The sequence below is a fragment of the Cynocephalus volans genome, chromosome 9 (genome assembly GCF_027409185.1).
Source record: "Cynocephalus volans isolate mCynVol1 chromosome 9, mCynVol1.pri, whole genome shotgun sequence".
Lineage (NCBI taxonomy): Eukaryota > Metazoa > Chordata > Mammalia > Dermoptera > Cynocephalidae > Cynocephalus > Cynocephalus volans.
In genome coordinates, this window is record NC_084468.1 from 137358147 (window position 1) to 137430235 (window position 72089).

General features: G+C 35.5%; 1 protein-coding gene across 1 annotated transcript; it reads right to left on the minus strand.

Annotated features, from left to right (window-relative positions):
• Positions 1-4635: 4635 nt before the first annotated feature.
• MAP9 (microtubule associated protein 9) lies at positions 4636-32985 on the minus strand. Its single transcript, XM_063107493.1, has 13 exons — positions 32863-32985; positions 31884-31968; positions 30004-30324; positions 24636-24868; positions 20926-21019; positions 18799-19046; positions 17046-17116; positions 15693-15861; positions 14869-14958; positions 13012-13173; positions 12743-12888; positions 12428-12560; positions 4636-4758 (listed from the first exon to the last, which is right to left on the minus strand). Exons 1-13 carry the CDS (start codon positions 32935-32937, stop codon positions 4636-4638), a joined length of 1950 nt encoding a protein of 649 aa, XP_062963563.1. The 5' UTR covers positions 32938-32985.
• Between the last annotated feature and the right edge of the window lie 39104 nt (positions 32986-72089).

Below are 72089 nucleotides of genomic sequence, written 5' to 3' on the forward strand. Positions count from 1 at the left end.
AATAATCAACATCTGGTAGTATTTGTGGAGATCACAATCACAAGCTGTAAAAGTATAACTCTGGACTCTAGATATAGTAATAAGATAAAGGTAGACAGGCAGCAACCACACAATCTATTTGCCAGGGATGAGGCATCACTGCAAAGTCTGGCTTTAGCATCCACACATGGGCATATCTGAATTTCAGCTCTAGTAAAAAGATAATTCTACCTAGGGTTTATCCTTTAGACTGAGAGCCACTGAGTCCTGGGCTTACTACTTTTTTGTTTTGTTTTGTTTTGTTTTAATACTGCCACAGGAAGAAGGACACAAAGGAAGAAAAGAGTTCTCTGGATAGGGCTCAATCCATTTAATTGTAAATATTAGAATACATACGAGCTTATTTTCTTTCCCAACTTAATGCAATAGTACACACACAAATACAAACAAACACTCCCTTTGTTTTCTATTTTTAGATATTTTGTTTTTGTTGGGACTGAAAAAACAATGTAATATTTAACAATAAAATTTCAAACTATTTGTAATAGTTGTTACATATACATAATTTGTAATGTCATTTTAATACTTATGAAATTTTTATAATTTCATTAAATAGAGCCATTATATATATATACATATATATATACACACACACAATATATATATATTTTCATTACAAACACTTATGAACTATTTAATATTCTATTTTTAACTTGCTATTCTATCAGCCAAGGAATATTTATACAGAGCCCACTGATAAACTAGAAATGTTAAGACATATAAAGTATAGCTCCTGTTTCATAAAGCTCTCAGAGTGGGAAACAGATACATATACTTACAAAGATGAGGCCTTCAATAAGTTATTTAAGCTAAATCTCTAGTTTAGCATTTACACAGTATTTTTTTATTTCAACAGCCACTGTAACTAGGAACTAGAAAAATTAATCTTTATTTTGTGTAGAATGGAAGCATATGGGCTTAAATACCTATTAATACAGCACTATTAAAATCAGAGCCAAGATTAAACTAGAGAAATCAAAGTTTTCTGTACTAGTTTATTCTTAGGAATGATTTTCACTAACATGCAATTTCCTCCATTTTGTGAAATTCCTTTTCTCTACTGTATCTTAGCCCATGACTTAGGATTTAAGAAACTTCATTCTTTTTCCACATTTGGAATTGTAGTGTAGGTACCCCAAAAGCTTTGATCTGGTGGATAGTTATGAAGAAGGCAGTGGAGGAATAAAGAAAAAGATGAGAGGACAAAAATTAACTAAATTAACACAAAGGTTAGTGTGAAAATATTATCAGATTATCACAATTGTGGAAGGGTCAGCAGAATAAAACCAGTAAACCTGATAGCTGAGTTATAACTCTAGTTGGCCTGTAGTTACTTGTGTGACATTGGGCAAGTCAAAGTCTTTGGAAATCAGTTTCATCAACTTAGAAATAAAGTGTTTGGACTAAGTTTATTAAATTATTAAAATGCATATAACTATGCATTTCAGATGCATAGTTATATCACTCTAAAAAACAAACAACTGTGCACACCTAACTAATATCAGGTACTGCTTTGGCAACAGTGAAAAACATTAATTTCAATACAGTTTAAAACAATGGATGAACTAACATTTTCAGAGTGTGGTACAAATACAAACCACTGGAATATTGTTATCCCATGAATAGTTATTTTCTGTCATTAGGAAAACTTTAACCTCCTTCTGATTTAAAATATCATATTGTTTCTTTTTATTTATGTAACATTACCATTTTTTGTTTTTATTATGAAACTTAAATTCTGTATGTTTATTTTTTAGTATTAACATTCAAATTTCTCTACAAATATGTTTTCTGAGGAAAATTATTTTCAGTAATGTTTTAAAATATTCATAAAATTCCTATTTTCTTTACTTTGAAATATGAGCATTCTTCAAGTAATCAATACAATTTATGAAACTGGAAGTTTAATATGAAAGTTTGTAGGCTTTTAATGTCCTTAATTTGAAGTAAACATTCCCTCACATTATAAATTAATGAAAACTTAATGAATAAATACCTACCTATATTGATACTTGGTACTTTCTAAAGAAATACGGGAAAATCATACCTTTTAAATAGATAAATATATTCAAGAAAATATTACCAGGCTTGATGTTCCACTTTTGGATCTTAGAAAGTAAACAGTAGTCCTGTACTTTCACCCACCTCCCAAAACTCAGCTTTATTTCTGCTACAGAAAAAGTGATTTCATTCAACTAGATAATTTCAGCACAGAGTGCTATAAACAGAATTATTAATAATATATTAATTAGTAAGACAAAAGTCTCCATTCACATTTGAGGGAAATGACTTGGTGGGTCTTTGCAAACACCTCAATTTCTTATTTCAGCCTACCTCAGAAGCAACCCTAAGAAATTAGTACTCAGTTTCCTTTTTAGGAGGGCCCTAACACAAGGCATCGCTATATTCTTTGCTATATTCTTTTTTGAGCAGTACAAATTAGACTGGCTAGGAAGGTAGAGATTTCTTCCTATATGCTAAAATTGTGTAATGTCGAATAAACACTATCAACTCATCTATGTTAACCTTCTCACTTTCCTGAAGTGGGAAAATGTAGGGCTCATGGTAGTAAATAAATCATGATAACAATAAACATTTATTAAGTCTTTATGTACCAAATACTTTACACTGACTAGTTAATTTTATTCAACTCTCACCAAAATCTGTGAGATAATAGTAGTACACCACTAAATCAAATAATGTAGGAGAAAACAATCAGGAAGTTTAAGCAAATATTTAATGTGAAATCTATAACACACACATTTATGATCTCGCATACCCAAAAGTAACTGTACTTATTTATCCTTTTACTTTCCTCGAATTTGCAAGTATCTTTTTAGCTCTGAATAGCTATTTCAGTATAGTAAACACTTAATATATTCTGGTAGGCACTGTGCTTGGTATTATGGGAGACACACAGATGAGTAAGACAGGTCCTAAATCCCATGTTGATAATACATATTGCTTGTTATCATTTCAATTTCATGAAGTTTACTCCTAGTTCTGGCAGTATAAAAGGTTTCTAGTTTTATCTATGAAATTTATCTTGTCTGTAGCATTGATATATCCTTACAAAGTGATCCGTGACATCTTTCTTATCTTGCACATACACTGCAGCAAGGTTGATGCTCGGTGTGTGAAACCTCCTGGGTTACTATCTCAAAGTCTATGTTACGTAACCTGCAGAGTTTTCTGACATTCTAATACTAGATACAAGATGTTTGAGTAACTCCTTAAATCTTACGAATTCTTACTTCACTTTATAGATTTAATGGCGTTCACCATCTCTAATAACAAGCAGATATTTCTGCAGAAAAAGATAATCTCTGGATAACAATACATGTGCTTGCAAGGTTGATATAATACAAGACAAGATAAAAATTCTCTGAGTCTACATGAGACTGTGAAAAAGAGCACAGTGATTCTGGAGGAAGGCAGAGTCAATCAAGCAATCAGTTCTGATCCCAACACAGTCAAACTCTGGATGTATGGCAAGTTATCTGGTTTCTCTGAGCCTCAGTATTTTTATCTACAAAAATGAAGCTAGTAACACCTACCCTGAATAGTTGTAAAGATGAGAATTACATTTATAAAGATCCAGCAGAGATGCTATAATAGGTGCTCAATAAATGGTAACTCTTTATTCTCATCCGTCATCTCTGCATTGCATAATTGACTAAAGCAGCATTTCAACTCCAAGAGTAGACACTTGGTCTGTCTTAAACTAGACAGGTCAAGTATGAGGCCAATTAATACAAGGATATGCAGAAATCAAATAAATAAAGGTCCTTTGGACATTTTCTAAAAATTTACCTGCCCACACAGCTGTCTTCTAAATAAAAGCTATAAAACTCTGGATTAACTAAAAAGACAACTGCCTTAATCACCTTTATGGCTTTAGTCTGGAAAACGGCTATAGTGATAATGACCTTGAACTTCTGTGGAATTTCCACAACTAATGTGTAAGTACATCACTATTATAAAATTGATGTCTTTTGGTATCACTGAAATAATAAACAAAATAAGATGGAGTTTAGAAAAAAATTCAGAGGTGGGCTCATTATTGTCACGTAAGACTGGAACAATTAATGTACAACTGCTTTGAGCTAAAGTTGAGTTTTAGAAGAAATAATATATGCATATTTACCAGTGACTATTCATTTAAAAAACTGAATCGAGATACACAACCATCTACAAATTCAATTATTTCTATGATTATGGTACCTAGATTCTTTCCTTTTTATTATTGGGATTAAAGATACTTAATGTGCAGAACTTAGTGAAAGTAATCATTTATTAAAGTAATCACGTATCATTCCACTGCAAGAATTGTCAGGACATGATAAAGCTTTGTGTATTTTAATGTTAAGAACAATCTGATTATAAGCTTCTCATTCAAGGTAGCTTATCTACAGTTCCAAAAGTGCTTTCACTGATTAAATTTGAAAAGTATCTGTTTTATTGTCAGCAGAAGTGTCTGGCATTTAATTAAAATAGATTCTTCTAACTATAAATAACTGAATAAATAATTTTAAACCTATGACTAAAATAGGTGAATAGATAAATAATACCTAAATAATGCAAGAACTAGAATTATCAACACACTTTTGAGAGCACAGTTCTGCTTGGAGGGCTCCACGGAGGAAGTGCCTCATTTTCAAGAAAAGAATGACGTTTCTTTTGTTTTCGTTCAATTCTTTCCTGCCTTTCTTTATTTTCCTAAAGAGAAAGCAGAAAACTATAAATTTACGTAAATATATGAACATTATTTTCAAATCAAGTTGCTTGCTGAAGAAAAAAATAATCTATTATAAGATATTCATATATCATTTCCTAGTTTAATTGGTTTATAAAGGAATAGCAACTAGGGAATATTACTAATTTATAAGTATACTATCAATAGGTGTTAATGTCACTTAAATACTGAGATAATATTTAAAAACATGTGTAAAATAGGAAAAAAAAGACCTACAATTCTATATCTCAAAGATAATAATTATTAGAAATAGTTGATGACTTTCTGAAAACCATTTCTTAGAAGTAAATTTACTGGGTACAGAGTTTAAATATACCAGGGTAGCATGAAACACTTCAAATGTTTTACAAACAGCTGAAAATTCGGCCTTATATTTCTTTACTTATTATTGAGCTTGAGCACATTTTTAAACATTTCTTTAGCCCTTTTGTGAATTTTCTTTTCAATTATTTGGCCCACTTAGGTAAATGAGTGTCAGTGCTATTAATTTTTTGCAATTTGCATACTTTCATATAATATATATTATCTTTGCATCAAACATTTTATCTACATTACCTTGTCGAGTCCTTAATTTTACAAAAAATAAAAATGTATTAAGAAATATTTCAGCCATAGAAAACTGCTTAGAGTAATATAATAAAAACCTGAGCACCCACCATCTGCCTTATGAAATAAAACATGACCAACACTTTTGAAGTTGCCCGTGTGCACTTCCCTCATCACATCCTCCTCCTCCCCCACCTCAGCGAAGTAACCATGACTCTGAACTTGATGCTTATCATTGTGCATCTCTTAATACTTTTATCACACATGTATTTGTCCTCAAACAACGAATAATTTTGTTTCACAGGTTTTTAGAATTTATAATAAAAGGTACCATACTATATATTCTTTTGCAACTTCCTTTTTTTGGTTCATCATAGTATTTCTAAGATCCATCTATATGGAGCTGTTGTCCTAGTTCATTCACGTATAGAATTCCAGCATAGGAACATATCACAACTTATTCATCTATCTTTTGTTGAAGACATGTATGATGATCCCATTTTCCCCCACTCATAAATAATGCTGCTAAACATCCTTGTCTGTCTCCCTGTGCCAACAAGCCAAGTGTTTCTATGTATAAGCCTAGGAGTGAAATTGCTGTTTTGTAAGGTATGCACATGCTCAACTTTACTGGACAATCTCAATTTATTCTTCAAAGAGGCTGTAGGAATTTACCCTCCAATAGCACCTACATTGACTTTTTATTTTGATGTACTAATGATTTTAAATTTAAAAGCTGTCATCTTTTCCTTTATGATTTCTTACAGTATTTCTAAGTTTAGAAATGTATGTCTATTCCCATGAGATCTGATAAATACTAAGTTCTACTTTCTTTTGGTTCTCCTATTGTTTGGCATTTTATATTTAACACTTCAGTTCTTTTGAAGTTTCTTCTGCCATAAGGCAAAGCTTTGAAGTGATTTTTATGTCCAAATGTCACACAAATCATCTCAGTAGCTACTTCCTTGCTTCCATTAATTCGTGATACTTTATCATATATCACATTCTTATATGTGGTGGGTTCTGAGGGTCTATTTCCTACTGGTACTATGTGATAGGTCCTCTAGGTCTATTATCCTACTAATACTATGCTGCTTCAATTTCTGTTTATTCATTTGATTGTTAAATACTGAAATCCTACTGAGTCAAGAAGTATACTAGTTGCTAGGCATAAAGTGATTATAAAATGCAAACACACAGATATAACCTCTGTCCTCCAGGAAACTTTCAAAGTGGACAAACAGTAAGCAAGTAAAGAAACAACTGATAATTCCAAATTGTGTGAATTCCTATGATAGATATACAAAAAACCGAGATAAAGTATAAAATGCTGCAAACTTCTTATTTATTTTCAAAGAAAAGTAGATTCAGGGAACGTCACTTTAAAGTGAGCCATGATGGATAAGAGAAGCCACCTGTGATATGTATTGGGGAGACCATTGCAAGCAGAGAAAACAGGGCTCTGACAAGTGGGAGAAAACTTGGGATGTGGGAGAAAACAAGAGAGTCAGTGTGACTAATGCTTGGTGGGAGATGGGCTAAAGCTTGGTGGGAAATTCTCATGGATGAGAATAAAGAGGTAGATGAGTAAGATCACATGGGACCTCACAGGCCATGTTAACCATTAGAACTTAGATAAAACAATTCAGTAAGAGACACAGAGAAGGAAGGCACAGAGGTAAGAGGAAAACTGGGGGTGCGTGACAGCTGAGTTATGTTTAACTTGGAAGGAGACAGTTGCAAGAAGAGGAAACCAACTGTGCAGAATGCTGAGCGGTCTAGCAAATGGGGACAGAAATACATAACGTTAGATATGCTAGATGGACTAGCAAACCCGTAACTTTCAAAGTGTAGTTTCAGTGTAGTGATGGGGACAGACACAAGAATGGAGTGGGTTGACCATGAAAAGGATATTGGGGAACTATGGAAGTATAGTATAGGCCAAACCTTCTAGAAGTTTAGCTATAAAGAAAAACAGGAAAATGTAGGACCACAGCTGGAGGGGAACGCTGAGTTAAGAGAGTTTCATTTTCATTTAAGATTACATATCCTGGAACATGATGGGAATAAGTAAGGCGAGTAGAAAGAATGCTGATTCACAGAAAAATGGAAAAGTAAATTTACATTTTATTGCTTGATAGGAATAGTTCTGCTTCATATAATTTTAAAAATAATATCTTCCATATTTTTACATTTTTCTTATACCAGATGAATTTTAGAACCATTTCATTTCTCTGCACATACTCCCTTCAAAGAAATGACTGACAATCTGGGGACTAGTGTGAAATCTAAACATTTATCTCGGTATACTTGAAATGCCAATAGCACTTGGTCTTTCCATCCTACAACTTGGATTGTCCTTCCATTTCCTTAAGTCTCTGCTAACACTATAAAGTTTGGTGGTTTCCTCGTATGGGTGACTTCCTCACATTCCTCAAAGAGCAGCAATATCAGGAAAACTCTTGGACAACCCTACCTCTGCAGGCTGATGGCTTGGGAGGAGAGACATTGTGGTAAATTATTAGGTGTCTATGCATCTTTCATCAGTACATATATGGATTGATAAATGTCAAAAGAATATGATAATACCAGGTTTCCATTTGCATATAATTAATCACATATAAGCAAAGAAGTAAAGAGAGGTATGAGTTTTTTTCTTAAAATCTATGTCCTTGCTCTACGTCATGAGAATGTTTGCGTGCTTGCTATTTCTATTAAATCAAAGAGGGAACTTCCTTTCAGAATCTTAATTGAGAAAAGAAAAGCTGTAATTACATTATTGTCAATCATTTTAGTATTTTAGAGAGAGGCAGACCATTCAGCTAGGTGATGGAAAAACAGTGACCAGGCCGTGTCCACAGAAATTGACTAAAAAGCTTCTTTTTGTCCATTCTACTTAACATGAGGAAAGAGACAGAAATTGAAACAAGTTTGATCTTACTAGCAGAGTGCTGAAAAACAAGGACAGGAACTAGGCAATTAAACTTAATATTAAATAATAGGAATCAATAATGTTATCTTGATAATAATTAAAAGAACCTTGTTGAAAAGTCCTTCTGACTGTCATCTGTGGGAAACTGAACCTCTTGTTCATTTTCATATTAAATGTAACTATAAATTAATCTGGGAACTGGCACGAAGAAGGGAGTCTTACCTGATCTTTGGCTATAACTTTTCCCTAAAACAATTACACATCAAATGCGTACTACCCAAGCTAGGTTGTATATCAAAATTCTGAAATGTTATTTTACATGAAAATTAAAGTCATTAGACTTCCATAAAGAGGTATTTTTACATTCTATTTGCAAGCAAATTTCAATTCGAACTTGGTAAGACAGAGAGCAGACCTGTAATATGTTGTATATTTATGTTTTTATAGGTAGCACTTTATTTGTAGAAGTTTTACTACATATTATTTTACATATTTTACACATTTACTACATATTATAGTTTTACTACGTGTTATTTTGTTTTAGGTCTTTGATGAATTTTTGTCCTCCAGAGGACTGATGAGAATGAGAAAGTGACTAAATACTATAACTAATGTACCTAACTGTGACTTAATCATTCAGGAACTTCTATTCTCTCTCCAAGAAAATATGGAAATAAAACTGAAAACTCAAAGATTTACATTTAATTACCCTAAGTGATAATAGCAATTAGTATACATCTTCTCAATATAAGACTTTTAACTTTTTTTAAACACAAAGCATTATTTAAAGAGTTTAAGAATATCATGATGAAACATTATCTTCCCCATTTAAACATGGAGCCAGTGTTGATCACCTTATTTAACTACTATATCTCTGAATGGAATTAGTATACAGCAGTACTAAAGTCAACATATAACTATAAATCCTGTTGCCTTTTTTATTAGGATTGCATTAAGTCACCTCAGAAAGAGCTGACATCTTCATATCACTATTATAAGGTAAAGTGTTTCTGTCCCAGAGTAGTTTTGTTCCTTTTTCTAAGTCTTCATTTCTGCCCTTCAGGAGAGTTCTAAAGTTTTCTTCGTATTGGTTTTACACATTTTAAAGTTTATTCCTAAGTGATTTATCTTTTTATCCAATCTTTAAAGAGATCACTTTGGTCCCATGTGCCACTCTAGCTACTATTGATTCTAAAGTTTATGTGAAAAAAAATAAACAAGAATAGTCAGAAACACAGTAAAAGAAAAACTATGAAGGGAGATTAACTCAGGTATTTAGATATGGAAAGCCTAATAATGAAATAGTGTGGTACTGGAATACATATAATGTGATTGACCAATGCAGTGGATTGAATTGTGCCCCCCACAAAGTTTAATGTGTTGGAGGCTTGTGACAGCATTAAGAGGGTGGGAAATCCTTTTATGGTAATTGAAAGGTGGGACCTTGAAGAGGTGATTAAGTAAGTGGTTTAATGGTGTCATGGGCATGGTTCTGAGGGCTTTAAAAGCAGTGTCTCTTTCTCTCTCTCAACATCTCCATTTTCTGCCATGTGAGACCCATGCATTTGCTGTAAAGCTACCGCTAAAGAAGACCCTCTCCAGGTGTGTTCCCTTTACTTTAGACTTCCCAGCTTCCAAAACTGTAAACAATAAATTTCATTTTCTTACAAATTACCCAGTTCTGTGTATTTTGTTATAAGCAACAGAAAAGGACTAATATAACCAACATAACAAAAAGTTAAGAAACAGACTCAAAAATATGGAATGGATCATACAAGAAAGGCAGCATCTCAGATCAGTGGGTATAAGATTGGCTATTGTTTAAAAGATGCATTTGGAAAAATTAAGATGGAATTATATTTTTCATCATACATGAAAGTATATTCTAAGTAGAACAAATGTTAAAACATTAAAATATTAAAGTCATAAAGTTATTAGAAGAAAAATGAGAGAACTTCCTTTAACCTCAAATTGTGGAAAAGGTTTTTTAATTAGGCATGAATATAAAAGAAAAGACTGATAATGAAAAGATTGATAGGGCCAGCCTGTGGCTCACTTGGGAGAGTGTGGTGCTGACAACACCTAGTCAAGGGTTAAGATCCCCTTACTGGTCATCTTTTTTTAAAAAAAGGAAAAGATTAAAAACTGGGCAAAGGAGCTAAATAGGCATTTCTCTTAGGAAGATATACGAATGGCCAACAGACATATGAAAAAATGCTCAACATCACTCAGCATTCGGGAAATACAAATCAAAACCACAATGAGAAAATCAAAACCATCTCACTCCAGTTAGGATGGCTAAAATCCAAAAGACTCTGAACGATAAATGCTGGCGAGGTTGCGGAGAAAAAGGAACTCTCATACATTGTTGGTGGGACTGCAAAATGGTGCAGCCTCTATGGAAAATGGTATGGAGGTTCCTCAAACAATTGCAGATAGATCTACCATATGACCCAGCTATCCCACTGCTGGGAATATACCCAGAGGAATGGAAATCATCAAGTCGAAGGTGTACCTGTTCCCCAATGTTCATCGTGGCACTCTTTACAATAGCCAAGAGTTGGAATCAGCCCAAATGTCCATCATCAGACGAGTGGATACGGAAAATGTGGTATATCTATGCAATGGAATACTACTCAGCTATAAAAAGGAATGGAATACTGCCATTTGCAACAACATGGATGGACCTAGAGAAAATTATATTGAGTGAAACAAGGCAGGCACTGAAAGAGAAATATCACATGTTCTCACTTATTTGTGGGAGCTAAAAATAAACAAACACACAAACACACACACACACACACACACAAAAGAAAAAAACGGGTGGGGGGAAGAAGACACAACAATTACAATTCCTTGAAGTTGATACGACAAACAAACAGAAAGGACACTGTTGGGGTAGGGAGAGGGGAGCAGGAGGGAGGTTTCGGCAATGAGCCACAATAATCAACCACATTGCATATCGACAAAGTAAAATTAAAAAAAAAAAAAAAAGGAAAAGATTGATATTAAAAATAAAATGAAAACTCTTCATAGCATAAAGTACTATAATCAAAGTTGGGAAACCAATAATACAGTGGAATAAAAATTGCCATTCATATCAGAAATGATAGGCTAATTTCCCTAGTACATAAAAAAACTTCTGGAAATTAATAAGAAAAAGACTAACAATCTAATAGCAAATTGTGCAAAAGTCTATGAATTAACAGTTTACACACACACAAAAAATACATGTATAAATGGCCCTCGTACAAATGAAAAGATGCTCAATCTCAATCCTAACCAGAAAAATGCAAGTCAAAAATACCCTGGATGATATTTTTTACCTAGCAGATTGGCATGAATTCAAAAAAAGTTTGGTAAGAAATTACATGGGATAGGCTATGAAGAAATTTTACACTTTTTGATTGCTGAATCATGTGAATGTGTTAATTACTCATATTAATGTGTTATCTACTCATGCAGAGTAACTATTCTAAGAATGTTTTACTTATTCAAAAATTAATAAAAATGCATATTTATATTGATATTTTAAAATGAAAAACAGTATTTTGCTTGACATAACAAAAAATAACTTTTATAAACATGAGTAATCTGAAACCAAATATATATTCATATATGTGGTAAATTCCAGCTAGATATTGCTCCTTTCAAACTTCAAATTTGCTCTTCCATTGAAAAAGAGCCAAGTAAGACCTTCTCTGAGGTCATCAGAACTATCAAGAGAATTAAAAAATGGAATAACTTTCTCACCATTAAATTCAATGTTTCTGTATGTCATGACCAAGTTCCACCTAAAATAATCTGGCATACCCTCAGTAGTATACTTTTCTGCTTTCTATGATTTTAGATGCGAGGATAACTGCAAAGGAAGAATGGGCATGAATAGTAAATGAATGTGGGGATGCAGATAAGGAAGAACATTATAACTGAAATATTAAGCGTGGGTGCTTGAAGGAATAGTAGAAGCATTAGTAGAAATGAATAAATAAAAAACAATGACATACATATGCAAGCAGAGAGAATGAATTCAACAAAGCAGCATTCAGGTAGAAATGGTCATAGGCATGGACAAGTTGAACTGGAGGTAAGGACAGAAAAGGCACAACAAAGAACACTGAAAGGACCCAAGTGCATTAACAGATAATACCTACCAGCCATTTTTCATATTCATCAATAGCTTGTTTATCTTTATATTCTTTCTCAGCTTTTTTCAGTTCTTCCTTTCTTTTCTCATTTATTTTCTCTTTCTCCTTTTGCTTGAAAAAAGCTTCCTTTTTTTCATTCCTGTGTAGAATAGCATAAAACATTGAAAAGTTAAAGGAGAATATATATATATAAAGATTCCCTAATACATCTTTGGCAATAATGAGCTTTAGATATGTGAGTAAATTTCAAGTAAATAAATTTTAGAAAAGCCTCATGTTCTTAATTTAAAATTTATAAACATATTTATTATTTTGGATTACCATTTTTCAACAGCTGTTAAGTTATCTTTCTTTTTCTCAGCAACAGTTTCCTCCTCTTTCTGTTTCTTTGCTCTTTCACATTCTTTCTCCTTTTTATTTTTCTCTTTAAGATATTCCATTTTTTTCTCTTTCCATTTTTCAAAAGCCTGAAAAAGTTCAGAGTGATTCTCTCGTTTACTGTGAATATTATAAAAAAAGTAAATACAGCGTTATCATTAATTTCAAATAGTTATAAATAATTAAGAAAGACATTCAAAGTTCTTGAATACCTGTAGTGCTTCTCCTTTTCTCACAGAATTTTCTTCTTCAGTTTTCTTCTTGTTTTTTTCCTCAAGCTTCTTTTTTGCAGCTATTTTCTTTGCCTCCTTTTCTTTCATAGCCTTCCAGGCCTCAAATGATGCTAATGCTTCTTCTTTCTTAGCAGCTCTTTTCTATTTTGGAAAAAACAATAGATATATATGTATGTATAAACAGATAGACAAACATAAATAGATGTAGATATACACATATGAATTTATCTTTAATCCCCTGATATTCATCATATATATAAATTTCAAAGCAGATCACTTATTTAGAGTGGTTCAGAAAAGTTATTTTATAAAAACTGTTATCTGAATTCTTCATTGCATTTTAACATGTCTTTTCTAAAAGTAGTTATCAGGTATTAACCTACTATTCATGAGAAGGAAGTTAACTATTATTTTTGCAAGAGTGCTAAACAAATCTTATCAAAATAAACTAATAGACTGCGTGGTGCTGCAAAATGTTCATAATAAAATATTTCAGTAAAAAAATATATATACCAGAAAAGATATAGGCTTATAAAGTAAGTTAGAGTAAGATTAAATGTCTAAGCCACAGTTAGGCACAGATTTTTGGTCTGAACCCAAGTTTTGAATGCATTACGCAAAGTATAATGTTCTTACTATAGAAACATATCCCAAATGTTGAAAATATGTGCCAGGCTGGAAAATATGTAGGTGATGACTGTATAGCAAGGATGTTATTATTTTACTGGCTTCAATGTAATCCTGTAATATTCTGTGTTTGCCTTATAACATTGTTTAACACTAAATGACTTGCGGAGGAACCTCACTATGGAGGTAATGTAATTTAGTAGTAAAGTACTTCCCACCTCATAGTGTTGGGAAGATCAGATGAGAAGCTGTAAGGCACTGACCACAGCAGTAAAATGCTACACACGTGGTAACAGGTATACAGAAACACCCTATGGAGGACAGCTCCATAAGGAACTGATTCATTACAGTGCTGCTCATTTTGAAAATGTTTCTTTATAAATCTATCTTACTATTGAACATCATAACAGAGGCATTTTTTCAGGGCTTTTATTTTAGAAGGTAGAAAAGAACTGAGCATGTTATAGGCTATCACGCAGGAGTTAGAGCAAGAGCATAGGAGAGACTAAACAAGAGTCAAGCTCTAATCGGTGGGAAAGAGTATGGGTCAAGAGCTCAGGGAGAGGTTGGTCTTGTATATATAAAATTCAAGAGAGAAAAGAGAAAACTGAAGGCTGATGTCTACTGACCCTTTATATTCTTGGCTAAGTTCTAAATGAAGTCAATTTTTAAGGTTGAATTAGGTGATCACAAGCATTAATAAATTCATAACCAAACTGGTAAAGGGACACAAAAATCAACTACATTGTATATTGATAAATTAGGATAAAATAAAATAAAATAAAGTCAACCTAAAAAAATAAAAATGAACTCAGTATTCTCTGTCTACTCCAAACCTTTTCCTCCTCCACTGTTTTTTTTAAGAAAAGCTCATAATCAGTCATTCCAAAGCTGTAAATATAAAAAATAAAATGAAAAATACAAATCTCTGTGTGTCTGTTTTCATGTAAAATGGTTATATTTATATCAAAGTAAAAATGTATAAATTACAAATTTGTCAGCTGGACACTATGGGGAACCGAACCCTTGACTTGTGGTGTTAGAGGCTATGCTCTAATCAACGGAGCTAACCGGCCAGCCAGAAGTCAATCCTTTCATAAACAAGCTATTTCTCCATTTAAAAAACCACTGAATTAGAAATGTTAAACATCCAGAGATATTTCTGATATAAAAATCCAGAACGTTTTTGACTTCTATATTTCACAATACCTGTTCATTTTGGATCCTTAAGTTTTCACTTTCAATCCTTTTTACTCTGTGCATTTCATGTAAATATGCATTTTTCTTTTCTAACCACTCCTGTAAATACAAAAAGAGGCTATATAATATTTAAATTTCACAAATGAATTAGAATTTTTATCTATTTCTGAGGTATTTTGTTAAAACTTTAAAAAGAAAAGCAAAACTTATAACTTTTATATAAAGTTGTATCTTTCTCTTTCTGATAGTATTATAATATATAAAGATAATACTAATTAAGATAAGTATCTGTATGTTATTCTTCTTAGTATTAACAATAGACTTCAAAGACTGAATACAATGGATAAATATATCAACATTTTTCTCTGAAATTCATATGTAAAATTTTCTAAAGTATACTATTCTGTATAACAAACAAGACAAAAAAAACTTTTTTAAAGCTGTGAAAAAATTAGTAAAATCTTTTTCTGTGTAATCCTAACAAAGTCGCAGGAAAAAAAAAATTAAAAACTCTTTTTGTTCATAGTTATATAAAATTTAAGGAGAAAAAGCATTAAAAACATAAATAGGCCTTACAACATTTTGGCTTTTGCTTTTTGGTATATTTCTATAAATTGTAATGGCATATTCTCTTTTTTAAAAAAAAATCTATGATCAGTTAAGCAAAGTGTGAATGAAAATAATTTAGTAAAATAGCTTTGGATCATTCACGTATTATAAAGGAAAATCTTTCCCAATAAAATTAAGTATTAAATCATCATTTCTGACAGGGCCATTTTATTCTTTCTTACGGAAGTGATTAATTCTTCTTTTAAAAATATTTTCCTTTTTACCTGATAAACAGCTGCCCTTATGTTATCTGCTCTATCAGGTTCTACGCTCTGCTTCTGTGAAGGCTTTTGGTCCAAGACTTTCAAAGTCCCTAAATAGTGAGAAGAGGTAGTTGTCGATGGAGTTCTTCTTATAGAACTAGATTTCTTTAAAAACTCAGAGGTCATTAATCTGAAAAGATCCAAATGAATCAAGATAAACTATTACAATTGCATTTGGTAGAAGAGAGATCTGTTAGAATATGTAACTACTGCATTTAAAAACATTAAATTTAACTTAATTATAATTACTTTGAAAATGATGTAGGCAAAATGTATAGTCATTTCTTAGTATACTCAGAGCCCCACTCAATACAATTTAAATTTTATAACTTTATACTTTTTAAGAAACATGAACCATATGTCCAGTCATATGGAAAACAAATATTAATATGCTGGGTTTTAATCACTCTTTTAATACTTACTTGCATTATTTTGTCACATGAAACATTCTAAGTCTAAAGTTAGAAAGAATAGTGTCTTCTATTTCAGGGGTTGGTGGGAAAATCTGGCCTATCATCTGTTTTGATAAATAAAGTTTATTGTACCACAGCTATATTCATTCATTTACATATTATCTATGGCTGCTTTCCTGCTACAATAGTAGAACTTAGTAGTTACAACATGGACTGTATTGCCTATAAAGACTAAAATATGTACTTACTAGCGATTTACAGGAAAAGCTTGCTGGCCCTCTCTTTGATTAATGATCATTTGATTAATGAAGACTTAAAAGATTCAGAAGGTTTCGATTAGTACTTATGTGAGTTAGGCATTCATTATGATCAGCATGGATAAAGTTATACAGATTCTTGTCATTTTAATAAGCCCACTTAGGCCATGGAACCTGAAGGCTTTAAAGAACAATTTTTCATGTGCTAGACAAAGATCCTTAACAGAGAAGTAAAATGCTGGACTTCAACTTTATTATCACTTTTTATGTACTGTCTCAGGAAAAACACAAGAAAGAAGCTCTATCTCAGGAGTAGTGTTGACTATGAAGAATCCCTAATCATTGACATTAGGAAAAAAGAAAAATGGTCCCAGAGAGAAGACCTTGGAGACCAAAGGTACTGTGTAAACATTTCAGACATTAAAGCATCCAATAATAGACTTAATCACTTTACTCATTACTTTTTATAAAAGAATATAATCAACTGAGCGGTTTTATAATGAAGTAACTACTCTATTTTCCCCACAAGATGGAAATTAAGATAATCAAGTAACACCAAATGAAATTTACTTTACAAAGTTAAATTTAAGCCCCCTTTGTTAAAATACAAATCCATAAATGAGGAACACTGATAACTTTATTACCTGCCAGATGCACTGGATGCTCTATTATTTGTTGACTTTTTATTCTTCATATTTCTATCTTCAATTGTTTTCTATTAAACAGAAAATGCCACAGATGGATTACTTAACTATCACAGTCAGGCTTAGAGGCCAAACTGCCAGTAAATCAATATTTTTTAAGCATCTCCTATGTGTCAAGCACAGTAGGTACTGGGAACAAATCAGGGAATAAAATGCCCTCAAGGGTATTACATTTTAGAGAGAGTTGACTGACAATAAACACATAATCCGAAGGAGAAAAAATTGGGTACAGTGACTGAGAGTGACTAAAATGGGCTTGAGGGCTGTTTTAATAAAGCTGATCTGGGAAGGCCTTCCTGACTGCTTGACATCAGAGCTGAAAATGGTAAGAGGAAAGGGCCCACATGAAGGTCTAGGAAAGGAAAAAAAACCAAAAAACAAAAAAACTAAGTTCTAAGAGTCTGAATAGGGAAGGAGGTTGATATGTTTGAAAAACAGAAAAAGGTCAATGGTGCCGACACATGTTGAATGGCAGGAAGGGCAGAGTGCTATGTGGTCAGAGAAAAATCATACGAGGTCACTAGGTGGCGGTAAGGAGTTTGCATTTTATTCTCATGATGAGAAACCAACAAACAGACTTTAACAGGGGAATGATTAGATTCATCCTTAAGAAAAATCACTCATTAGAGAATAAGAATAAAGCCAAGGATTCAGTCAAAAGATATATGCTATGATCTCATTTGTTATGTGCAAACTGCAGTTCTAATTTAGAATTACCTCTATTAGACATTTTAAAAATCCTGTCTATAAACTGCAAAATATCCTTCTTTCTTTTAAGGAATAACTTTTCTACTTTACACAGATGGGTGGGTGGGTGCTAGCAATAAAGAGAGAGTACAGGTGTAAACTCATCCCTGACTTGACAAGAGCGTTTTTTCCTAAGGAAAGTCACTAAGGATGACATACCTGGAACGTGGCTTAATGAACCTTCTCCATAAATTTTAATAAAAAGCTAATATTTTGTACTATAAAAACCCTGCTCAACCACAAGTTTTTAGCTAGCACTGGTTTCTTCCCCTAATAATGAATACCTATCACTGCTAGCTAATTGCAGCTATAAGAGATAAGGAGTAAATTCTGGAGGAATAATGACTAAAAATGCTATACCATAAATTTTAAAAGTTTGGTACTTTGGCACAATTTAGTATAGGGACAAGTAATCCTACATACCACAAATATGTTTCTGAAGGTTATGTTTCTTAAGGTTAAGTAGTATTCCCGATGACAACCCTGCCCATCTATTTAAAAAAGCATCCACACTGATAAACATTTCTTAAAGATTTTCATTAAAACTGTTAACATGTTTTAAAATGATATCCAAAGAAATAACTTTCACTAATTCAAAACCTCAGAAACTGTTCCTGATAGTTGCATTTTTTAAATATTAAGACCTATAGAAATCTATACACATATGGGTATGTATTTACAAAACATTTAAAAGTATATTATGATCATATACCTCTGATAATTTTTAATGAAACACTGGGTTTCATTATATTCATTTCAAAACTTCCTTGAAGTTAAACTTCAATTGACAATACCACTATCAAAAGATGAATTTTCTACAGGTAACTATAAAACATAGAACTGTATAACCTACTGTAACTAGTATATAACATAGAAGATAAAATATGTTAAAGTTCTCTTTCAGGTTTTAAGCTGTAGTATAAGAGGTTGAAATTTATATAAATACCTTTGCAGATTCAGTTGTATTGGTGGATATTAAGATACTCTGAGATTTAAATAGTTGTAGATCAGCTGTTAAGTCACCATCCATAATCTGTTCCGCTTTCCCTTTTTCTTCTTCAAGGTCATCAGCAGTCACTTGACTTTCCTTAGATTTCTCAAGGGCAGTAGGCATGACTTCTATTGAAAATGAATTCTCTTTAATTTCATTTGATTTGAAGGAATTATAGTTTTCAGTGAATTCTTCATTTTGATCTATTTTGACACAGAATAACAGCAGTAAAACCCCCTTCTGAATAAATAAGGTGGATAACAGATTCATTTGCTTTCCTTTAAATGAGGGCTGTCTATAATGTCTTTTTTTCTTGCAAAATAAAATACAAAAAAACCCAATCATATTAAACTTGAATAAATCTTTTCTCAAAAGTGATCTACAAAACCAAAAATGACTACTCTTCACCTAATGAAGCACTTAACATGTGTAACACTTAGAATAATAGCATATTAATAAATGGAATGGAATAACTACCCCCAAACAAAGAAATACCAAAAAACTTGCTGATGTTTAAACCAAATAAGCGAGATGGCAATATCTGTTCAATTCTAAAGTCTTGTATTTCTTAGCTGGAACAACAGGTTATGTAAGTAGAAGGCACACATCTCTATGCTACGACGATTACTAGTAGTACAACTATTGAACTGTATACATGCAGACAGAACCAAGAATCAATGCAATAATACACAGAAAAGAAAGCCAGTGTCTAGTGAGCTTCATCCCCACTGAGATGCAATATTGTCACTGACACCAAAAAGGGCACTAAAGACAGGCCTATATTACTTATCCTCTCAGTGCTTCAAGGAACAGGTTCAATCTCTGACACAAGAAGATTCCATTTTGCTTTTACAGAATTGTTTCTATTATTTTGATTCCAACACATTTTAGAATGCTCAGCAGAAAGAAATCAGGGCTTTCCGTGGGGATCACCAATTCTCAGTTCTACTAGGATCTCTACCTCCTGGACAAACTTGTATCTTCACTGTCAAAAGTCTTAAATCTCTTATTTGCACTATGGCCATTTTTTTGAAACTTGTGAGGTAAGATGGACTTAAAATCACATTATTATTAAAGCTATACATTCATATTTGGGAAAGCACCCGTGACTCAATTCATTAGTGGATTCTTTGAAGCTGTTAATCTATTCAGTGAGTAGAACAAGGATTTTGGAGCTGAAGATTCTAACTATGGTTCCATCAATGATCTTGGGTATGTTTCCCAGTATCTATCGCTTCAATTTTTCTCTTCTGTAAAATGACAAAAATTCTACTACATAGTAAGCACTTAACAGATGTTAGTTACACATCCCAGTCCTAGAAACAGCCATGCCTTTTAGCTCTCATTAAGCTACATGTGATAGCACTGAGAAAAAAGGTTAACAATTCATACCTCACACTTACTATATACTAACTATGGTGTTGTTTTAAATGCTTTACATGTATTATTAATTCATTTAATTCTTTCAATGACCCTACTAGGTAGATTACTCTTATTATCTCCATTTTAAAGATCAACATACAGGACCAGAGAAGTTAGTTATTCTGCTCATGTAGTTGTGCCTGAATTCAAACCTAGCTTAGTCTCATTCTAAAATTCTACCTAGCCATTGTGTTGTACTGCAGACTACTGCAGCAACATATACATAATAATAGTACACCCTTCATGATCACTCCACTCGATCCACGAACTAGGTTAGTGGCTAAAATGCACTAAATCACTTAGTTTTCAAAACACCCTTCTGAGACAGGTAATATTATAACTTGGGGAAACTGAGGCACTGAGAGATTAAGTTCTGCATTTCAAATCACATAGTTAAGGGCCAGCCCATGGCTCACTTGGGAGAGCGTCGTGCTGACAACACCAAGTCAAGAGTTAAGATCCCCTGACCAGTCATCTTTTTAAAAAATAAAAATAAATAAATAAAATCACAGTTAGTAAAATCCATAGTCTAGATTAAAACCCAAGCAAATACAAACATACATTCTCCCTGTAACTATGCAAAGTATGGCTTCTCTTAGAGACAGGATTCTAAGCAATAGTTCATAAATAAAATAAGATACGATAACCAGATACAACCACCTTTTATGGATGGTTTTTCCCCAGATCCTGGTGAAAAGGAATCTCCAAGACTTTCTTTAAGGGATGATGATGACTGACTTGTTAACCATGGATCCTGTTTTTTGAAAAAAAAAAAACCATATATTTACCACCTTAGTTTAATTCTCAAGATTTGTGGAAACAACAGCATTATTAAAATGATCTCATAACTCTGAAATCTGCATTATAAGGAGTTTGCTGCTGAAACACCAAAAGCACTAAGTCAATGGAGGCTCATATGCTCTACTTTCAGCCTTGATGCCTTGGTCATTAAAAGGGATCACTAAAATAGTTACTCTAGTTCTTCATCTAACTGCCACCTCTCTGCTTATAGCAATTTTCAAAACTCCTGGGGCTTTAAAATCAAATCTCTTATAAATATTTAAGGCAAAGATTTGATTTTGATAGCTCTTTCTATAATTCTCCCTTCAAGGATATTATAAAGAAATCAATAGATAAAAATCTTTAGCTTCAAACAAATACTGCTAGTTGTCCAAATGACAGCAATTTGTAAAGCCAAGCAGATAGCTATTTACAAATATTTCAGATAGTAAAAGTACAGAGATTTCATGAACTTGAGTTTTCCTCAAAATGCGGAAAATCATATGTTAAATAAAATAATTATATTTCTGTGTCTAAAGGAAACACCTCTTTATAGAATAACCTAGCCTAAAGCAATCATATTATAATGTAAAAAGTTTAATTTTGTTGCATAATATATTTTATTTTCTTTCTCACAATATTTTATGCATACAAAGGAAATTATATGTCAAAAGCAATAAATAAAAACCACTTGGGGAAATCACAGAAGAGCTGAAACAGTAGAGTCTACCTTTAAAGACAAAGCTTCACTTGAGGAGATTTGCAAATTAGAAGCTTTTTGCATGAAAACATTCCCCAATCTGTACAGCTCAAGTGGTAGAAGGCTACAACATTACTGGATGGGCTTCAGGAGACAGAGATTAAGAGTTTAGGAGCAGAAAATCAGCCAATAAAATGGGAAGCAGTAGCAAAGGGTAGTGACCACCAAAACCAGCATATGAAATTCACCTAAATCCTTGTCTCACGTATAAGTGGCTTAAGAGAGACTTCAGAGGATGCTCTAGAGATTGAAAGAACTAAGCAGAGGTTTCAGCTGATATACATTGTGGGAGAGATGGAGTTGAGACTTTGCATCCAGCCATGAAATCTGCTTGCTAAAAAATATGTTTGGAGGGTCATAATAGAATCCAGAATCTCTGTAACATATACATAATATCCAGTATTCAATCAAAAGTCAACTAGTTGATAAAGAAACAGAAAATGGTTATACATACTCATAAAAGAAAATATGAGGGATAATATAAAAGATATATAAAATACAAAAAATTACCAATGGAAAATCTGGAACTGAACATTAGAATACCTGAAATTAAAAAATCACTGGATAAGAACAGATCAGAGCTGGCATAAAAGGTCAATCACACACATACACACATGCCACACATGTGCAAGCACTTATACAGAAAGGAAAGGTGGGAGATGAGGATGTAGTGAGAAAGCAAACGTAGCTCACCCTTTCAATATCTGACAGTGACACCTGCGGGACTGTAAGGCAGCAGCGGGAGAGGAGCAGTGTCATGTGCAAGTGTGCACAAAGTTAAAAAGGCTTGAGCAAGGCTGAATGTGAATGGAAATAGACCAGTGAGCCAAAGGTTATAGACACAGGAGAGAAAAGGCTTGAACAAAAAATAGATGGGAAATCCCTGAGAAAGTGAATTTAAAAAAGATTCACAGCACAGTTGGAAAGACTTTTGTAATGACGAAAATAAAAATTTAGATTGTTAAAAATAAAAGTATCCAATATACTCAATAATAAGATGTTAGTTTTATGTTATGGGATATGTTACAGTCATTAATATGAATGTGGTCTCAAGATCACCTAGCAACATGAAAATACTTTATGATCTAATGCTGAGACAAACAAAAAGAATGATACAAATGCTATGAATGCTAAGGTAGCAAATATGCTAAAACAAATGCAGTATAGGAAAGCAGCCAAGAATGGAATAGGAAGAATGCCATTAGGTGGTAGGATTATGATTAGATATTTTTCTCCTAAATTTTCTGTCATAGTATCATGTTATTTTAAAAATTTTAGGAATACTTTTTTAAAAATAATTTTAATCCAGGGATACAAAAATGATAGAAAATAACATTTAAAGTTAGGTATCTGTACCAGTTTTAAGTATTCCCCCAAAATTCATGCCCATCCAGAACCTCAGAATGTGACCTTATTTGGAAACGAGATGTTTGCAGATGTAATAAGATGAGGACATACTGGATTAGGTGGACCTTAAATCCAATAACTTTTTTTAGAGAAAAGGAGGAGACAGACACACAGAGGAGACACAGGGAAGAAGGTCATGTGGTGATGAAGGCGGGGATTGGAGTGATGAGGCTACAAGCCAAGGAATGCCAAGGATTGCTGGCGACCAGCAGAGGCTGGAAGAGGCAAGGAAGGACCCTTCCATAAAGGCTACGGAGGAAATGTGGCCCTGCTAACACCTTGATTTCAGACTTCTGGCCTCTAGAACTGAGAAAATAAATTTCTGTTAAGTCAACTGGTTTGTGGCAATTTGTTACTGCGGCTAATGGAAACTATCACAATATTCAATTGACCAGATAATTTTAATAGACATAAAATAATTGTTTTAGTTTCTTCTCCTGATTTTCAGAAAAAAATTAAGAAACAGCACAGGGAGTCAGACAGATGAATATCAAATTGTCAGTTTTACTGGTAAAGTTGAACTGCAGAACGAAATCTGAATTAACAGCCTATTGTGATTCTTAATACTGCAGGTCTGAATTAGAGGGATTCACCCATTTGGTCATAGTGCAGAGGAGCTCCTCTCAGCCCGCTTTGCATCACTTCCCAGGAAGCAGATCCTTACGCAGCAATACTGCAGATGAGTGATGAGAAAAAGAAAGAAGCTTGGCCAGGTAACGTTTATTACCTTTATCCACATCTGCCACAGCAGATCATGAAGAATGAATGCTCTTCCCATACTTTTCCCTCTGAAATATGAGGTGGAAGTTCATTTTCCATAGTAAAATATAAAGACAGGGACTAAGTGTTCTACCTTAATAACAAGACATAGTAAACTCCCTGATGGAAACCTGAAGAGTCACATTTTATCCCATTTTGGCATATCCCAAAGAACATAGAACAGTGCCGTGAACATTCAATACACATCTGTTCATCTGTTCAGGGAATAAAATTAAATGAATAAAATGACACTGACTATATTGTCTTTAGCCATAAATTATATAAATTCAAAGACATATAAATAAAAATATAAATTCTTATAATTAATGATAAACAAGGTTGTATAGATTCAGAAGAGCACGATTTTGTTTTTTACATTTTACTTTCTCTGAAATTGGAGGCGTCTTACACTCACTGGTGTGCTATAGCTAAACTAGAAGAATTTTCTTCTTTCTTAGTGATATGCAAAATGATGCTACATCTTAAATTAATGGAATTTTAAACTCAATGTGACACAATATATGAAAGACCTTAAAATTATTTCCTTATCAATTACAGAAGAAATCATGTAAAATAGACACAAAGTTTTGCACACAAATTCATTTTCTGTTTCTCATAATCAAATGCAAATGACTAAATTCAATAGTTTAGCAGTAGTGCTAACCTCAGGATCAAGCTTTTCAGAGAATGCTTTCTTCTCAGCTTCTAACTGTCTGCCATGCAGCCTTGGAGGGGAAGAAGGTGCCAGATGCAACTCTTTTTCTTCACCGAGGGCAGTTTCTTTACCTTCTTCTAGTCTATCTTTCTCCTCCTTGTGGCTATTCTTTTTTAACATGCTCCTTGGTCGAGGTGAAGGTTTAAAATGGTCATCTGTTTCAAGGCTACTGCTGTTTTCTGCTGAAAAATAAAATGCTTTAAGGTGTGGGTACAAAAATGACCATGGCATTAATTACCTCCAGGGTGCCACCATACTGCCCTCCTGCACCCATGCTCCTTGGTGCTCTACCCTGGAAAATACAGAGGAAGCCCACAGCCTTTCTCTACATAGAACTCCAGTAAGGCACAAATAAAGGATAGTTCATAAACAACATTTAAAAAATCACCGACATCCTGAAAGTAATTGATATATTTTAGTTTTATGAGAAGTTAACTCTTCAACTTTATGAACTCTCATAGAGTTCAAAAATTAAAAAAAAACAAAAACAAATAAAACAAAACCTCACTCCAGTTTCTATCGCTATAAAATGAGGCGGTTCATCCATTAAACCTTTACTGAGTACCTGATGGCAGGCCCTGTACACATTACCGAACCTCATTATCAAGACAGTGACAACAGAACTGTCCAAGAACTTTACAGGTTGTTTATGCTAAACAAATAAAACTATAGGACGGAGGTAAGTGCTGGTACAAGTATGAAGATGATGATGTTGGCACACGGGATACAAGTGCTGACTCTCACTGGGGGAAGGAGTGTAGAACGAGATGATTTGTGAGTTACGGTTCTACAAGTCCATAAAACTTCTCTAGCAGTTATTAAAATTTCAGTTACTTATTCCTTTACTTCTAAGTTTAAAATTAGAATCTAATGCTGGTATGCTTACAGCACTCAAAACATGATGAGAAGGTTTTTTACTTATATACTTTTTGCCTCAATTTTATTTATTACCCATATTTATTTTTCTATAAATGAGTTCTTCTAAAACTTCAAAACTGATCTTACTAACAACTTCCTTCTCTTTACCTATAAATGGGCTTATGAATGCTGCTAGAGGACTCCACAACTATACCAAATTGGTAACACTATAAATATTTCCTTGCCAATTTTAGCTATGTCCAAACTCTAGCCAAATGTTCTATCCCAAATCCAAGAGTCATCCTAGATTCCTTCTTCCATTCTCCCCCATATCTAAAGCATCATTATACCCTATTGATTTTACTGGCTAAATCTCTCTCATTTATTCCACTGTGTACATCCCTACTGTCAGCTCCCTGTCCACTCTTTCCTGGATTACTGACTCAGTGATATTTACAAAATGCAAATCAGATCACATCACTCCTCTTCACAAAATTCTTCAATGGCTCCCCATCATCCAATCCTACAGAAAAAAGCTTATTTGCCTTTGAACAATATAAAAGGTCTCATAGTTTTGTCCCTGACTCCCTGTGCTGCCTTATCTACTAGCACATCCATTTTGTAATTTGTGTTTCTGAAATGCTGGGCTAAGAGTTGTTTTGCAGACATGCCACAATCCCTCCTGCTACCAGACCTTTACCCAAGGTGGTCCTTCTGCCTAGAATGTTTGCTTTCTGCCTCTCCTCCTGACAAATGCTTGAATGTCTTTTGAGCCTCAGTTTATGCAGAATTATATTATGTATAATATAATTATATTATGTATAATGCCTGAAATAAGGTGTTGAGTCAATTTTTTTTCCCTATTATTGTGGTAATAACACTAACATGAGATCTACTCATCTTAACACATTAAGTAGAAAAGACACTATTGTTAACTACAGGAACAATGTTGTACAGCTGATCTCTAGAACTTCTTCATCTTGCATAAGTGAAACTTTACACCTTATTTCCCCCTCCCTCTAGCCCCTGGCAATCACCATTCTACCCTGTTTCCAGGAGTTTGACTATTTTAGATACTTCATATTTGAAACTTGGCTCTGACTCGTAGGAGTTCTGTAACCTTACACAAATCATTTAACCTCCATACATCTTGGAGATTTTCCCATTAGTAAAATAAGTTAACAATTCCTAAGATGCCTGTGAGTCCTGAGTGAAATAATATATATAAAGTGCATAGCACAGTGCCTGATACATGGTAAGTCCTCGATGAACATTAAAAATTGTGGTAAACATTTCTCTTTTTTTCTTTGTTTGGCTTGTCTATCATTCCTGCTTTCTTTGGGGGTAGTTTCTCCTCCACTCCATCCATGTGATTTTGGTGGATTAACAAATACCACCTCCATACTCAGTGAGAAGGGTGGGCCCAGGATGCATCCTCCTCCCCCCGCTTATCACAGAAACTTCAATTTCCCCGTCCACAGAAGGCGGTCCAGGTCAGGCAAGTGCACCAGGTATTTTTCCATTTGGAGTTGGACAATATGGCTTAAAGGTCGTGGAACTGGAAAGATATGATTTGGAGACTGTTAGCAGCCTTCTTCCCTGCCATATGAAGGACTGCTTGAGAAAAAGAGGCCAAACAACAGAAAAACAGGACCAAGGGATGAAGTGACTGGGGGCGTGGGGGAGACAGAATGAGAGGGTCAGGGAGTTGGGGAGGTAGGGCAGATGTAAAAAGGAGAAAAGAGAGAATCCAGATAATACCCTAAAAGCACTGAATCCCTAAGCATAATCACACCTAAAACAAGACCTCTGACACCATGCTCAATAAGGCGGTGAATTTCCCTTTCCACTTCAGTTTGTTTGAACTGGGTCACTTGCAACCAAGAGTTCTGGCCACTATAATTCATCACTGTTACTGCTATTATTGCTATCTCCTCTAGGAAACCTTCCCTGATGTGCTCAGGTAAACTTAGGTGCCCACTTTCCTGTGTTCTTCCTGTACCTTTTGTACACCTTCCTGCTAAACTGTAAAGTCTTGGATGATTGGTACTCTATCTTTTCAGTGTTGTATTCTTACTCAGCATCACAGTGCATATAACAAAATAAAACATAATATATTCACGACAAATATGTGTGGGTAAATAAAACCATCTGCTTATGAACAAATGCTAAATAATAAAATGAATAATTAAAGCATTTATGGAGTGCTTAATCTATGTCAATACTGTTGAAGCACTTCAAATATGTGAGCTCATTTAATTGCCTCAAACCTCCAGAGGTAGTTCAACTATTACCTCTATCTCAAAGATGAATAAAATGAGGAAAAAAGAGGTCTTATTCCCAAGGTCATGACCGCTAGTAAGCTGATGATCTGGGATGAAAGCAGAAGCACCCTGACTCCAAAGTTCATAACTTTAATCAATTTAATATTAAAATAAAAATATCATACCCTATAAAAAGTACTTTCTACAATCACTACCCATGTGACTGTTGCTCCATAAAGTGAAAGTCTGGTTACTGTACTTTTTACAAAAGATGAGAAAGAACACAGAAAACCTTCAAGTTCTAATATTTTTATAAAGCATTATTTGCTACTCAGCAATGTCTCACCACATTAAAAATACTGAGTTTCAAACACTGTATGAATAAAAAGTCTAAGAATTTACAGAAGAATAAAGTTAAACTCAAGAACTACATTCCTCTCACAAATAAATCATTCATATATTCATTTATTCATTTAAATACTTAATGAATTCTATATGCCAGGCATTATCTTAGGACTACTCACCTCAGTTTTTATTATTCAATCTGAAGAACCTGGGAATAATGACTTTAATATATTTTACACCAAATTCCACTTCCAAAAGTATTGTCAAGTTCACAGAAAAAAAAAAATGCCTATATATTTTAAAAATTCTTTGTTTTATAATCAAATGTATACAATTACCTGTTTAGGTAATTATTTTTATGTTAAACATACTGAATATCATACCACATATATAACTAAGTAGAGCATTTAGAACCCTAGTACCGCCTTGTGGTTAAAATACTGTATTTCCTTAGTCATTTTAACTCATCATGATCCTTTAAAAAAGGTATTAAAGTGGTAGATTATTGCTTTGCTGATTATCTACCATAAATTTCTAATTATATACTTCCACCTGTCTCAGACCAATTTTTTTAGCTGCAATATGCTTACATTTTCTTAATAACCAACTTCAATTATGTTCCTCTCCTCTCCATCTTTAATTTCACTCACTACACTGGGAAGGTACATTTTAGCAAGTTAATTGTTTTGTTATGCTTCATGCTTGCATGTTGGTAGGGTTTTATAGTTTATGAGATACTTCAATAGATTCTCAAAACAATTCTGTAGGACAAGAGGAAGGGTTTTATCCTCCTCTGAGGATAGTAAGGCTTCACTTATGTGCTGAAGTCACACATAACTAATATATAGTGGGTTTTTTTCCCAGTGTCCTGGACACTATTCTAGTATTCTTTGCTCTGTTTATGTCCTCTCTTTATTTCAAAGTTAATGGGATAGTGAGGGGATTAAACAAAGTGGTTCCTTAATACACACGTAAAATAAAGTTTTGTCTAAAGTTACAAGTGATATCTAACATGCAAAGCATGAAAGGTTTACCATCACTGTATTTACTGATGATATAAAAAGGAAAAATACTTTTATGAAGGTTAACATCAATTTATATTTCCTTTATAAAACAGAAAGACAGACTGGAAGATACTAAACTCTTAACCTAGCTGCACAAGTTCCTGTGTGCTGACCCAGGGGACTTTAGAGGGGTTGGTCCCTGTTCCAGTCCACCTTTGCACTGTTGTGCCTGGACCTCAGTAGAATTGTGAGGAGAAATATTATAATCACAGATCATACCAGGAACTTCCCCTTGGAAAACTGAATCTTAGTAGATTTTCCTAAGCAATCAGAGGCCAAATGGAAATTCTCTTTTCTTAAGGAGAGTCTGGAGGCTTCAACAAACAACAAAACTCTTTCCCTTCAAATATACAAATGTCAAAAAAATTTTTCTGGCAAAATGTAGGTATGGAAATGATTGTTTCAAGAATTAGTCCCAGTGCTGCTACAACTCTAACCTCTGGAATATAAGAGAGATTAGAAAGGATTCCATTCAAGTTCCATCTCTAAAAACAAAATTGAAGCTCATGGAACTAGGTGTTTAGGATCTGCAGCTACAGATGTCTGAAGGTGCTTTGGTTTTCTATCAGGCATCAGCACAGATGCAAAACTGAATATGCAACTGGCCATAAGAATTACAGGTTTTACCTATGGTTCTATTATTTTGATTTATGTCTGTAAAATTGAAAAGTTAAGTCTGACATTTTTTTCTTAAATATATTCTAGTTACCATATAAAGCAACTTTGTGACCAATTAACTTAAAATAAAATTTCAAGAAATGCGACTATAGTGACCTAACAAGTTACCTGAAGATGTGCTTTTGACTGAAAGAATTCTGGGTTTAGGTTTCATTTTAATTTTCTCTTCTTCAATTTCCTGGTCTTTGTTTTGAGATTCAGATAAGGAATTTACAACCACGTCTTCACAACCATCACGTGCCATTTTCTCGTCATTTTTGTCAGCTAATACTGGCTCATCTTTGGTTATGTCACTGTCTGATTTCTTGCTTTTCAAAAAAGTTGGTGTTGAAGAATTCTTTTCTTCATCATCTGATATATGAAAATCATTCATTTTTTTCTTAACTAAGTTTTCATCTACTGAAGTGTCAGAAAAATCACCTAAGGAAACTTAAAAATGGAAAAGAAAAAATGTTTTCAATAGTATAATTGAAAGTTATCAAAGCTACATAAAATTAATCAAGAAAGTAAGATTACCCTTAAAGACTAGAAATGAAATTACAATTGAATAGGCACAAATCTATTTTACAAATAAACTTGCAGCTTTAGAAAACAGCCAACAGGAAGTTTTGATTGGCATTTATGAAATAAAATTGTCAATTACATTAATTTCTTGAAAACATATTTATTGAGTGCCTTCAGGGTGCCAAGTACTGTGCTTGCTCTGGGAACAGCCATCCAGAAGTCCCTCAAAATAACAACTGGCCATAAGACATTTAAATTAGAATTTGGACTGTAAAACTTTTATTTACAAACAACTTCATCAAATCAAGCATATTTGTAAATCAAAGAATTTAACCAGTAATTTACTAACTACATTTTTCCATAAAAACTTTAGAACTAAAGTTCTATCCACACCAGAATATTAGATTTTACTAACAGAATAATAAAGAATGCTAACTTAACTACATAGCAATGATTTAACTATTATTCTGATTATTTTTACAGCACATTAAGAGTTATTCACTGGAATTTTAAAGAATAAAACTTTAGTTGAGAATTCCATATGCTTACATCTGAAACTAAAATGTTAATATTTTTACATGACCAAAAAAAAAAAAAAGTCATGATGATACTTGATAGAGTTTGGATGTGTTGTCCCTTCCAAAACTCATGGAAATTTGATCTCCAATGTGGCAGTGTTGGAAACTGACTGAGTCATGGGGGTGGATCCCTCATGAATGGATTAATGCTCTCCCTGGGGGAGGTGGGTAATGAGCGAGTTCTTGCTCTATTAGTTCCCACAAGAGTTAGTTGTTTATATGGCCCTGGCACCTCCTCTCCTCTCTTGCTTCCTCTCGCCATGTGATCTGCTTGTACCCGCCGGCTGCCTGCCACTTTCCGCCATGAGTAGAAGAAGCAGCCTGAGGCCTGCACCAGATGCAGCTGTCCCAGAACCATGAGCCAAATAAACCTCTTTCCTTTATAAATTACCCAATCTCATGTAATTCTGTTATAGCAACAAAAACCGGACTAAAACAATACTATATATACGAAACAAGAAGACTGTGTTTTTTAAACTGACCCCATATTACAGCTAAAAAAAATCTGACCCATATCAACCATTATAAAAGTGCTTCTGATGTGCACCGAAATTCAGTTCCGTGTGCCCTAGGTACTAACCAGCTGTAGGGCCTCTTAGGGTTGACCTTAGAGATGAACCTGTTGTCTCCAATGTTGTTCACCACTGACAGCCATCCAATTACTGCAAACCTGCTGTCAATTAATTTATATTTTCATATACACATTTGGAAACAACCAAGGACAATCAAACAGCTTCTTGAAAATTAAGAGTGGCTTTCTATTCATTAAAAAGTCAGAAAACTAAAACTTATGAATTCATATTATTATTTTAACATAAGTGATTTTTGGGGGGTTGGGGGTGGGCTAAATGTAACCAAGAAAGCAAAAACAAGAAAAGTGGTTTACTTTTCCACACTCTCACCTACCAATATCATCACTATCAAAGTCATCTGAGTATTCAGAATTCCTTCGTCTGGCTGAGCGAGCTGTAACTGCTCTTATTAGCTCATCCTGAAATGAGATAATTAAGATCAATTCCCATCCCATTTAGAATTAATTCTTTAAACAAATAATGCTTCATTAATAACTGCTTTCTGATTTAGGTTTCCTTCATCTAAGAAACTTTCCCTGCAAGCCTACTTTGTGCCGTACACCAAAGCCCTCAGACTCACTGCAGAACATCGCAGACAGGAGCCCTTCCTCATGGAGTTTGCACTTAAAACCAGAAGAGACGAGCAATTCAGATAAATTAGTTGCAGGTTATAATTAGAGCTGGAGAGTAATAAGCAAGAGGGGACTCAATTTAGACAAGATTTATTAGAAAATGGCATTTTGGAAGAAACTGGTAATTTTTAAGAGCTTTTGTTTTGGCATATTGCAGAAACGGCTGTAACGAATACAGCAAATTTAGAGGCTTAGTTCAAAATTGTAGTGTCCCGGGCCAGCCTGTGGCTCACTCGGGAGAGTGTGGTGCTGATAACACCAAGGCCATGGGTTCGGATCTCATATAGGGATGGCCGGTTAGGTCATTGGGAGAGCATGGTGCTGACAACACCAAGTCAAGGGTTAAGATCCCCTCGCTGGTCATCTTTAAAAAAAAAAAAAAAAAATTGTAGTCCCATCATAGAAAACAAATATTATGCTGTAACAAGAAAACAAAATTTTGCATGAAAATTTAAAGTTACTATTTAACTTAGAACCTAGTATTGAGGCTACTTTGATAGCCATACATGAGGGTTTCTAATATTTGAGCCCAGATATGATCACCTGCAAAACTGCAAAACGAATGTAATATTTACTCCTGCTTTATGTAGGACTGTTCCTATAATCACCAAGTCCAACATTCCTAATACAGTGTTTACACTGTGAAATCATTCAAAATAAAAATGCTTTGAAATACTTTACCTGGAAAGTAGTTCTTCTGGTAATTCTTGGACTCTTCGTATATGCCAAAGTTGTGCTAAAAACTTCATCAGACATAGTGTATGCTTTTTCTCTTTACCTTTATAAAATGTTTAGTAAACGATTGGAACAATTCAACCTCGGATAGTTGCTGAAATACACACAGACAAAAATCAGTCTCTTTTGCATGCTTGAGAATTTCGTAATTTACGTACCCCTCAAAGCCAAACCAAATAAGAAAAGCATCTCATGAGAACATTTAGCTACATCTTCAGTTTAAAATGTAGAGTTCTTGCAAAGAAACATCAAATTCTCCTATGCTTGTTTCCAAAAGAGGTAAATTCAAATGAACTTATCATAAAATAGTTTTGCAACTATTTTAAGGATCAGCAAATAAATGATTGCAACATTAATACGACAAAATGCTGCCAATTAAAATAGAACACCTTATTTTTCACCCCTCTTCTATTCAAAAAGTATAACATTGCCTGGAAAACAGTCATGCCTTATTTAAGTCTAGCAAGAGGATTGTCGGTTTAAAACTTATGAGCACCACCACCACCAGCAACCCCCCCCCCAAAGCTTGCATAAAGCTATTCAAAGAAAAAGATCGTAATGCTAAAAGACAAATAGCTGGAGATATTTTTTCAAGTCATTTTGCCTTCTCACAAAGGTGTTCACGGGGCTAAGTAACGCAAAACCAAGTTTCCACCATGGGCGGCTTTTAATTTGCAGATCCTCGCGCTCGGAGCAGAGAGGCCTGGGCCTCGCGCGCCCCGGGGACCGCTCCCGGCCGGGCCAGGTGACGACTGGATGCCCGCCCGCTCCTCACCGCGACGCGCACCTCAGACCCGTGCACGCCCCGCGCACCCGGTCTCCATCCAGTTCCTCCGCGGCCTCCAAGTCCCGCGTTCCGTACCTATCCCCGCCGTACCTGCGGCGGACTCCTAGAGACGCTGAGGACGGAGCGGCGGGCTTCGGGCAGAAGCCACTCGCCTTGGCCCGGGCCTGGCAGCTCTCGGAGACCCGGTACTGGTCTGAGCCAGGGGGCGGGGCTAGAAACGGAGGTGGGAGGCGGTTGCTAGGAAACAGCGTCTGCCAGAGGAAGTGACTTCCTCGCCGCCGAGTCTCTCCGGTACCCAATACCGCCCTTCAGCCCAACGCGTCGCTAGGGCAACCGCCCAGATGAAGGAAGTGACATCACCCTTTGGGTCTTGGGAAAGGGTTGCATTTTTCCGTCGCTTGGGTGACTCTACTGTTGCCTAGGAGACAGGGCCCGCCCAGTTCCCACCAGGTCCCTGAGAGCTTTGACGCTGCCGGTAGAGCGAGGGTGTTTATCTGCAGTTGTTGCGTGAACCAAAGCACGTTAATAGTTCTTCTGCCAGTTCGGACGTGAAGTTGTGTAGATCAGAGTAAAGTGTCAATGGATGAAAAAGAACAGCATGGTAGTGACGTTTGCAGATTCTGGAATCAAGCTGTATGTTTGAATCCTCGCGCCCCTTTTCTAACAACCCTAGAAATCGTGCAAGTTAACATCTCTATGCTTCTGTTTCTTCTGGGGGGAAGAGAGAGAGAGAACAATAATAGCCACTTGAAGGGTTGCTGTGAGTGTTGAATGAAATAATGCAGATGGAATACTTAGAATATGAGATATACTCTTTATACAACTGAGCCACAAAGGACCTGGAGAAAAGTCAGCCTTCGCCCACACAGCTGAAAGCCCATCTCGTATCTTTGCTTAATGTAAAGTTTCTCCCTTTGTATACTTAGTGGATAATATGTTTAAAATCAAACCAGTCAGCAAACAAAATGATCAAATAGGCTAAGGACCATGTGCTGCTAAAGTAACCCAAATCAATATCATTTAATGAGCATAGGAAATCCTTAATACAAATAAACAAACAAAAGCACTTATTTAAAGCCTTTAACATGGATTTCTACTATTTTTAAATTTTAAAATGCTTAAACCTAGTTGAATTGTCTGAATGAATTCATTGATTTGTACCTGGTATTTTTTCCATATCTATAAAATATATTAATATTTCACTTATTTGACAATTATTTCTAACTAAACTCATTTTGAAATATAGGTTTAATAAATCAGCGTATTGAAAAATTAGATGTACATAACAAGAAATATGAAATTTAGTAAAAATAATGCTTTTAGCAATATTTGCACTGCACCTTTTAAAAAACATTCAGTTTATGTTGTTCGACTTGTTCTTGTTTGAAAAATTCAGTTTGATCAACATTGTTTTCAAGTAAGTTTGGTGAATCTCTGCATAAGAGAAAGGTTTTTTATTCTTACCAGTTACTGTTATCTTTTCTTATCCATATGTTATTAATTAAGAAATATGATTCCATCATACTACATGCATCCATAGTGACAGCACCATGTCTACATTTTCCTTATATGTGAAGTACTAATTTGCTCATGTCCAAATATTTATATGCATGCAAAAATATCTGCTGTGTTAATTTTTTTCTCACCCATTTGGTTAATATGATTTTCATTTAGATATTTAAGGAAATTAAATTTACAAAGAATATTAATGGGAAAAACTCTTAAGATCCTGTATTTTCTATGGAACACACTAGATTTTCATTTTCAACTTAATAATTAATAGAAAATAATAATGAATAGATGTTATAAATCTATGCCTTACAAAGCTACAGTAAACAAAGACAGTTAACCTGAATTGGTTAATTTCTCCACAAGACTCAAAGCGCAATATCTTTCCACAATTCTTTTTTCCTAACCTTATGTGCTGTATTAATATTTTCAGGCAGTTTCAGTATACGTCAATAGTAACATTAGATTCATATGATACCTGAATTAATAGTATCATTTTATCTAATGCATAGTTGACAATAAATATATAATTACTGAATGAATGAACTCATGAATAAATAAATAACACTTTAAACTAAAAAATAATATTTGAAACATTCCAAATAAAGCTCACAGTTACTTACTTTAAAAAAATTAAAGCGGGCCGGCCCGTGGCTCACTCGGGAGAGTGCGGTGCTGATAACACCAAGGCCCCGGGTTCGGATCCCATATACGGATGGCCGGTTCGCTCATTGGCTGAGCGTGGTGCTGACACCAAGTCAAGGGTTAAGATCCCCTTACCGGTCATCTTTTAAAAAAAAAAAAAAAAAAAAAAATTAAAGCACTATAACACACAAAATTCTAGTAGCTTATGTGTGAAATTTTCTATTTTATTTTATTTTTTTAAAAGAATTTTCCTAGCATACATCCTTCGAGTTGAATACCCTTTTTATTTCTGAACCTTGCTTTCACCCACTCATTCATTCATTCATTCATTATACCCATGTGAGAAACATAGAGAAACTCATACTCTGTGTCGTTTTGAGAATCCAAAGGTGAACCAGACTAGGTCCCTGACTAAGGTTCTTATAGACTAGAGATGGCTGGAAGGCTGGGTAAACACAGAAAGATAATGCATTGTGATAATTGCTCCATAGAAGTGCAAAGTGAGAAGGTCTTAGAAGAGATGACTTCTTCTTGGAGGCTTTAAAAAGTTTTCACAGAGAAAGTGAATTTGAGTTGATTTATGAGTTTAGGAGGTAAGGAAAGCTCAGAAATACATTTTAAGCAGTAGAAATCATCTATTAATATGGAACCTATCACATAGTGGTTTTAAGTGGTTGAGCACTGGTGCCTCCTTAAGCCAGTGCTCAGGAGAGATGATGGTAGTGCTCAGACTGTGCTGTCTATTGGGAGGGGGCAGAGGAATGAGAAGACCATTTCCATATCAAGAAGCAATTAAGAAGTGACTGTTCTTCAAAAGTTGTTGTTTGTTGTGCTGTCACTGGCAGCACTAATTAGAGTTTGGATAAGGGACTAGAAAGAGACAAAGGATCTTGTACTCAGCCTGCACTGGTTGAATAAATAAAGCACTTACCTAGCATTTTGAGCAGTGTTCAACAAAAAACAAATCCCCATGGCTGTTAATTGATAAAGACTATACTTACATTAAGCCCTGAAAGGCCATGTCAGAAGAGAGAGTAAACAAACACCCAGATGCAAGTGCATTTACCAATACCAGCACTGACTAGTGGGATGAGAACAGCAAGGGACTTACAGAAAGGAAATATCACGATCTTGAGGAAAGCCAACTGTGACAAATTACACTGGTTAAAAATGTAGTTTCTTATGAGTGAAGGAAAGCTGGGCATTATTACTCAAATATATCAGTGTGCATTCTTTTGCTTGTTATGTAGAGATAGATGAATTATTATACAGCAGGAGAAGCATGAGTCCTCATTCCAAGTCAGAACTCGAACAGGGTTTTTTGTTTGTTTGTTTGTTTGTTTGTTTAAATGAGGGTAATGTCCTCTGTAAGAGGCCTCTTACATATGTTGTTCTAGTTAGATACATAATCCAGGTGGTCACTATCTCTACTTCCTATATATTGCTAACTGTACTGGTCTAGTATAAGCCTTTGTAATTTACTCATATTATTTTAGTTTTTATAAAACCTTGTAAAATTTGTGTTTTTTATGTCTACATCTTACAGATGAGAAAATTAAGATACAGAAAAATTAATAATTTTTCATAAGATATTACACCTATTAATTAATAGAACCAGATTTGGACCCATGCAGGCTGACCTCGAGCCAGTGCTAACTAATCTCTATAGTAGATCCCCCAGAAAAGTTCATGTACTAATCTCTAGAACCTGTGAATATGTTACCTTATATGTCAAAAAGGACTTTGCAGATGTAATTAAATTAAGAATCTTAAAATGAGGAGATTATCCTGGATTATCTGGGTGGGCCCAATGTAATCACAAAGGTCCTTCCAAGAGGGGTCTGTAGGGTAAGAGACAGAGAGGAGATGTGAGGCCTAGAGAAACAGAGGCTGGAGTGATGCAGGGCCATGGCCAAGGAATGTGGCAGCCTCTTAGAAGTTGGTATGATGAGGAAACTTATTCTCCCCTAAAGCCTCCAGAGGGATTGCAGCCCTGCCCACCCATTTTAGACTTCTGATCTCCAGAACTGTAAGAGAATAAATGTATATTGTTATACGCCACTGTTTGTGGTAATTTGCTATGGCAACAGTAAGAAATTAATATAACCCCTATGCTATGTTTTCTTTTCATATACCTGACTTTTTTAGTCAAGAACTTGATACTCAGTGTGGTAAAAACTAGACAGCGTATATGTAATTTTATGTTAATAGGTCTTATTTCTGTTGGTGCCTGCTTTACATGGTAGGGAAGCAGAGACATTCTGGCCTGTGCAGTTAATATTTTAGTCTATAGGAAAAATGGAAAAAACTAGGAAATATTATGACTAGACTGTGCCAAGGAGAGGTAATTTTGATAGTTGGAAGATGAATTGGGTGGGAAGAAGAACTTGGAAGGAGACTAGAAGAAAGATGTCACCCAGAAAGCTATGGCATGGGCTCAGGAGAGATGTGACATGATATGGAATATACTATAAAGCAAATGTACTTCACAGGGCCTAGTTTTCCAAAGCCTTGCAGTTTCAAATATTGACCTTGCAAAGGACAGGAAATTTTCCTCAGGCTATAAAGTCTCTGGTGTAAGATAAAGGATTCTAACACAGCAAGGTTGCTGGCTCAAAGACAGACTAGTTACTGATTGATATGTAAAGATACTGAGAAATTGCTATAAGAAGGAATGTTTGCTAAGATCAAGCTTTTGTTGGTGGACCACTTAATTGCCTTAATGGAATGTCATCTGAGTTGTCTTTACTGAATGTTACCAACTTCTATTGTTAAACTTGTTAAAACTTTAACCCCACCTACCTATGTTCTCTTCCTGTAACTTCCTGGTCTGAAGAATAAATGCAGGAAGAAAACCCAAATTCGGGGCTAATTTCCCAATTGGAAGGAATGCCTCTCACTTGAGGGTTCTGGGGGAGATTAACCACTTCGGGGCTTCTCACTGCTCAGAAGAGATGGGATTGAATAATCCTTTGAGTCTCCATCACCCAGGGGAAGAGGGGCGACAAATCCATGGGGGGCTAAGCAACAACATGAACATGAAATAAGGCAACAACAGTGAAAAAGGAAATGAATAGATACATTTAAAAAGTATTGTAAGGCCTGTCGAGTCCGTTGCTGGCCAACCTGAACAGCCCTAGCCTCGTTCCTTTTGGTGGGCGAGCGAATGGCCCGGATTCCTCTTTCCCTCTGGTCCCCTTTAGAAGGAGACCGGGGAAGAGAGCCATGAAGAGAGGTGAGCACAGCCGCCGGCCCCAACCAGCCCGGTTAAAGGACACTCAGACTCGGCGGGGGTTCTGTTGAGCAGTTCCATTTATTATCACACAATCACTTGCTTTTATAGGCAGATGGGGAAGGGAGGTTTTTACATCCTCCAATCAGCTTAAAGGTTATGAGAGCATGCATCCTGTCTCAATGCCTAGCTATTGCAATCACGCAGTGTTCAGGAGCGTGGAAGTGCATATTTGGCCAATAAGGGCTAAGGCAAGGTTCCTGCAGACACTCCCACCCTACTTCCTCCCGGCGCCATCTTAGGCTGCCACGTTAATAGTGCCACTTGTCACTTAAGGTGGCGTTAGTTTTTAAGGCCCAACAAGGCCGGCCCGTGGGTCACTCGGGAGAGTGTGGTGTTGATAACACCAAGGCCACGGGTTCGGATCCTATATAGGGATGACTGGTTGGCTCACTGGCTGAGCGTGGTGCTGACAACACCAAGCCAAGGGTTGAGATCCCCTTACCAGTCATCTTTTTATAAAAAAAATAAAAATAAAAATAAAAAAAAGTATTGTAAATAATATGGTTGAAAATTTAGCTAAAGATGTGTGTGCTAAGGGGAAGACAAGAAGGAGGGACAGAAGCAAAATAAAATTAAAAATAATAATAATAATAATTAAAAAAAAGAAAGAAATTGGAACCAAGAAGAAATTTAAAATAGAAAATTATCAAAAAAAAAAAAAAAAAAAAAGAAGAAGAAGGAGGGACAGAGGGCACAATGCTGGTTCCTACCCACTGAATTTGAGGTGCCTGTGATATATGGGGGTGGGTGTGAGGCTGAGATAATAATGAGTTAATATGGAAGGTGACAGAGGATGGAACCCAGGGGAACATCAACCGGGGTGTGAGCAGGGGTCATAGGTAGCAAAGCAAGGCAAGAGACCACCGGAGAAATATGAAGAGACCCAAAAGAGGAGAATGGCTCACAAGTAAGGGAGCTAATGCTGCCTGTTAGGTAGATAGAGGTGCAAGTACATTTGTCCTTGGGGGGTCACTGGGATCTGTACCATGTCTAAGTGTCATGTCAGTTTTCTGTCACTTAGAATATCTGAAACTGGGTAATTTATAAAGAAATGGGATTTATTCCTTACAGTTTTGGAGTTTGGGAAGTTTATGGGGTGCATCTGGTGAGGGGTTTCTTATTGGTGGGGAGGAGGCACATGGTGAGACAGCAAGAGCATTTCTAAGTGTTCTTGTCCCCACCAGTCTACTCTCATGATAACCCATTAATCCATTAACCTATTAATTCATGAATGGATTAATCCATTCCTGAGGGCACAGTCCTCATGATTCATTCATTTCTTAAAGGCCCTACCTTTCAAATACCATATTGTAGATTAAGTTGCAACATGAGCTTTGGTACATTTAAACCATAGAACTAGGTAAAAGCAATTTAAGTGGAAGGATTAGAGGGAGGGTATGCTGGAGTTTGTACCTGCTCATGAGAGTTCCTTGTGCATATCCATTCTCAACTCTGCATTCAGTGACATCAAGTCAATAGCTTTAAATCAGCTATGAAGGAATTATTCAAAATTGGCATGCGCTGCAATGCTACAAATCAGGGCTCTCACTCATCCCGACCCCAAGAATTAAATATTTACCAGAATCAACTGGGTGAGAAGGAAGGTGAAGTATAATTGCATTAAGTCTGTGAGTTAATGGGAGATAAGGAAGTGGGAGGGAGAGAGACTGATATTCTTTCCAGAAATTAGTGGTGCAGGGAAAGAGCAAGGTAACATCTTGAGACACAGGTGGCTTTGAAAGAGTATTACTTTTGCCGGGAAATGTCCCAAACAAGACTGATAATATAGACTTTATCATGTTATTGAAGTTTTAAGAAATCTTTACTTTTAACAGCCTTTCATATACAAAACTATGTTTTCATATGTAAGCAATTGATCTATTATTTCTTTCCTGATCTATTAGCACACATTGCATATTTTTATACATCATTCAATGATATTTTTATACATCATTTCTTCCATGTGTAGCTTCTTCTTTCATCTACCTTTCTGGAATTGCTTAGTGCCTTTCTGCCTTCTGCACTTCCCTTTCAGACAAATGTAATTTCAGGATAGAAAAGAAAAATCACTTTTTTACATTACTATTTCTTCAAATTGTTATATGTTATTTCCTATTATTGTTTTCATTTTTAATTTTATGAGTTTTTGTGGAACTAAAATCCAGCACTGAAGAAAGCCCAGACATTATTAGTGGGAATTCCTTGTAAAAGACCATCGCTTTCAGGATTCTCAAGGAAAGGTTAGAGCCCAACCATAGGTTAATGAGAATAAAACAAATTTTTCAACACAATGCACATGAGCTAATTTTGGTTTAGCATTGCACTACTTAAGAATGTAATTATTCCTTCTTTGTATCCTCTGGGAAGTCTTTTCCAGAAGGGGAAGGAAATCCCTTGGCCTGCATTAGTAACTAAGTTCCAGAAGATGGCAGCAAAGGATTTACCACCCAGAGAAATAGCGTGAACATAACCATTAATATTCTTGGGACACTTTATTTGGCTTAGAGTCATTAAAAAGTACATTGACAAATAAACTGCTTTTTAAATTATTTCATAAAGCTTTTTGAATGATCAGGTTTTTCTTTATATTAGAAAATTAGAAACATACTAGTTTAATGTTTCAAGAAAAGATTTTTGAAATAATTTTTTTAAAAACCCTTAATATAAGCTGCCCACCCCCCAATTCATTCGCTACTCCCCACACGCAACCATTATTATTGTTAATAGTTAGGATTCTTTTCCATCTTTTTTTTTTTTTAATAAAAAAATGTTCATGTTACATAAAAATGTTCACATCACATACTCATATATTCTTTTATAGCCTGGTCTTGCCACTTGAATATCCTTTTATGTTAACCCAAAACTAGAGTGTACATTATTCTATTGTTATACAATTAAGTATATTTTAAAATCATTGCTGATGGTCCTTTAGGTTGTTACAACTCCCATAAGCAGACTTGTGGCACATTTAGTTATTTAGCAAGAATAAAATCCTAGAGGTGGAATCATTGGCTCAAAGTACACACACATTAACTGTTACTATACTTACTGCCAAAAATGCCTTCCAGAAAAGTTTTTATAATATATATTCCCATAAATATCATGAGAATGGTTTTCCCCTAACTTTATTCATTAGTTACCCTTATTGTATCCTAAGATGCAATTTTATTTCTTAAATTTTTCTTCTCATTTTATTTTCTGCAGCTGTACTTATTGTGTCCTTTAAAATTAATTTCATATATTGTCTCAAAAAACTTGATATTAAATAGAAACTTAAAAAAATAGTATTTTCTTCAGTTTTTAAAACAAAATATTAAGAGTTAAATAAAGGAGGAATTACTTAAATGTAACTGGAAAATGCCCTTCTGTGGCTAAAAATAAAACATTTTAAATTTACTTTATTTCTACAACTATTATTTCTAGCATTAAGAAAATGCTATTTAATATAGTTCTGTTGAGGAAATCCATTAGGTCACAGGAAGTAAAAATAACATGTATATTAGTCTGTTTTTGTTGCTTATGATGAAGTACACTGAACTGGGTGAGTTATAAAGAAAATGAAATTTATTGCTTACAGTTTCTGAGGCTGGGAAGTCCAAAGCCCATCTGGTGGTTGTGACAGTGACCCAGGGGTCTCACATTGCAAGATAGTGGAATCAGAAAGAGAAGAGAGAGAGAAAGACAGACTCTGCTCTTCTTTTAAAGCCCTCAGAACCACAACCCCGACCACTATTTTTAATCCATTCACTACTGCATGGTCCTACAACCCGATCACCTCTTCAAGGCTCCACCATACAATTACGGTAATAGGATTTCCCACCCTCTTTACAGTCACAGGGGAGGCTAAGTTCCCAATACATAAAACTTGGGGGACACAATTCAAGCTTCAGTGAGATTGGGGGGGAACATAATTCAATTCACTACAATGAGTTAAAGTTTTTCATGTTTAAAACAGGCAATGATGAATGCTAAGGCATTACTAAATACTTTACCAAACTTCAAAGGTATCATATTGCCCAATCCTGTATTCAGTTTTAGACATTTTATATACATATTCTGCAGCCAAACTTAGAGTAAACTTTGATAAAAATTTTCTGTTATGCAAGTTTCTTAACCTTAAGATGAACTTCTGTGATTCTGGAGTAAAGATAAAGTGATGCTTTTATTCTTTGGCCTGGATCCAGATGTCAACTTTTCGTTTTATAACAGCATATTCATGCAACCCATAGCCAACAAAGAATAAAGAATATGCGCTGTAAAAGATTTATGCAAACTCCCCCCCCCGCCCCCGCATTATAGGTTACAATGTCTCCTTTTCTTCTATAATTAAAGCCCAGAAATATTTTCCTTTAAAAAGTCAGTATTATGTCTGTTAGATAAGACAAGTTTTCCGTATTAGCTATCAGTGAATCAGGTTCTTTTTTGTTTTTGTTGTTTTTTGTTTTGCTTTGAATTTTTAAGTGATGTGTGTCTGGGATTGTAGGTGTTGCAGAAAAAAATAGTAATATCTAAAAAGGTATAGATAGTACAAAAAGTTTTATTGAGAAGTCTTATATTTTAAAATTTAAATCTTTTGAAAGTTTCAACCCACTTTGTTAAAAATGAAATCTCACTGTTCTAAGTGAAGTCAGACAATGAAGTAATGAGACATAATTTTGCATCTGGCTTGTGAACATCGGTACTGAAGTTTTTACTTGTGTGTTTTAGACTGTTTTCTTTTAGACAAAGCAATTCAAGAACATTATGTCTCATTTAGAGAGTTCTACTGTTTAGTTGAAACTGTGCTCCACTTACTTGTATGCAGTTAGAATCCTAGACTGTTGTGGAAATAATAATATAATTGTTGATACATAATCCCTTTAACAATATTGTGGGGAAACACTTGTTTAATACTTCCAGTGATATGGGCTGAGTACACCAGGACATGATGTACTTGTCTCGCTGTTGGACAGCTCTAATTATCACAATTTTATTTTTCAGACTTAATTAAAATATGCTTCCCCATTTTCTCTACATTGATCCTACTTCTACTCTGTGGAGACACAGGAAATTAATCTATCTTTCACATGACAAAACATACAGTTTGGAAAAGATTTAGCACATTCCCACTCCAGTTTACCATTTTTCTTTACTACTTTGTATTTCTCATATTTTTCATAGTTTCACCATCCCGACTGTGCTTTTCTGGACAACCTAATCTTTGTTCGTGTCCCTCAGGAGAGTGTCTAAAGGTGAACAAAGTAACTTAGATGTAGTTTAACCTGGTCAAAGGAATAACCCCTTTTTGAGGTCTGGACACTACTAACACAGGCTGGGCTTTCATTAACAGTTTTCTAGCAGATAGGTTCCACTCTTGGTTCATGTTGTGAACTTGCAATCAACCAAAATGCTGAGATTTTTTTCAGATCCTGTAGGATTCAATAGATTCTTTGAACCTAAGTGTACGATTTTATATTATAATGTGTGAATTACCAACATTTGGTTTGGGGCATCTGTTTTCAACCTTTCAATCTATAAATAACTTCCTGAGTTACATTTTGTCATCATCATAACTATTTTTCAGTTTTGTATTAGCCTTAAATTTAATAAGTATATGTACTTGGCATGTGTTCATACAATTCATAAAAAAAAAAAAGAGAGAAAGAAAAGAAAAAAAATTAGGATATTGAATTTATCCACATTCATGGGGGTGTTTCTAACCAGGGTTGATTTCGTTATTTCCCACAGGGCAATGTCTAAGTTTAGAGAAAGAGAATCTACTTCTGAGCCACTATCTTTCCCTCCTTTCCAAGGCAGCAGTAGCAGCGTCAGGGCCCATTTAGATTTGGTTCTCTTGTCCTTCAGCAGCAATTGCTAAAGACAATTGTAATATTTATTTAGAAAAGAGTTTAATAGGGTCAATAGTCTCGTAATATGATAGGAGCCTAGAACGTTGTATAGAAAACTATAAATGTCCAAAAAATGTAAATTGAATGAAGTCTCAATATATTTTACTGTAATCTGTAATTTACTATTACTCTCTGCTGTGATTTATTAAAAGTTGCTTTTCCTTTCTAAAAACTTCTCAACTCTATTATAGTCAAGATTTGATTAAGGTGATTTTTGGGAGGTGGAATTGCACTATAAAAAATTACTATTACCAGACATTTCAGTAATTGAACTCTTAAAAGAGATATTAACAAATTTTATTTTATTGCATAACGAATTTAGGCATAGAATCAAAGACCCACTCCATCCACATCTCTATTGAATTCCTTTGTAATCAAGTCAATAAGAAAGAATTGAGAAAAAGTTAACGAGAAAGACTCTTCTACTGCCAAGGATCAATTGACTGATAGACACAGAGATAGAACCCAAATCTCCAGGAGCATATTTCTTCATAAAATTACATATTTACTAATCCCCTTTGTTTTAGTCCGTTTTGTGCTGCTATATCAGAATACCTGAGACTGGGTAATTTATAAGGAAAAGAGGTTTATTTGGCTTACGATTCTGGGACAGCTGCTTCTGGCATGGGCCTCAGGCTGCTTCTACTCATGGTGGAAAAACAGCAGGTAGCTGGTGGGGACAAGCAGATCACATGGTGAGAGGAAGCAAAAGAGAGAGGGGAAAGGTGCCTGGGTCTTTTAAACAACAAGCTCTCCTGGGAATTAACAGAGCAAGAACTCACTCATTAATCCCCCTCCCCCAGGTAGAGCATTAATCCATTCATGAGGGATCCACCACATGACTCAGTCGGTTTCCAACACTGCCACATTGGAGATCAAATTTCCACATGAGTTTTGGAGGGGACAACACATCCAAACTCCATCACCCTTCAAGGATATTTCAACTAGACATCCTATTATATGTGGTTACTGATTTTAAAAATGCCACACTTAATTCACTGCCCTTCCTTCACTTCTGTCAAGTGGCTTAATGTCCCACAATATGTTTTTCTAATCTAGAGGGTAAGACTGGTGTAGAACAGTAAAAAGGAAAGAAGAAAGGCAAACTTCATGGCTATTTCTGCCCTATTATCTATTTAATTTCAGAAATAGCCAAAATTGTTTATCCCTCCTTGTATTTATGCCCTTTGTTATACGACTTCTCTATTCCTTTCACTTAAAAAGCAGAGTATATTTCCTTGCTTTTAAAAAAATTTACTTTTTAATTTTTTTATTGAAACATACAGACTGGACATATTTATGGTATACAGATTTATATTTCAATACATATATACAATGTGTGTTAATCTGTTCAGAGTAGTTATCCTGTTCATCATTGCAAAACTTAATCATTTCTTTTGATGTGCACATTTGATCTTCTCACTTCTAGTCATTTGGAAACATGCAGTAAAACTTATCGACTATAGATTTCCGGGTCAACTGTACACCAGTACAGCTTATTTTTCCTATCTTGCTGTACTTTTGTGTCCATTAATCAGCTTTTCACTATCCTCTCCCCTCCCCTTTCCCACCTCCGGTAATGATAGTTCTTCTCACTTCTTTTAACAATTCAACTTATTTATTTGTTTTTCTGTTTGTTTGTTTGCTTGGTCTGTTTTGTTCTCTTTCATTAGCTTCCACATATGATTGAGAACATGCAGTATTTTTCCTTCTGTGCCTGGCTTATTTCACTTAACATAATTTTCTCCAAGCTCATCCATGCTGCTGCAAATGGCACAATTTCATTCTTTTTTTATGGCTGAGTAGTATTCTCTTATGTGTATGTACCACATTTTTTTTAATCCAATCATCTGTTGGCGGATATTTAGGTTGCTTCCATATCTTGGTTATCGTGAACAGAGCTGTGACAAACATGGAGGTGCAGGTATCCCTTTGATATGATGCTTTCCATTCCTTTGGGTTTCTATAATGGCTTTACTAATTTACAATCCCACCAGCAATGTGTAAGGATTGCCCTTTCTCTGCATCTTTGCCAACATTTGTTATTTTCTGCTTATTTGATAGTAGCCAGCCTAACTGGGGTGAGATGGTATCTCAGTGTGGTTTTGATTTGCATTTCCCTGATTATTGGTGATGTTGAGCATTTTTACATATACCTGTTGGCCATTTGTACATCTTCTTTTGAGAAATGTCTATTGAGCTCCCTTGCTCATTTTTAAAATTGAATTACCTCAATTTCTTTTTACTGCTTATTTATTTAATTATTATTGAGTTCTTTGAGTTCCTTGGGTATGGTGGAAATTAGCCCCTTGTTGGATGCATAAATTGCAAACATTTTCTCCCACTCTGTAGATTGTCTTTTCACTCTTGATTGTTTCCTTTGCTGTGCAGACGCTTTTTAGTTTGATGTAATCCCACTTGTCTTACTTTTGTTGCTTGTGCTTGTGTGGTCTTATTCTCAGAAACTATGCCTAGTTCTATGTCCTGGAACATTTCCCCTGTGTTTTCTTCTAGAAGTTTCATAGTTTTATGTCTTATGTTTAAGTCTTTGCTTGGTATACTATTCTTGGCTGGCAGTTTTTTTTCTTTTAGCACTTTGAATATATCATCCCACTGTCTACTGGCCTGTAAGGTTTCTGTTGAGAAGTCTGCTGTTAGTCTGATGGGGATTCCCTTATAGTTGACTTGATACTTCTCTCTAGCTGTTTTTAGAATTCTTTCTTCGTCGTTGACTTTTGACAGTTTGACTGTAATGTGTCTTGGGGAGGTCATTTTTGGGTTGAATATTTTTGGGTATCTTTGAGATTCTTGGATCTGAGAGGTGGTATCTCTTCAAATACCTGGGAAGTTTTTAACTATTATTTCATTAAATAGGCTTTCAATGCCTTTCCTTTCTCTTCCCCTTCCAGTACACACATAATATGGATGTTTGTATGCTTATGGTTGTCTGGTAGATCTTGTAGGCTTTCTTCAGGTTTTTTAATTCCTTTTTTCTTTTTTTGGGTCCAACTGGGTTAATTTAAAAAGCCTGGCTTCTAGTTCAGAAATTCTTTCTTCTGCTTGTTCTAACCTGTTGCTTAAGCTCTTAGGTGTATTTTTTACTTCATTAAATGAATTCTTCAGTTCCAGGATTTCTGGTTGGTTCTTTTTTATAGTTTCTATACTTTGTTGAATTTCTCATACATGTCCTAGGTTGTTTTATGTTTTTTGTTTTGTTTTGTTTACTTCATTGTGATTTCTATTTTTTCTTGTATCATGTTGAATTTCCTTAAGATTGCCAGTTGGGATTCCTCCTCAGGCATTTCACTGGTTTACTGTTGTTTGGGGTCTGGTGTTGGAGAATTATTGTCTCCTTTTGGGAGAGTCATTTTTCCCCATTTTTCATGCTTTTTACATCTCTGCATTGATATCTGGGCCTCTGGTGGTGTAATCATTTCTTTTAATTTTTGGAATAGTTTTCAAGAGAAGAGACTGTTACCTGTAGAAGTGTTCTATATTGATAATCAGGTTGGGCATTGTAGGTTTTGTTCTGAGTGACTGTGGTAATCAATGCCAGCTCATTCCTACATCCTCTTTGCTGGTGCATGTGTGCCCACTGTGTCTGGTGGGACTCTGAACTTCTGGGGAAAGTGGGCATGGATCCAGGTGACAGTTCAGCCCAGGAATCCAGTACACTCCCTGCTCACTGTCTGCTGGGATGGGATGGGGGAGCCACTGAGTCGGGCAGGGCTCTGAGCTGGTGAGGGGAGGATCCAGGCAGCTGACACACTCCCCCCATGCTCACTGGGTCTATGGGACTCTGAAATCCCCAGGCTCCTATCCCAAAATGGCACCATACAGCAGCAGCCTGGGACCAAAGGGGTTGGGGAATTCAGAGTGTACTTCCCCTCTGGAAAAAATACAATTGTGTGTGCTCTTAGCAGTTCCCCTTGCTGAGCTCACAGTCCATGAGGGCCCCACAGTTATCTTGCAACCTGATTTGCAGGCATCTGCAATGGGAGTGCCAGCTGCCAATCCCTCTGCCTAACTTGTCCCAGAAGTGCAGGGTCTCTCTAGGCTCCACACTGATCTTGGTTGGGTTCTTCCTCTGTCTTTCTATGATGCTATCTTGAGTTTCCAGATCTGGGGGATTTTCCTCATTGTTTTGCTGGATTCTGGCTTTTACTCCTAGATGCTCAACTCTATAGGTGACTATCTACTTGTTGCTTTGGACTTTCTTTACAGTAGGGGTGAAGGCTGGCTGCCTTTAGTCAGCCATGTTGCCAGAAAAAACTAGCTTCCTTGCTTCTTGATTTTGGATTCTGCCATATGACTTGTTTTGGTCAATGAAATATTAGCAGACATAAGTCCATGTATTTGTTACATTTAAATTAATCAGACAGAAACAAGTTTTGGAATTTTCTGTCAATAATGCACTTAATAAAATTATCAATACACATTTGGTAAGCTTGAAAATTACCAATGAACTGATATCATTTCTTGATTTTGCTATCTGTTTCAATAAAGACCATTAAATTGCACTCTTCAAACAGAATATCTATTATAGTTATAGAAAAAAATGTTCCCTAAATCTTATCTAAGACAAATTGTCCCTGAACTTTAGAAAACCAGAGTAATTTAGTTAGGATAATGCCTTTTTCTCAGATGTTGATATGCTGTTCTAATTCTGTCAAGTACATCATTGCAAGCTACTCAGCTACTCAGTTTCTGTTATATAAACTGGATAAATGACCTAACAATTTCATTTTACAATGCCAGCATTTAGGAAAATCTAGAAATTGTGTCTCATTAAAATTAATATAATTTTTTAGAGGTCAACTAATGTATGGGAGAAAACATATTTATAGATATTCATTTAGAGGATTGTGAGCAAAATGTTTCCAAACCACTGAGCTGGCCTTCAACTTTGCCCAGAGGATGATTAGCTTACTTGTGATAGAAATCAGAACCCAGCAACAGTTAAATGCAGATTAGAGTCAACTACTTTCCTACAATCTTGTCATGAAGTTATAGTGAAAACAAGTCTCATGGCACTTTCTGCTACATATAAACATTTACTAGCAAGCATAAACAAATCAATCATATGATCTTTTCTATAAGCTCAATGAAGTCCCAGATTTGTGTCTTCTCTGGTGCTTCCAAACTACCTTGTATGAAAAGTCTACTTCAGAAAAATAAGACAATATTCCAATGTCAGGGTATGGCCTTTCACCCACAGAAGTCAGGAAACTAGAAACCTTCTGAGAACCAGTGGCAGGATGCAGGACATTATAGGGATCAAGTCTTGGGCATCAACCCTAAAGATACGGTGTCCTTGACCCACAAAACTCTTAATCCTATTTGTACAATGATTAGAAATATCATGATACTATAATTTTTTCCAGTGAAAATTTAGTCGCAATATCTATTAAGCCACTTAGTAAATTCTGTAGTGTTGAAGAAGGTAAAAATCACTGAGGTTTTTGTTGTAGATAACTCTAGAGGTGGCTTCCTGTTGAGAACTCTAGCTGACCAGTAACAGAGTCTGCATTCACAATTAGGACAATTGCTCCCATTTAGGGTACAATTTAAAATGACATATATGTAAATTCCTACTTTCTGTGCTGAAGTATGTTTAATTTAATTGCAGAGATCATAAATCATTGGACATATGAAAACATAACTAAACACTTTCAGGTTGTTTTCAAAATGACTGTACCAGTTTATATTTGTACCAGCACAGAATCAGAATGTCTAAACCTCACAATCTTACCAACAGTTGCTATTAAGCAATTTTATAATTTCTTTTACATTTTTATGAATTTTAATTTGCATCTTTCCAACTAATAGTGAATTTGAACATTTTGTCAAAACATAGTTTTTAAAGTATGTGGGCCAATTGAGCTTTCTTTTCTGTGAATTGCATGTTTATATCCTTTGTTTATATTTCTATTGGGTTTCCTGTTTTTGTCTTAATTTACTAAATAAATCAACATTAATAAATATTGCATCTTAATTAGATTCCTCATATATCAACAGAGACTCTCTTGGGTTATGCTAAGGAGGTTTACTGGAAAAACACATGTGAAAATATGAAAGACAGATATCTCTGGCATATAATCTCTTGGGAATTTAGGAACAGTGAGGCCTTAATTGGAATTTATTTTTACACTGGAAAACTCTTTTAGCACTGGAGTCAGATTGCCTCCTTGCCTCTTATCAGAACATGTTGATAGTGTTCCACCCATATCCTTTAGGATCCCTGTTTATTTATTTATTTATTTTTTCATCACCTCCTTCCTCTCCTTTGAAGCATTTTTCCACATCTGACAGCCAGCACTTGCAAATGCTTCTCAGGGGACTATCCTTGGGCTACTGAATCCTCCTTGGCTCATGTATTAGAAGTCTGAAGTCCCTAGAAATTTATGTTCCCTCAATTTATGTTCCTTAAAAATGACTGACTGCCTTAACTCTTTTGCTTCCTATGGGAAAGCAAAAGTTCACATTTCTGAATTCCCCTGCAAGAACAATCTGGAATTGGGTAGGTGATCAACTTGTCTCAGTTTGTCTGCAAATTTCCAGTTTTAGCACTGAAATCCCTATATTTCCAGAGCATCCAGTCAGTCCTGCACAAATCTACTAAAACATCACCTGAATTCACATCATTGCTTATTTATCTTTCTTTCCTCTGTACTGCTTCCCTCACCTCTTACTAGTTTCTACTAGGAGTAATTCCTTAATAAATAACTTGCACACCAAGTTGTCTCAGAGTATGCTTCTGGGGAAACTGATCTCACATACTTACTGGAGTTTGCTGATCCATACTCTAATGCCCTGTTTTACTATGATTCAGCTAGTTTCTTTGGCTCTCCTGTTTTTGCTGATAACAACACATATCTCCAAGACTCAACTTTCTATTTCCATAAAGACAAAGAAACCTGATTGGTCCAGTTAATTAAAATAATCTCTTGGGCAGAGTTTAAACACCAGATTCAAAGGCAGCCCATCAGCTGTAGATTTTCTACTTTTTGGTTAGATAATTAGCATACTACAATCAATTGTGTGTGTGGGGGGGGGGGTAAGACGAAGAGGTCCCTTGTATGGCTATCAGCATAACAATCCCTTTAGAAGGAAGCTACAGGATATGGATACATAAGCATTAAAAGACTTGTAGCCTGTTTAGCACAAGTTATTTGTCATAAAAATAGCTTCTTCCAAAAGAAACAAACAAACAAACAAACAAACAAAACAAAACCAAAAAGACCAAAAAACCCACCCCACTTTATTTTATTAAATGCTCAATACCCTGTGAATTCAGAAGTCTTATACAGTGCTACCCAAGAGGAACCCTTGATATAAAATTATTAATAATAGAAATAAGCTAAAAGGCAAAAAGTAGTGGCACAGGACAAAAGTTTTGAAAAGACTCATAGTCTTATTATGCCATAAGAAAAAATACAGTGAGAATTTTAAAGGAGCAACATTTTCTACAATAGCATTTTACTCATTAATAAATATTTTGTCTTCTTGATTTACACTTATTAATAAATACTGTGTCTTAATTAAGTAACATCAGTCAGGCAAGCAATCCCTTATAATGTACAGCTTATGAATATATAAGCCTTAAAGGTTTTATCTGTTTGCATGGTATTAGACAATTACATGTAAAACATTTATGATTATCATGTGATATTTTTGCAGCCATGAAGTTTGATTCCCTTTCCAACTTTGCAAATTGTTTGACTTATATGAGGAATACCAAATTAGCTTGTTATTCTTAGAGTCATTCAAGTATGTCCAATTTGCATTCCTATATTTGAGTCCCACACATTCAATTTAATTTTTTTCCATTGCTTTCTCTGGCTTCCTTAAAAAGATTAAGAATGACATACAGATTTTTTGATGCTTCATAGCTGTACTTCCCAGAAAATTTGCCTAATTCAGAAGAACTTGTTAGGCGTTGGTGGTATAATGGTGAGCATAGCTGCCTTCCAGAAGAACTTGTTATCTTTTATTTTGACCCATTTTAGTTTTTTGGAGGACAGCAGAAGGTTCTGAAGATTTAGGTATCTCTAAGGAATTTGTACCTATCGCAAAGCTTCTTGCTTGTATGGGCAACTATTATAGTGTCTATTCTTTTAATGGGATTATATTCATATCATTGTATAAACAGTGAAGGTACTTTTTAATAATTTCTATTTGTAAATATTTGTGGGGTACATGTGTTATTTCAATATATGCATGTACTACACATTGATTCACTTAGGGTAAATAGGATAGCTTTGTACCTGCTAATCCACCACTTCCCCTCCTACCTCCTTCCCCCACCTCCCCTCTCCTCCTGGCCTCTGGCAAACATTATCTACTTTCTACTTCTATGAGAACCACATTTATTTATTTACTTATTTTTTAGAATCCACATATGAGTGAGATCATGTGGTATTTGTCTTTCTGTGCCTTAACGTTACAGACTCTGTTTCCATCCACGTTGCTGCAAGTGACAAGATCTCATATATGAATATATTTATAGCTGAGTAGTATTCCCTTGTGTATACATAAAATAGTTTTTTAATCCATTCATCTATTGATGGGCATTTAGGTTGATTCCATCTCTTGGCTTTTGGAAATAGTATTGCAATGAACATGGGAGTGCAGGTGTTTCTTCAAAATATCAGTTCTATGTCCTTTGGGTATATACCCAGTAGTGGGATTGCTGGGTGTTGGGAAAATAGGTTAATTTAATCAGGCCCTCTCACCTCAGGGCAGGTTGGGGGTGGTGCAGCACATTCTTTGTGCATAGGTTGTGTGTGGGTGGAGTTGGTGCCCATGCATGGTGCTGCCACTTTGGCTGACAACTGCCTCAGGTGGATGCCACTCCACACAGCCATGCTTTCCACCCTCTGGCTTCCAAGGACTGTTTGCCAGTTACCTAGCTCATAGACCTGCATGTGAGGGGTCTGGGGACCCAGCCTCACGTGTGGAAGGTTTGTGACCTGGTCTGGACAGTAGGCTTGAGGGGTCTGTGAGCTCCAGACCCAGCCCTAGCACAACTGGCGTCACGACCAGGATTCTGACATTAGCCGTAGCACTACACTGGGTCATAATGTAGTTCAATTTTTAGTTCTCTGAGAAATCTCCACACTGTTTTCCACAATGGCTATACCAATTTACATTCCCACCAACAATGTAGGAGGGTTCCCTTTTCTCCTCATCCTTGCCTGCATTTGTTATTTTCTATCTTTTTTGATATTAGCCATTCTAACTGGAGTGAGATTGAAACAGAGTAAGGCTAGGCCTGTGAACCAGACTAACTCCATTTTCCCTGCAGAGGACAGTTTGTTACTTTTCCACTCCTCAGTCATGAGACCCCCAGGGCAAATGATTACTCCATGGGCCACCCTGACAAACTAGACTGAGATAAGAGAGGAAACATATTTACTGAGTTGCAAAATCCTTCCCCAAGGCTTGTTTAACTTAATTGTAAAAGTTACAGATTCCTAAGACCCCTTTAGGAATTCCCACCTGTGCACAAAGCTTCAAGGTGACTGCTACAATGACCCTCCTGGGGTGACAATGATGAACACCAGTGCCATTTTGGACCTACTGAGCATGCACCCATGATGCAGCCAGGAAGAACATAATGGACCACCTCCAGTGATTCTGACCTGTACTCCTTAACTCCTTTCCCTATAAAAGACCCTGAACGTCTCCCTTCAGGGGCTAGCTTTACTGTCACTACCCCGCTTATGCATAAGTCTATCTCCTCTTTTAATAAAGTGTGTGGCTTGTGTTACTGCTGTGCACGTTGATCATTTCTATGACTTTGGAATCCAAGAGCCCAATTTAATCACTGGCAACAATTGGAAAGCTTTGAGCACCAGAGAAGACACTAGCTGCAAGAGGCAAGTGGCCACTGGGACTATTTTACTCCCATTTCTCTGCTGCTGGTAAGACTCTCCTGGAGTCCCTGGCCTAAATTCTGAAAAGGCAATGCTTTATTCTCTTTTACTCTCTTTCCCCCCTTTTCTTCTTTTTAAAAGTGACTGCCAGACACTACAGCTTAAACTCCTCTCACCCTGTGAGAAGCATGCTCCCTCTGGAAAGAAGTGGCTTGCTCTGAAGGGTGACTAGCAGAGGTGGGAAAGCCAATCCTGCACCGTGAAGATCTTGCTGGAGCAGGTTGCCCCTGACAGGGGATTCATGAGCGTGATGGGGATTCATTCCCATGCCATGCAGTGACTGGAAGTCCAGAAACGTAAATTCTCTTTACGTTTCTCTGATTTTCTGAGCTCTCTTCTGCTGTTTGGTTGGATTGTATCTGCTACTAAATAGGTGCACCCTGGAGGGCTCCTGGTTATGCTTTGTTTCTCTGATTTAAATCTAGTTGGTACTTTTCTTCTTTGTGCTGACAACAGTGGGGAGAACTGCTTTTATCAACTACTGTGTCAGTGAAATAGGTTGGCCCTACTGATTGGGACTAGGATAAATTGGACCCCAGTGCTCCTCTTTTCTCTTTGTTTGCTTGGTTAGACATTTAGTTGAGTACTGGTAATCTAAATAACCTTCTAATCCTTGCACCAACTTTTGGACTTTCAGGTCATTTGTTTAGTGTGAGAGGGCAAGCCAAGCCTGGTCTGTCGGTAACAACTTGATATCTCATTGTGGTTTTAATTTGCATTTCCCTGATGATTAGCAATGCTGAGCATTTTTTCATGGGCCTGTTGACCATTTGTATGTCTTCTTTTGAGAAACGTCTTTTCAGGTCCTTTGCCCACTTTTTAATTGCTTTGTTTTGGGTTTTTTTTTTTTTTTTTCTGTTGAGTTGTTTGAGTTTCTTATATATTCTGGATATTAGTCCCTTGTCTGATGTGTAATTTGCAAACACTTTCATTCTGTAGGCACAGACAACTAAAGCAAAAATAGACAAATGGGACTATATCAAACTAAAAAGTGTCTGCACAGCAAAGGACACAATCAACAAAGTGAAGACACTTCTAATTTAAGACTTTTAAAAATATTTTTATCCTTTTATTTGGACATTAATATGAATCTTGCATAGCCCCTTTACATTTTTCTGTAAGCAGACGTTCATATTGTCAGGAAAGATCATTTTATTTTACTTAATGAGAACTCTTTAGATGCATATTGTTGTCTGTAAAAATACTGATAGTTTTCAGTCTGAGAGCACCAGGGTTTTTTTCTCATCTTTGGAGCATAACTCAACCAACTGAGTACACTGTGACTTGAGAAACAGCCTTTAGTCTATATCTTTTCAACCCATGGTTTTCATTTTATTTAAAAATCTTCTGTTTTTTTATTAGGAACTAGTATAAAGAATAAAAATAAAATAGCACTAAAGATCTTACAATAAAAATCAGTCTCTCAATCCACCACTTTTCACACTCAGTCTTTCTAAAGGCAACAATTTTTAACTGAAGGTTTACTTCTAATGACTTTCCATAAAAATCATCTTTAATATAATTTACCTATCATATCTTGATATATAATTTTAAAACATTTTTTATTTACTTTCTTATGACAGATACAATTTAGCTCATTCATTTCCTGCCACCAATCTCTCTTTTTTGATATAATTGTATCACTTTTGGGTTCTTCAAATGGTTTCCTTTGAACATTAAAAAAAAAAAAAAAAAGTAAAAATCAAGATCTCTCTCACTCTCCCTCCATCTTTTCATTTTTCTCTCTCTTTCTGTTTGTATAAACATACATATTATATTATCTAAAAACAAAAGGGAAGAAATACAAATAATTTGTTTACTCAAGCATGGTAGCATGGCTTCCAATAAGATTTAGGTTATTTCTGCTAAGATTTATAATACCGGAATCCTTAGCATCTTCTTCTTATAGGCAATACTCCAGATACTTATGTTTTACTTCCTATCTCAAGGTTTTTGAGGATGATGAATAATAATAATAATAATGATAATAACAGTAACAACTACCAGTACAGCAATACACAGTGAATGTTTAGTGTCAGACATTGTTATAAACTCCTGTTATGAATTTTTAAGACCTTAGCACATTCTTTGAGGTATTATTAAGCCCATTTTACAGATGAAGAATCAGAAGCAAAGGGAGATTATGTAATTTATGTGTTCTAGTTACTATTGTTGCAATATAAACCACCTCAACACTTAACAACTATTGATTATGCTCATGGATTCTATGAGTCAGAAGTTTAGACAGTGCCCAGCAGAGTTGGCTTGACTTTATTCTCAGATATCTGAGATTTGTGCTGGGATTCACCAGCTGTGCGCTAGAATAATCTACAGGGCTTTATACTTATAAGTCTGGCAATTGAGCCTACTTTTGGTTGTAATCTCAGTTGTGGCTGTCAACTGGAACACCTACAATTGCCTTCTTCACATAACCTGGATTTCCACACAGCATGGTGGCTCCAGGGCTGTCAGATTTTTACTTTGGAAGCTTTGCATTGCAAAGGTTGTTGGGGGAAGGTGATCCAGTTAATAAGGGGAAGCTAAATTGCCTTTTATGACCTGCATTGGAACTTATGCAATTTCACTTCTGTTGCATTCTGTTGGTTACAAACAAGTTACAAGTCTGCCTTGATTCAAGTGCAAGACTCTAGAAGCTAAGGTATTTTTATGATGGTCTTTGGAAAATACATTACTCAAAGTTATGGCACTAGCAAATGGCATTCTGGTCTGACCAGCTTATGAAATGCCTCTGTAGCTAAATATACTTATCTACCAGGGCCCCAGAATTCAGCCCAGTTAATAATCAAGTGCCTTCATTCCTGCTTCTGTAATCTTGCCTGCCTACTTGCCCAAGTCACGTGAATGTGGAGCAACTGAAACCAACAGCTGCTCTCCTAAAATATATGCTTAAACTAAAACTTATAGAGCCTGCCTAACATGCCTATAAAAAGCCCTGCATACTTGTGTTCAGGGTCTCAGGATTTCAGAACACGAGTTCACCTGGGTCCCACTAGCATAATAAACTTTCTGACTCTCCAACTCCGCCCCGCCTCCAGGGTCTGGAGCTTTCTTGTTGAGTTCATTCCATAACAATGTATTCTGATTCTCAAAATTATCACTGAGCTTCTCTATTATATCTATCATTTTATTAATTTTCAGCCCTGACAATTGTAAACCTACATTTTATCCTTCTGCTTCCTGAGGTAATTCTTTGCTCCTTTCAGATGAGTGATGAACTTTATCTTCTTCCATCTCTTGGATTGATTCATTCTCTTCTATATTTTTTTACACGTTTCTGTTTCTTGGTTTATTCCCATATTTTTCCTTGAGAATAACCTCTAAGAACTTAAGAGCAGGGATATAGTATAAATTTTCTTAGTCCTCATACATAAAAAATAAGTCTTAGAAGTCAATAAAATAACCCTACTTTGATTTTTAAATAAGCATATTCTTTTTGAGTTTGAAGAAATCGCACTTATATCTTCTACTATGTGATTTTATTGTTGAGAAATGTAACTTTTGTTACTGTTCTTTTCTCTGAAGAATTTAGGAATGATGCTTTTATTCCTGGTGTTCTGAAACTTATAATGATATGCATTGGAGTGGGTAGAAATTCATGCTTTGGTCTGGAAATTTGATCTTTCAATCAGAGATTCATATCCTTCAGTTCTGGAAAATTGTCTTCAGTTATATTTTTGATAATTCCCTCCTTTCATGTTCCATTTATCTTTCTAGAACCTTTCATATTCTCCTGTTACTTGCTTTTTGTTTTAGTTCTGAAAGATTATCCAAAATCTCTCCCTCTGCTAGCCAACCCTTCTGCTTATTTCTGCTTACTTCTGCTGTTCTTATTTTTTCTTGACTGATACATCTTTTCATATCTCTATGAAGTTATTAATGAGTGTTTTACTTGTTTCTTTTTAATTTGTTTCTAGCTGTATTCCTGCTTTCTCTAGTTTTATTTTTATTTTTTGTATTTTTTCTTTTGTTTCTTGCAGGTTGGAGTGTATGTTGAATGTTTAGAATTAGTGATCTTCTCTGTTCAGAAGTGAAGCACCAAAAAGGTTAATTGGAAGTGCTTTAGGCATAGAGGGGCTTGCTGATTGGCACAGTTTATCTGCAGTGTTTTAGATATTTGCAGCCATTTTATTTGTGAAACCCCCAAGTGACAGTAAAATGTTTCATTTACCTGGAAGGATAGCTGCTGGTCTTTTGTGTGCGTGTGTGTGTGTGTGTGTGTGTGTGTGTGTGTGTATGAGCTGTGAGTATTCACTCAAGGAGACATTTGAAATATCAGCATAAGTTTACCAGTTTTTTAAAATGTTTATTTGTTTATTTTAAATTAATGTGCATTGATTATTTTCATAACAGGAACAATTAATATAAATATAAATTTGTTTAACTTTTAATTTATAGATACTTTAAATTTGATTCATTACTTTATGGGTTTTTTTTTAGCTAGAAGAGGCAAAGTGAGGTGACAATATTTTCTCACTATTTTTTGTTGAAGAACTGATCTAAAAATTGACATGGTAATGATATAGCTTCATGACTCAAATCTGGACACTGTTCAATGTGTAAATGTACAAATTATAACAGTTATTATTATTATTTTTTTGATAAACCAAAAACTTTAGTGAATGGTGTTTATGACTATGAATATCCAATTGAGATTTTCTTTCTAAATAATCAGAAAAATATAAGCCACTACAAAATGTGTCAGGTCCACTGCCAGCCGACCTGAACAGCCCTAGCCTTGTTCCTTCTGGTGAGCGAGTGAATGGCCTGGATTCCTCTTTCCCTCCGGTCCCCTTTGGAAGGAGACAGGGGAAGAGAGCCGTGAAGAGAGGTGAGCACAGCCGCCAGCCCCAACCAGCCCGTTAAAGGACACTCAGACGCAGCGGGGATTCTGTCAAGCAGTTCCGTTTATTATCACACAAGCACTTGCTTTTAAAGGCAAATGAGGAAGGGAGGTTTTTACATAATCCTATCAGCTTAAAGGTCAAGGGCATGCATCGTGTCTCAATGCCTAGCTATTGCAACCACGCAGTGTTCACGAGCACGGAAGCAAGTATTTGGCCAATAAGGGCTAAGGCAAGGTTCCCGCAGACACCCCCACCCTAGTTCCTCCTGGCACCATCTTAGGCTGCCACGTTAATATGCCCTTGTGGGCCATAATGGCACCGCTTGTAATGTCACTTAAGGTGGCATTAGTTTTTAAGACCCGACAAAAATGGAGAACATGAGTAAAAATCAGGTTGCTGTTTATTTGCATCATGGAAAACATAATATATATTCCAGTGTTTGTTTAAAACTGTCATCTCCATGGTTTAGTCTAATCATGGGGAGAAAACCTCCCCTTTATAACATTACTTAAAGCCGATTGGAACAAAGGAACCATCATTGTCATTGTCTTTAATCATTGTTTATTGAACATCCATGTAATATAAAACATTGGCTTAAGTTTGAGAGCTCCTGGCTTCTGTATTTAGTGAGCTTTTGACCTATATTAAAGAAATGTGCTACACAGGGCCAGGATGAGTATACAGTATACGGTTGAGACAGGGATTACTAAGCTTCTTCGTTTAGATTTGCCGTGCTCTTGCCCATTACAAAAATGTTCAATAGTTTTGACACATGGAAAGTTAGGATTTTAGCAGATGTAGAAGTTTTTTTGAACCAATTTAAATGTGAAAAGGATACTCTGGAAGAAGTTTTGGAGCCCTAAAACAGAAAAATCCATGCAGCAGGTAGCAAGGACATCACCTTAAGTCAAACAACACATGTTTACACATAACTAGCAAAGTAAAAGAAGGCTTTGCCATGGTTGACAAAACAGTCTGGAAAATTAACCTACAAAATATCCTGAAGGAAGCAAAGAACACGGAAGGAAAAAGTACAGATAGAAATATTGGCATGCAGATATGAGTTAGAGAGATGAATACTCTATGCAAGAATTTAAGAAATGAGAGCAAAAGACATTTACTTTAAAAACCCATGGAAAGTCCACTGTAATTACAGAAAGAAGGAGAAAACCATATGTAAAAATAGGAGGAAGCAGTATCTCAACATCTAATATTTTCAGGGGTAGGTTTTCAGGGAAAACATCAGATAGTGATTTCAAGTTCAAAGTGGTTGCAGACACAGATGAGATTGTATAACATGCATTGAGTGGTCTGGCATAAATTTGCATGTTTCAACTGGCATATCCATAAAAGGGATACTATTAAGAGATAGCACTGGCTGAGTACTTAAGAGTTCAGATAATGGAGCCCAACTGCCTGGGTTGGAATTCAGCTTTTCAGATTTGTAGTTCTTAAACCTTGGGCAATTGCTTCACACTGGTGTGCATCATAGTCCCTAACTCATAGTGGAGTCATGAGGATTAAATGAGTAAATACATGTGAAGCACTAAAACAGCATCTCGTTCACAGCCCAGTTATTATAATTACAATTATTACCACGAATGTTGTGTGTTTGTAATGCATGTAAGGCATTTTGAAACATTTCTGAATAACTGTTTTTTCCTTGACTTAGCTTTATTCATTCACTCAATGAGTCACGACTACAACAGTGCCTAGCTCAGGGAATACATAAGATATATATATTAGTGCCTATAGAATGCTCATACCTGTATTTAGTTAGTGAAAAAAGACATACTCATGGAGTAAAATTTTTATTTTAAACCATAAGGTTTTGACGCCTTTCACTACTATCAATTCTATCATTCAGGCCTCGTCAATGGCTTTGCCTTCAGGATAGGTTTGTTACTCTGTGGAGTATGCATAAAACAAATGTACTTCACAGGGTCTGCTTTTCCAAAACCTTGCAGTTTCAAATATTGACCTTGCAAAGGACAGAAAAATTTCCCCAGGCTATATAGTCTCTGTTGTAAAATAAAAAAATGTAACACAGCAAGGCTGCTGGCTCAAAGATAGACAGGTTACTGATTGATATGTAAAGATACTGGGAAATTGCTGTAAGAACAGAATGTTTGCTAAAATCAAGCTTTGGTTAGTGGATTGACTTAATTGCATTATAGAATGTCACCTTGCTTTTCTTACTGAATGTTACCAGCTTCTATTGTTAAACTTGTTAAACTGTACTTAGAAAAAAAACCCACCTATGTTCTCTTCCTGTAACTTCCTGGTCTGGAGAATAAATGTGGGGAGAGAACCCCAATTCATGGTTAATTTCCCAAATGGAAGGAATGCCTCTATCTTGAAGGTTCTGGGAGATTAACCCCTTTTTGGGGCTTCTCACTGCTCAGAAGAAATGGGCTTTGAGTAATCTTTGGTGGCTCCATCACCCAGGGGAAAAAGGGTGACAAATCTGTGGGAGGCAAAGCAACATTACTCCATACACACAGAACAAAATCAGTTAATGCCCAACATTGAACTTGAAAATCTTAGCACTGATTATTAAGAGCAAAGTCTGAAGGATTCAGAGAGTAGATCTTAATCTGTAAATCACAGAGCAGAGAAGAACATAGGAAAAATAAGAAGTTTTTTTTTCCTCACCACATTTTCAAAAAGAACTTTCTATTTATTTATTTTTTTAAATGAGATGGAGGGGTGGGTAGGAGTGGAGCTTGATAAAATAGAAAGAGTAGAAATAGTTTTGAGATGAGCACAGGGTGCCTCCCACTGCCCTCTACTTAGGCCATACTGGCCAGCTGCAAAAATAAATTAAATAAACAAACAAACAAACAAGTAAGTAAGTAAGTAAATAAATAAATAAATAAATAAAGTGGGGATAATGAGAATAAATACCTCATAGGGTTGTTGTGATAATTATACAAATTAATACGTGCCTGGAACATAGCACACAAGTGTTCTCTGTTATCAGTATAATATTTGTTTTAAACAAATTTTGTTGCCCTTAGAAAACTGAGCTCTAAATATCCCAGTACTTTCAGGTTTCTGAGTTCAGTAGAGGGCATGGAACCAGGATTTGAGGTCTGGGGTAAGTGAGGTTATGTGAATAAGAGATTGGAGGACCTTCTGTGTAACTCTGACTGGCAAATGTAAATAACACTTCATTGCTTCCTCCTTTTTATTACAAATACGGATTTTGTTTCGCAGCTTGGTTTTTCCCAGGAATTTCTATTTTGAAGTTTCCTTCCTGGGCTCTTATCCACTCCTGACTGTCTTTTGGAAAAAATTTTTTCAGACATGGGTTCCTTATTATATAGATTTGTTTTCACTCATTTTAGGATTTTCTGACAACTATACTTTCAGAAGCCTATTGAAAAAGCTGGCAACAACATAATTGTACTTTTTGCACATCAGCATTCATACATTCAGAGTCCTTTACATTTGATTATTAAAAATGAATTTAAGTTAACAGAACGTTCAAGAGAGGACTTGGCAACTCATTGTTAATTCACAGAGACCAGTGTTGGTTGTTGCCATCATTTTACTAAGGACTTGCTATTGTGTTATCTAGGACAGAGTTCAGCACCGCACCTGGCCTGCTGTAGGCCTCTTCTTTCCCTTCTTGATGATGACATATTGATGATGAATATCGACATCTTGATGATGAATATTAAATTAGTTTTCATTAAAAAATTCTATTCATTCTACTTTCAACATCCTTTCAGAATCTGACCACTTTTCACCTTTTTTACTGCCTCCACTACAGCCCAAGCCACCATTGTCTTTCACCTGATTATTACAACAACCTCCCAGAGGGTCTCTCTCTTTCACCCTGCTCCAGCCATGCCAGCCTACCTGCATTTTTTGATTAGCCCAAGCATCTCGTTTCCTTAGGCTCTTTGCACTGCCTCGTCCCTCTTCCTCCATCTATGCAAGTGGCTTGCTTCCTCACTTCCTCCAGGTCTTTAATCAATATCATTTTATCAACATAGTCTACCCTGATTAGCTTATTTCAAATTGCCAGTAGACACCTCCTCACACCCAGTGCTCATTTCCCTTCTCGTGGTCTGCATTTTTCCCCCAAAGTTTCATCTTCTTACACACTACGTCATTTATTTATTTATTTATTAGATTTATTGATCATCATCTGTCTTCTCCCATCATCTTTTCTCCTCTCCTCCCTTATAAATATGCAAAGGGCTCAGAACACTACTAGGGACATAATAAACTCTGAGCAAGTGTGTACAGAATGTATGGAAGAGAAATGGTTAACGTGATTCTGTGTGTGGGCTGTGATCAAACCTTTTCATTCCACTCAGATATAAAATTGCCCTTGGTCATCTGATGAAACTTGCAAATCCAATATTTTCCTGAGTATTAGAGCCAGTGAAAATTAACTAAAAATTAATGATCAAGTCTTAAAGCATTTATCACATAATCAGGAAAAAGAAAGCAAAATGTACTTCTAATTATTAATTGAGTGATGGATTCAGGATAATCACATTGTAAACAGAATAAAGTTTTCCTTATTTATTATGATTATACTTTATGTGAATTAAAGTTCTATTGAGTCTCATCTTTCTTTTGCTGCATATAAAAATGATTTGAATATAAAGCATACCTTAGACATAGGAATGTTTGAATGTGGGAAGCGATATTATTCCCTAAGATTTTCCAGATAAACATAAGTTTGCTAGGAGGAGAAAACAATCATTTTGTAGAAACTGTAAAATATTAAATATTAAGATATGAGTGTGGGTGGTTTGGGAGAGATTTGGCCCACTGACCCAGGAGATCTTTGATTAAACTTTTCTTGCAAACCAAAACTCTTGAACATTTGCCATGTGACAATCTTTGCTTCATCTGGGAATGATGGATTTGGCAAATTCTTGTTGTTTCTCGGGCATGATATGCAAGGCCTTGGAGGTTGTGTTCCATTGAGAAAATATATCCAATTTACAAAGTGAGGAAATGGAAACTTGAAATAATCTGAGAATTTCTTGTTTTATCTTCTATGTAAAAAGTCATATGTGATAATAACTTGTTAATTTTTTAAAGTAGAAGATCGTCAACAAATGCCTTCCCCCCAAAAATAAGATGTTATAGTTGGATGTCTTCCAGGTTATAAAAAAGGAGCCAGAGAATCAAATCTCTATCTCACTGTGGGGAAGTTTTACCAGGTTTTATCAATGGAACTTGGTCATGGATAAATCTCTCTTTTCTTTTACCTCCTTTAAGAGTACTTCATCTGCTCAGAATTTTGAAATGTAATTAAGAAGTCTCACTAGAAGATGACTAAGAAATTAGTGTCACCATTACTACATGATATACTGTGTGAACTTCAGTAGAGATTTAGGTGAAAAAAAAAATCACATTTCAATTGATTTCTATCTTATTGAATTCTGAATATTTATTTTACCACTCTTGAAAAGGCTCAATTAATTAATTAATTAAGGCATGGTAAAAAAACCAGTATTTACCGGATTTTGGCAAAGATTTCTAAATAGCAGTTTTATTATATGAGCACTTGGATAATGTAGGTGCAGTGTAATTACATCTGATTCTTGAGTTTGTAGTATATAGTTTGCTAGACTGATCAAGAGTTGCAAGTAGGAAGGGTGAGAGACAGCTATTTTGCATTCACATCTGTAGAACCTTTTTTTTTTTTCATTTAATGTCATATATTATTAGGAAACTTTCATGGTTGGTATATATTATGCTTAATCTTTATACTAGCAATTATCTCCCAGGAGGCATGCCATGGGATCTCATCAGAATTGTGGAGGCAGTCAGCAACAGAGGAAATACTTATTGTTTAAAATGTTATATTCCGGGGCCGGCCCGTGGCTCACTCGGGAGAGTGCGGTGCTGATAACACCAAGGCCCCGGGTTCGGATCCCATATAGGGATGGCTGGTTAGCTCATTGGGTGAGCATGGTGCTGACAACACCAAGTCAAGGGTTAAGATCCCCTTACCGGTCATCTTTTAAAAAAATAAAATAAATAAAATAAAATGTTATATTCCACATTATAGTCCTATATGGTAAATGAAATAACTTACTATTTAACGATATGAACTATAAAAAGAAAAACTAGCTTGATAACAGTTTAGATAGTGGAAATATGCAGAGCCTAAAGCATTTGAGGCCAGTTAACAAGGTCAATGACTCATGTTTGTTACTTATTATTTTCTTTGTGTACCTATAAGGCATGATTTTTACAGCTAGCTTGATTGTATATAACAAATGTCATTCAGAATATAATCCTAAATTCTTACAGATGTTTACAATACTTTACATGTTCTGGCCTTGGGCTATCTCTCCTACCACTCCTCCCATTTTTAACTCTGTTTCAGCCACATGAAGTGGCAGCCCCTGCCTCAAGTGTTCTCCTGGGATTCCTGCATTCAGATTTCTCCTCAGAAGTTACTACATCAGAGCTGCCAACATACCTGTCCCTCTATCCCAACCCTTTTCACCCTACTCTATTTGCTTACCCTACATTATTTTTCTTTAAGCACTTATTACAGTAGTATATTATATATTTAGTGGTTTTGTTTTTGTTTTATTTAAAATTTTCTGTCTCTCTCAACAAAAATACGCAAGAACAGGGATATTGTTTTATTCAACGTATCACCAGAGCTTAGAATACTTCTGGTCCATGGTAGAAACTCAATAGATAATTATTGAATGAATAAAGGAGTAAATGAGGAGGCTTCAGGGATTAAGGGATACCTTGAAATGAACACTTGCAACACCATCATTCAGATTGTCTGATTATACCCTTTTTAAAAAAAATTTATTTAAAAAACTTTTCCTTGGATATCAAAATACAGCAACAAACAGCAACAACAAGATAGCAACAAACAGCAACAACAATATGACAACAACAACAACAAAGACCAACCAACCAACAACCAAATCTTCAAAACATTTGAGGCTTATGACAAGTTCAGGCTTGTACATATAGCAAAGAATGACATTCAATTTAACTGGTGTGATTTATGTCAAAACTACTGAGTAATGTCACAATTTAACCCTCAAATTAGAGCAGAATTTGAGTTAAAAAGAAGCATATATTACTTTTTAAAGCTAGATGTTGTTCTAAGGTTGATTATTTGTCTTGCATTAGTTCAGATATCCTGAAATATATCATCAAGAATCTTCAAGTGCTTTTCAAAAATTAATTTTTTAGAATAGAAAACTCCCTGAAAATGCTGGAGAAACTTTTAAGAAAATGCACTCTTCTTAAAAACATTTATTTGTCTTATTTTTCTGTTAAGCACCAAACTGATGACTTAGGACTTAGCTGACAATACCAAATTTTAATTTTGCAGTTACTCATCACCTCTTTTTATTCTTAGTTCTTATTTTGTTCTTACCTAGTTATTAATGTGTATAGAATACTTTGTTTTCTCAAGTCTTGGGGTCAAAATTTTTCAAGTCAAATGGGCTCAATTAAAAAAAAAGAATAGAATAGGCTGTGGTATTCTGGAAATTCTGCTCCCCCATTAGAAATTATAGTCATTTAAACTAAATTGTTTTTAGAATATCAGAGGAAAGATCAGCTACCTGAAACCTTAAACATGACAACTCTTAGCAGAGTTGGATGTATTTAACATGTAATTTGGGGACTTTTCAATGTATTAAATATGAAGTACCATGATAAACTCCAATTTATTGCTTAAGGTGTTCTATCTCAAGTATCTAAAACCAAACTCTTAAGCAAAAGTGGGCATAGTAAGAAAGAAAAAAAAAAAAAAAAAAGGCTCTTCTTGACTGATATCACTTTAGAGGATAAAACTCCTGAAAAGAATTTTCAAGAAAATAATTAAATCTATGTGATGAATTAAAGGTATATTTTCCAGATATTATGAATAAAATATTAATTGGAAGTTTGAGAACTTCCTTTTTAAAAAAACTCATTGTTCACTTTTTAAAAACTCAAGAGTTTTTCCAATTTAATAAAAATTTTTGCTAACTAAAGTAATTTTCAGAAAATTGCTCAGGAATAGTTTAAGGTAGAGTCTGTCTTATTTCATTCCAAAATATATCAGCATATTTTACAAAAAATTCTCTCCCACTTATGCAAATATTCTGTGTACAGCTTGTTTCTCTGTACTTTGGCTGTGAAACTATAACAGTGCAATAAGTTTGATGGTGAAAGGGTGCTCTGTTTTCATTTGTATGTAAACTGAAAGTAATGTAATGAGCAACTGACTCAAATTTATGCCTCTGGTTCCTGATTGTAGTAAAAATGAAATAATTTTCAATATTAAAATGATCTTTTCCAGGCCGGCCCGTGGCTCACTCAGGAGAGTGTGGTGCTGATAACACCAAGGCCACAGGTTCAGATCCTTATATAGGGATGACTGGTTCGCTCACTTGGGAGAGCGTGGTGTGACAACACCAAGTCAAGGTTTAAGATCCCCTTACCAGTCATCTTTAAAAAAAAAAAATCTTTTCCTTTTATAATTATCATAGTTCTGTGTTAGACTTTTCTAAAATTTTAAATAGCGTTAAAGGAAAGCAAGAGTTTTGTTTTGTTTTTTAAATTATACTAAAACGTTATACCAAAAATTTGAAAGAAAGGAACTCATTCAAAAATACTGTGAACTTAAATTGCTTTTGTTTCACTTTCCACTGAGAATATATATATCTGTTTACTGCAGAACCCCATTTCAAGATTACCTGAAGCACCATGTATTTGATATGCAGAAAATTTAGTCTTTCTTTTGCTGAGCTCTCTCCTGTCACTTTGGGGAGGGGACTACCTCACACATAACCTGTACACGTGAGACACAGTTTGCAGCTCTGTGCTTCTTCATGCATGGCACCCAAAGCCTCTGCCATCCTCCTGGGGCTGGCACTGATCAGGGGCTGATCCCCAGCTCCCACGTGCTCCCCACCCTTTTGCTTCTCCAGATTGTCACGTCTCTGTTTTAGAGAACAACTCCCTTCTGCTTTTCTTTTAACAGCTCTCAGATTCTTTTCCCACAGCAGAGCTGTTGTACATGGTCCTTTCCTTTATAATACAATCATCTTCTTCCCAAGGCATCCAGATCTGGGAAGCAAAGGATGCTGGGTGGGACAGGGACACTAAAGGAGCAGGTTGGAAATGGTGTTGGTTAGGTTAGGGAGGTGTGGTCTAACTTTGCATCTGAAACAAATAACCCCCACAGTATGCATGCCTTGCATCTGACTGGCCACTTCATACTATAATTATTCCCTCCCTCTGTCCCTTTTTCCTTTCCTTTTCTTTCCTTTCCTGCCCCTCTCTTCCCCTCCTTTCCTTCCTTCCTTTGTTCTTTCTTTTCTTCTAATAAATTCTAAGCATTTATGTGCCAGGCAATAGGCAAATCTTTTGAGAAACCTTATTACCACAAGTAGCCCCCAATCTAAACAAATCTGCACCCCAGCTTTAACAGTATTCATGTTCTAATCCGTAAGATTCTTGTGTCATCCAGAGCTCTAACTCGCTCTGAATTCTGAAAGTAAGTCTCTCATTCTTTCAATAAATATTAGGAATCCCCATGCTTTCTCTTCTTGCCACTCCTCTTGCCACTTGAAAACAAGAAAACAAATCTCTCAAATCAAGGTAAGTGTCTCAGCAAATGTTTCGATGTGTCTGAATCGCAGAATCTTTTATTTCAGTGACACAGGGAGTCTGCACAGTGCCCACAAAAGATCTCAAGGGGGCAGTATTGCCAAATGCTGCAGCTTTCAAGGGTGTTCGACATTCAAAACCTCAGGATGATTTTTGTGGACAGGATTCTCTATCTGGCTAGTCAATCATTTCTAGGGTAAAGGTTTCCAAAGGAAAACAGTGTTTGCCATTTTATCATTCCCTCTTTGTCCTCTTTTTCTGGCAAATGAAGAAGGGAAAGACAGACCTTCAGAGCACAGTGTTCTACTTAGGTTTGAGAGTGCAAAAGGAGAGTAGCATTCAGGACCGAGAGCAGAGAGTACTAGATTCAGAGGAGATGTCTTGATTTGTTGTTGTTTTTTTTAAAGATGACCGGTAAGGGGATCTTAACCCTTGACTTGGTGTGGTCAGCACCACGCTCAGCCAGTGAGCTAACCGGCCATCCCTATGTAGGGATCCGAACCCGGAGCCTTGGTGTTATCAGCACCACATTCTCCCAAGTGAGCCACAGGCCGGCCCATGAAAATGTCTTGATTTGATTGGGAGATGTGTTTCTTGTGTCACTGAAGGAGAAAGAAGAGAAAAGATTGGGATTCGTGACATTTGTTGAGAGGGTGGTTGGCATCCTTCCCCTAGATTTTAGACTTAGTTTAGAGCTTTGCATGACTAAGAAAGGTTCTCAGGTACGTGAATGTTTGTTGTGAGGGCATCAGTGAGCCGACCCTAAGGAAAAAGAACCTGGCCAGAGGGCACCAGGATCCTTAGCAGAACCAGACTAGGTTCACTGCAGATGTCCAGCACAGAAAAATCCAATCCCTTGTGAGACACTGTGTGGACATCCAAACAATATGGGGCGTTGTTGTACTATTACTATAATATGGATATTGCAGATCACATAATCTTGGTTGATACTGTGTTATTTTAAACTCAAGAGTTTTTAGAAATGCACATCTTTAGCATATGTACAATTAAAGGATAACATGATTCCTTATAATACAGTGATTTTCATGCCATTGGTTCATCTAATTACATTGGCACTTACCGAATAATATTTTTTAAAATATAAGAATAGGAAATGTGAATGGACTTTGTAGAGAACTGACATATTTGGTATATATGCATATTACAAATGCCTTCTATGATGTGTTTTAGTACAAGTTTGAAAACAGGTGAAATTAAGTCTCAAGTATTTGGAGGAAAAGGTTTGAAATTTGACAATCTTTGGAGTTAAAAGTGGCAAAAGGACCAGGGGTCCTATAGATGACAGGAGTAGAAGAAATGTCTTCTGGGTAAACCACATTTTTGAGAAACATCAATTACTAAAAGCTTGAGAAAGGTTTGCAAAATTACTTTACCTATGAGGTAAGGCTCAAATGAATGAAACTCTTTTCTCCCTTTTCCTCAAGAAAGTATTACTAGTTTGTGTAACCATTAAGCTTTGTGTTCTCTAGTGACTGTGCATATCATTCTGATTATAAGATCTGAGGAATACTTTTATTTTCATATCAAGATAAGTTAATTGTAGGGCCGGCCCGTGGCTCACTTGGGAGAGTGTGGTGCTGACAACACCAAGTCAAGGGTTAAGATCCCCTTAATGGTCATCTTAAAAAAAAAAAAAAAAAAGATAAGTTAATTGATACAACCAAAGGCAAATATACTGTGAAGCTAATGAAGTTGAAGCTCCCGGGTGCCTTCCTTCTCCTGGCCCCTGTGAGAGCTGAGAGTTGCTGGGAGTCTTAAGGTGTTTTAAGTGGGAAGGGTAAGCCAGGTTGCAACCAGAGAGCATTTTTGTATAAGAAGTCCTGGTAATTGCCTAAAGAGATCTCAGAAGAAAGGGACTTACATTTCTAAGGATTTTATTGTTTATTGAGATTTTAAAAATTTCAGTCTAAAATAAGTTCACTTTTGTGAATTTTGTATCTCAAATTTGTATTCTTTTTCATAAAGATGGCCTCTGGAGTTGTCTAAGCTTAAGATTGACAAAAGCTGAATCCATCTCTGACTGTAACAAGTAAGTACAAAATGTGTAAAAGCGCAAACAAAATGTAAACGTTCCTGTGCCAGGTACTACTGTAGAGCAGGAGAACAGGTTGGTAGGGCAGCCCTTTTTCACACAGTCATTCAGGGACCCAGGATAAGGACGTTCTGCTACACTCAATATGGCCTCCTAGGTAACCGTGGGGTCGTTGCCATTCTAGGCAACAGAAGGAGAAGAAACACATGCAGGGAAAGATTTTGCAGGTCAGCCCAGGGAGTGATGCATTTAATTTTTGTTCACAGTCCATCGGGCCAGTAACTTGGCTATACCTAAAAGCAACTGAGGCAGAGAAATGTCATCCAGGAGAGTGCTCAGGAAGGAAAGGAGAGGAAGGATTTAGGATGAGACTCTCTGTAGTCTCTGAAACAACTAAATTCACTTAAAGGTTTTTGTGGTTGAGGCACATGGTTTGTACAGTATATAATTGTTTTGCTGAAGCATGAAAAAATATCTAAAAAATATATATAGAATGAAATTTAATATCTTACTCTATCACTATATTTACCTAGCAATCTTTTAATAAACACACATAAATTTCATGCTTATTTACA

Bases quoted from the DNA above. Each gene is read 5' to 3' on its own strand.
- MAP9 (XM_063107493.1), bottom strand. From the start codon at position 32,937: ATGTCTGATGAAGTTTTTAGCACAACTTTGGCATATACGAAGAGTCCA. The intron at 21,020-24,635 runs GTTAGCACTACT...TTCAAAAAACAG, and splicing joins CTGAAAAGCTTGATCCTGAG to GATCCATGGTTAACAAGTCA. The intron at 17,117-18,798 runs GTATTTATATAA...TCTGTTTAATAG, and splicing joins ATACAACTGAATCTGCAAAG to AAAACAATTGAAGATAGAAA.